Raw genomic sequence first — 72,089 nt, forward strand, 5'->3', positions numbered from 1 at the left:
GCTACATAGAGGGACAAACGCTATTGGAATAACTAATTGCCCCTGGTGTGATCTACCTGTTGCCCCCCCAAAAAAAAACTTATTGAGGGGTGTGATATACCTATAATATACCTTCTAACATCGAAAGTATATTATAGTGCATTTGTATTGTGCAGTAGTGTTGAGCGCGAATATATTTGAAAAGCAAATTTTTATCGCGAATATCTGCACTTCGAGAATTTGCGAATATTTAGAATATAATGCTATATATTCGTAATGACGAATATTCATTTTTTTTGTTTTGTTTTTTAACACAGTACATATCAGGTGATCATCCCTTGCTTCTTCTAGCTCGTGGGCCAATGAGAAGTTAACTTATATATATATAATTCAGATAGGGGGAGATAGTCAGTGTAGGTTAGATTGATCTATAGTGTAGCTGATAGGTTCTGCTGCCCATACATACAAACTACATACATAGTGCTGTGATGTCACAAGTTGCACGTATTGCGAAAAATATGCACATCCTTAATTACCAAAAATTCGCAAGCGCGAATATATTGGAGCACTCTATCTGCATATAAAGCTATTCTATTGTTCTGCCGTGCCAACCATTTTCTCCAGTCTCAGGAAACTTATACCAGCTTGAAAAATGTAGCCTAAGTAACCCACGCCGGTATTTTGTGCACATTACGCAAATAATACATTGCCGATTTCCGCAATCAAGAATATAATCTCGAATTCTCAAATTCTCAAATATAGGACGAATATTCTACAATATATTTGCGAAATTTCGCGAATTCGAATATTGCCCCTGCTGCTCATCACTATTATGCAGCAGTTGTGTACGGTTCTGCTGAGATACCGCAGCTAGATAGAGGGACAAACACTATTGGAATAACTAATTGCAACTGGTGTGATATACCTGTTGCCCCCAAAAACCTGATTAAGGGGTGCAATATACCTGCTTCCACAAAATACTGATTGAGGGGTCTGATACACCAGCTTCCATCAAATACTCATTAAGGGGTTCTATATACCTGTTTCCATAAAATACTGATAGAGGTGATTGATACACCAGCTTCCACCAAATATTAATGAAGGGGTTTGATTTACCGGCTTCCAGCAAATACTCATTATTGGGTTCTATATACCTGTTTCCACAAAATAATGATAGAGGGGATTGATATACCGGTGTAGAGGAAAGGGTGAGAATTTAATATATATATATATTATATACAGTGGATATAAAAAGTCTACACACCCCTGTTAAAATGTCAGGTTTCTGTGCTGTAAAAAAATGAGACAAAGATAAATAATTTCAGAACTTTTTCCACCTTTAATGTGACCTATAAACTTTACAACTCAATTGAAAAACAAACTGAAATCTTTTAGGTGGAGGGAAGAAAAAATATAAAAATAAAATAATATGGTTTCATATGTGTGCACACCCCTAAACTAATACGTTGTTGAAGCACCTTTTGATTTTATTACAGAACTCTTTTTCGGTCTGAGTCTATCAGCATGGCACATTTTGACTTGGCAAGATTTGCCCACTCTTTTTTGCAAAAACACTCCACATCTGTCAGATTGCGAGGGCATCTCCTGGGCACAGCCCTCTTCAGATCACCCCACAGATTTTCAATCGGATTCAGGTCTGGGCTCTGGCTGGGCCATTCGAAAACTTTCATCTTCTTCTGGTGAAGCCATTCCTTTGTTGATTTGGATGTATGCTTTGGGTCATTGTCATGCTGAAAGATGACGTTCCTCTTTATGTTCAGCTTTCTAGCAGAAGCCTGAAGGTTTTGTGCCAATATTGACTGATATTTGGAACTGTTCATAATTCCCTCTAGCTTAACTAAGGCCCCAGTTCCAGCTGAAGAAGAACAGCCCCTTGGCATGATGCTGCCACCACCATGCTTCACTGTGGGGATGGTGTTCTTTTGGTGATGTGCAGTGTTGTTTTTGCACCAAACATATCTTTTGGAATTATAGCCAAAAAGTTCCACCTTGGTTTCATCAGACCATAACACCTTTTCCCACATGCTTTTGGGAGACTTCAGATGTGTTTTTGCAAATTGTAGCCTGGCTTAGATGTTTTTTTTCGTAAAAAAAGGCTTTTGTCTTGCCACTCTACCCCATAGCCCAGACAGATGAAGAATACGGGAGATTGTTGTCACATGTACCACACAGCCAGTACTTGCCAGATATTCCTGCAGCTCCTTTAATGTTGCTGTAGGCCTCTTGGGAGCCTCCCAGACCAGTTTTCTTCTCATCTTTTCATCAATTTTGGAGGGACGTCCAGTTCTTGGTAATGTCACTGTTGTGCCATATTTTCTCCACTTGATGATGACGGTCTTCACTGTGTTCCATGGTAGATCTTATGCCTTGGAAATTCTTTTGTACCCTTCTCCTGACTGATACCTTTTAACAATGAGATCCCTCTGATGCTTTGAAAGCTCTCTGTGGACCATGGCTTTTGCTGTGGGATATGAATAATAAAATTTCAGGAAAGACCAACTAGAGCAGCTGAACTTTATTTGAGGTTAATCAGAGGCACTTTAAATGTAGGTGTGTGCCAGGTGATTTTGAATGTGATTGCTTAATTCTGAACACAGCTACATCCCCAGTTATAAGAGGGTGTGCACACTTATGCAAACATTATTTTATTTTTATTTTTTTCTTCCCTCCACCTAAAAGATTTCAGTTTGTTTTTTTAATTGAGTGGTACAGTTTATAGGTCACATTAAAGGTGGAAAAAGTTCTGAAATGATTTATCTTTGTCTTATTTTTTTACAGCACAGAAACCTGACATTTTAACAGGGGTATGTAGACTTTTCATATCCACTGTATCTCATCCATAGTAGAATCTATGACGTGAAGCGGTCCATTGACTCTCAGAAGACATCTTCCTTCTCCCACCAGCCCAGGTAGAGATTGGCATGAGTGGGGCCACAGGGACTGCCTATCGCCACTCCCCTGAGCTTGTGAAAGATCTGACAATTAAACAAAAACATGTTGTTCGTTAAGCTGAACTAGATAAGTTCAATCAGGAATGAATTATGTTGTCTTTGATGTTCACTCCTTTGCTAAAGGAATGTTTGTATTGCTAGACAGCCTGTGTGATGAGGTATAGAACTATAGAGGACTTCGACATCTAGGCTGGTCAGGTGCCCTCCTCACACTGTATGCTCTCTTGCATATGGTGGTATACTTATCATGAATGGTCTTAGAATTGTGTCTATGTACATGTTGATATTTGTGGTAAGACTGCCAATGCCTGAGACAATTGGTCTACCTTTAAGTGGTGTGCTTCCTTTGTACAGCTTGGGCAGGCTGCAGAATGTCACAAGCATGGGTACTAAGGTAGAAGAAATGACAACTAGACACTTCTTCTGACAATAAACACATATGTGCAGGATTCCGACCCTTTCAAGGCATAGGGGGTCATTTTCCATCCAGTAATTCTAGATTCCAGTGCAAAGGTTATTTGTGCTTTTTTATATCCCATAACACCATGCATGTTTAAACTTCATCTGCGCCCAATAAGGAACAATTTTTGGGAGCTTTAGAATATGAAAAAGCAGAACATATCTACTGGTGTGTTTTTAAACACACTGTATGTTAACGCCATAAAACATGCGTTTCCCAATTGCTATGGATTTCCATCATTTACTATTGTTGTCATTGCATTTTAGAGCTTGGGGCCGGGGGATGGGAAGGGGGAAAATAAATCTTAAAAAATAAACAAAAAGAGATAACAATATTTTACGAAGCATTCAGGTCCGAACCAAACTTTTTCAAAAATTCTGCGAATTTGAACCAAATTGAATCTTGACTTGTTCGCTTATCTCTACACTAGGAGGCTAGAGGGGGTTATATGACAATTTTCAGTGCACTTGGAGCAACTTTGGTTTGGCCCGAATCAATTTGGGGCCAAACCAACTTATTTATTTTTATTCGGTGAGCCTGAACCAAACCGAATCTCGAGTGATTTGCTCTCTTCTCTACACTTGTAGTAGTAATACACATGTCAGCTGCTGTGAAACCATCTAATACACCTTAACTGCTCCAGAACCTCATAATACACACCTCAGCTACTGCAGAACCTCATTATATACCCTATCTTCTGCAGAACCTCATGATAAACACCTAAGCTGCTGCAGGACATTGTAATACACACCTCAACTGCTGTAGAACATAATGCAGTGTACTGAAATTCACTGCAAAGCACTGAACATGTTAATATCACTGTGTTTCATGTATTATGTGCATGCACTACCAATCCCAGAATGTTGTATAGGGAGTGGGAGGTCCCATGAGGCTATACAGGGCTAGTTCCACCATTCCTCTCTAGGAGGAAGTTTCTGAAGTCTATAGCTGCCTGCTGAGGAGTGAACACCTCAGAGCAGCAAGGAGCAGATCCTGCAGAGAGATCCAGTCCCCTACAAAATGCAAAAGGTTTAGCCGACACAAAGGGATTGTGGACTACTTTTGGCAAAGAAGGTTACCGCCACCAATCTGCTATAACCTCCTCTGCATGCGGTGGGGACACAGCAACAAGCTGCCCACCATAACCAAAGGACAGGAAGGCCCCCTTCCTTTGAGAATACTGTGGATGTCATATACTTATATATCTGAAGGTAGAGAAAATGCATCCCTTTTGGTCCAGATTAGCAGTATCATGATTTCCGCTGTTGTGTTCCCATGATAGAGCAGAAAGGCGAATGTATACAGCATAGATGTAAACATAGCCTAATACACACCTCATATGCTGCAGAACATCATAATTTCTAATGACAAGAGAACTACAAGTCTCATCATGACCAGGTTATTGCTGAAAAATAGAGAGCAATACATATAGGGGTAAAAGAGGAGAGAACTGCAATTCCCAGCATGCTCAGGCTATTATTATGGGTCACAACTCCCGGCATGTTCAGAGTGATATTGTAGGGCATCAGAAAACATTACATGGAGAAGGATACAGTAGGCCAGAAATACAACTACCACTACGTGTATGTCAGGATGTTATGGGTTATTACAGGGCTCCACTAACGTCTCCTCCGGGCACACACATGAAATCCTCTAACTAATTTCATGGTACCCCACGGGTCCTTCAGAATTCTGCACTCCACTGCTGAGCTCCTTTTTCCTGCACTGGTCACATGATGATGACATCATAGGTCCTTCTCCACATTGTTTCTTCTCCTCTTCACAGCTACCTATCTAAGTTTAATTAGGCGGTCAACCTTTCCTGCAGGCCACATGTTGATGTCATTGCGACTGCCTGTGCCAGGATGTGGGAGGCATGATGACACCATTGTCACTGATGATGCCATCGAGTATTTAGATTTATTTTCTGTGTCACTCCACATTTTAACTACTGGGGGAAAAATAGGGGGGATTATACATACTTGGGCATTACAGTGCGGATAATAACTACTTGGTGAACAAAAGGGGGCATCATAATTACTGGGGCTACCACAAGGGGACACAATAGCTACTGGGGCCCAAAAGTGGGGCAATATAACTACTGGGGAACTACAAAGGGGACACAACTACTAGGGGCACTATAGAGGGCATTATAACTGTTGGGGGCACAATATGTGGGCATTATAAATACTAAGGACACCATCGGGGCATTATCACTATTGTAACCACTATGGAGAGATCTTATTACTATGGAGTTCTCGAAAGGAGTAAGGTATCGATAAGGTAAGGTAAGTATACATCAGACATATTTGTTCTATGGGCACTATAGGATGGAGTTATCAATCATGAGGGAACTATAGGGTATTAATACTGGGAATACTGAGAGGGTAATGTTATTATCAGGCACAATATTACTTCTAGCACTACTACTTTCAGGGGCACTATCAGGGAGTAGTATCATAATTGAGGGCATTTTAGAGAGCACTATTAGAATTGGTGGGGCTTTAGAAGCAGTTTTAATATGGGGGGACCAATCTGTTCAGCACTATTATTTCTGCAGTATACTGTAGTATTTCCTGGCACAGCACAGAGTTTCTGTGGCAGAGGAGGTTTAGACTCGGAAGGTATTAAAGGGGTTGTCCAAGTTATTTTTATTGATGACCTATCCTTAGGATAGGTCATCAATATCAGATCGGCGGGAGTCTGACGCTGATGCTTGTGCAGCGTAATCTTTGTTTGCGTACCTGCTTGCGGACGCAACAGCAGCGGTGAGCAGGTATAATTATACCTAAGCCATCCCTTTCACTTTATTGGGATGGCTCGTTACTATACATTTGATATTGTATAAGACGATGGGTCATCAATAAAAATAATTTGGACAACCCCTTAAACGGCTATGGGTATTTTGGGGTCTTTTTTTATTATTGCATTCTACTAATTTTGGGCAAAAATCATATTTTTTCAATAGGTCTTTATTAATAATTCAAGAGTTTTTGTTCTGCAGCTTTCAGTGCATTTGTAGACCAGCAGGCTCCTTGTTTCACATTGAATCTGTCAGAGAACTGATCTGTTGGCTTGATCTGTAGTGCTTATGTCTGAACTCCTGGCAGCTCATAAACACTCATTAAATCTAAATTCTCATGAAACTTTTGAGAAATTTGCTACAATGAGTGTTTACAGATAAGGGCTGTGAATCGAGCCAACAGAGCGGCTCCCTGAAGGATTTAGCATGAAGAAGACAGTCTGCTAATGCACTAAAACTAAAAAAGAAAAGCTGTTGAAAATTTTTAAATAAATGACCTACTGAAAAAAAATTTTTTAGTATAAAGTGAGTAAAATTAAATTACTTAAAAAATTGCCCCCCTAAGGATCCATAGCCTTTTAGTCAGCAGAATTTTGGTAACTTTTGTGCACTATGCTCCTTAGTTCTCTGAGACCCAGCTCAGTAACTTTCCTTGGTCTCCACTTCATGGCTGAGGTTCTGTGATTTCTTCCACTTTACAATTATACCACTCACAGGTAGTGTTGAAATATTTAGGAGGGAAGACATTTCTGGGAGGTACTTGAGGCAGCAGTGACATCCTATTAAAGGACCACACTAGAGTTTAGCAAACACTCTAAAGCCATTATTTCACAAATGTGTGTAAGGGTCCATTCACACGTCCGTTGTTTCTTTCCTGATCTGTTCCGTTTTTTGCGGAACAGATCTGGACCAGTTCTGTACCCATTCATTTTCAATGGGTCCTGAAAAAAATCGGACAGCTCAATGTCAGATTTTTTTTCAGGACCCATTGAAAATGAATGGGTACAGAACTGGTCCAGATCTGTTCCGCAAAAAACTGAACAGATCAGGAAAGAAACAACGGACGTGTGAATGGACCCTAAAAGCAACTGATTGGACAGCGTCTGGATTTTACACGCTTGTGGTAATGGCAGGCTGCATGGCTAGAGGCTGGATGTTATACACCTGTGGTAATGGTAGACTGCATGGCTAGAGGCTGGAAGTTATACATCTGTGGTAATGGTAGACTGCATGGCTAGGGACTGGTCAACTCCTATAGAAACCCTAATCAAAGTTTTCACTGACTGCAAATATGAACTGACCCCAGAAGTAGGAGAGCTCATACACAGGAACCTAAAGTCCTAATTCACCCTGTAGGACCCTGGTATTAATGTCAGGACAAGAGAAAACTTGTTCCTCCAAACAGTAGGACGAACAGGAGTCTCCCTCAGGCCTAAACACAAAGGAAAGGTAAAAAGAGCAACACAAGATAAACCAAACAATAAACGAAAGGGAAAGAATACACTTAACTTAAAATGGCACAGGAAGCACAGGAACTCCACCAAGATCCAAACACCTGCAATCCAAAACAAGACTGAAGCTATAAACCGCACAGCATGGTGGGAGAAGCCACAATAAATAGGGAAGGATAAATGACTACCTAAGCAACACCTGAGGCAAGGGGTGTGGCCATCACCAGAAACAACACAGAGAATAATTGATCAACAAGGAACCTGTCAGATCAAACCACGTGTTGCCAGTCTCACTGATCTCCTGTCACCTGTCACAGGAACGTCCGTGACAGGCATGGCTAGACAATAGGTGTTATACACCTGTGGTAACGGCAGACTACATGGCTAAAGGCTGGATGATATACACCTGTAGTAATGGCAGACTTCATGGCTAGAGGCTGGATGTTATACACCTGTGGTAATGGCAGACTACATGGCTGAGGGCTGAATGTTATACACTGTGGTAATGGCAGACTGCAGGTCTAGAGGCTGGATGTTATACACTGTGGTAAAGGCAGATTAAATGGCCGAGGGCTGAATGTTATACACTGTGGTAATGGTAGACGGCAGGTCTAGAGGCTGGATGTTATACACTGTGGTAAAGGCAGATTAAATGGCCGAGGGCTGAATGTTATACACTGTGGTAATGGTAGACGGCAGGTCTAGAGGCTGGATGTTATACACTGTGGTAAAGGCAGATTAAATGGCCGGGGGCTGAATGTTATACATTTGGGGTAATGGAACTGAATGAAGCACTGAATAAAGTCACTGAGTAAGATGTGTGGCCCCATTCTTTTCTCCGTACGGTATACTCTATTCATTGTGCATCGCACTTCAGTCTAACAGCAGATCCTGTAACCACAGTTGCAGAACGTTGAAGTCCCATTCTAGCAATGTGGTTCCTACCGTAGACCAGACTCTCATTTTGCCATCTATAAAGAAGGGTTCACTTACTTATGAGAGTAAATTACTGACACAGCATGGATAGGACTTGTGTAATGTGCTTGCACGGCAGCAGGTTCCCTCTAAGTAAAAAGAGGATTTCCTATTTACTGTGTTTTTTGAGTAATCTGATGTAAAAGCTGACGTTGCGGGTCAGTTTCTATATAATGGGGAGTGAGGTAAAATCAAGTAAAAGGGAAGACAAGAAGCGACACCTAAAGATCATCAGGTAAGTGACTGATCAGCCTGGGAATGAGGAGGGTCTGGGGGGTCAGTAAGAGGACCCCAAGCTCCTATCTGCAGCACATTACTATATAATGTACAGGTATTACAGCTGCTGACTGTCTTCTAAAGGTTCGGTCACACAGTCAGGTTTCCTGATGTTTTATTTTTGAAGACAAAATCAAGAGTGGATCATAAAAAGAGAGAAGCATAAAGGACAGATAACATGTCTCCTCTATTTTGGATTCACTCCTGGTTTTGGCTTCCAGACGCCTTAATGCTCGGCCGGACCCAAAGGGTTTTCTGGTTTTAGATAATTAACACTTAATGACTGTGTAGCAAAAACTTCTACAGCTTTCCAAGTGTTTCTATTTCATATTATTTTCAAAAACTCTGTTTGCTGCCAGTGAATGAGAACATTCGGAGGCAGTAGACTTGTTCTCAGCTGAGACGTAGAGACAGTTGTTCCCTGTCTAGCAGGCTGAGCTATTCTCACTGAAATGTCTGCTGGGACCTCCTTGTGCCGATGGTATCACTCCGTCCATAAGTGGTAGGCCTCTTGCACACGAACGTGTGCTACCCGTTGCCGCATTGGGGACCGTATATGCGGATTCGCAATAAACGGGCACCGTTCCGAAGGCATTCCGCATCACGAATGCTGACCCATTGACTTGAATGGGTCCGCAAATCCGGAGATGCGGAACGGTGCACTACGGAGTGCTTCTGTGGTGTTCCGTTCCGCAAAAAGATAGAACTTGTCCTATCTTTTTGCGGAACGACGGATTGCGAACCCCATTCAAGTGAATGCGGTCGCGATTTGCATGCGGCTTGCCCAGGGTCTGTGCCCGGGCATTGCAGACCACAATTTGCAGCCCGCAGCACGGGCACGGAGCCCTTACATTCGTCTGCAAGAGGCCTTAGTGTTGTCTTCCTGCTCCTATCACATGGCAAATAAACAGGAATGTTTAACAGAAGTGAACAGAGACTGAGTCAGACACATCATCAGGATCGGCACAAATCTCACCTGTGAGCCTCCGGCAGTGGATCAGTCTGGAGTCCAGGATTTGGAGCTGATTTTTTTTTTGGTGAATAACCTTTACTGATGTAAAACTGGCTGACCTGTTCCATGTCCGCTCGGCAGCTGAAGGCATCTGTGTTGGTCCCATGTTCATATGTGCCCGCATTGCTGAGGAAAGTCAAGAGTTAATATATGCAAATGAGCCTCTGGGAGCGACAGGTTACTGTACGACTGCTGCGTCTTCTGCACCTTGATTGACAGGACAGGTCTGATGATGATGTGTTCACTGTCTGGTCCTGGCAATCAAAGTGCAGAAGACGCAGCAGATGCCTTCAACTGCCAAGTGCACATGAAACAGGTCAGACAGTATCAGAGGTACAGATCTGCAGATGACCTTTAATGTGTCAGTCTATTTATCTCTTATCTACAGTATCTATCTATTATCTATCTATTATCTATCTATTATCTATTATCTATCTATCTATCTATCTATCTATCTATCTATCTATTATCTATTATCTATCTATCTATCTATTATCTATCTATTATCTATTATCTATCTATTATCTATCTATCTATTATCTATCTATTATCTATCTATTATCTATCTATTATTATCTATTATCTATCTATTATCTATCTATCTATTATCTATTATCTATCTATTATCTATTATCTATCTATCTATTATCTATCTATTATCTATTATCTATCTATTATCTATTATCTATTATCTATCTATTATATATCTATCTATTATCTATCTATTATCTATCTATTATCTATTATCTATTATCTATCTATCTATCTATCTATCTATCTATCTATCTATCTATCTATCCCTATCTATCTATCTATCTATCTATCTATCTATCTATCTATCTATCTATCTCATATATTTCTAATGGTTCTCTCTCTCTCTCTCTCTCTCTCTCTCTATCTCTCTCTCTTTCTCTTTCTCTCTCTTTCTCTCTCTTCTCCAAAGCTAAAGATCAGCAGCAGTGTTAAGGTGTAAATGGGTTCAAATCCCTCCAAGATCAATGGTTCTAGGTCTCAAATATCAAATTTGCAAAAAATCAGGCAGCACACCAAGTAAAGTGAGGGGTGGTGGACCTGCTTTTTTCCCCACTCCAATGGCAGATGTAGTGAATAAAAGTGGATAGACTACCCTTTACTTTATGTAGAATGCTGCCAGTTTTTTGTTTTTTTTTTGCAAAAACTATCTTTATTTGGGATAAGCGGACCCGTGGATGTTCGGGTTCGCCGGGTTCGGCTGAACTTCGGGTCAAAGTTCTGGTTCGGGACCCGAACTTGTCCCAAACTCGAACACGAACCCCATTGAAGTCAATGGGATGAGGAAGCGGTAGAGGAGGAAGCGGAGTAGGAGGAGGAGGCAGCAGGAGGCAACGAAAAACGTCCTGCAATCCTTGGTGGCGGAAGGACATGTGCCAAACTATGCGCCAAACTGCTATCCACATCAGGCCCAGCCACCACTGCATTTACCCAGTGTGCAGTTAGGGAGATATAACATCCCTGCCCGTGCTTACTGGTCCAGGTATTGGTGGTTATGTGGACCTTGCCACAGATGGTGTTGCGCAATGCACACCTGATTTTGTCCTCCACTTGGTTGTGCAGGTGTAACTCCCCAGAGGTGCATCACCACTTCTGCACCTTGCTACTGTCTCCTATGGTTAACCACGTGTCATCCTGTGTATTAATTTCTAGGTCCAGCAAAATGTGTATTCATATATCTTATTATGTAACTGTTATGTTCACGTGTAGTATGCCTGGTTTACCAGCAGGAGGCAGCATAAATGGCAGTGATACACGGACATAGAGTGGAACCTTTCCTTCCATACTAACCCCCCTCTGTGGTGTGGTCGGCATTTTCCCCACTTGCTGCAGGAAGGGTGGAGACCGGTTCTAGTTAGTTGCAGTTACCCCCTCATAGGAGAAGGCAGCAGGTGCACGTCCCTGTTGGACGAGCCCTGTATAGGCCAGCTGGAGCACCTTCAGCTCAGCTGGACATGGAGGCAGAAGCTGGAATCCTCTAAAGCCAGGATTAAAGATCCCTGGATCAGTTTAGAAACGGACTACAAGAAGGAATTTGCAGCCTTCAGCTAAAGCTGTTATACAGCTATCCTGTCAGCACAGCAGAGCCAGAGAGTAACAGATGTAGCAAAGTAGAGTTTGCCTGCCACAGTTTATGTCAAAGCCTGCTGGAACCAAGACAAAGCCTGAGTCTGTTTGGATAGGCGTTTGTGGCGAAACCAACCTCGCCACTGGGTTTTGGAGAGGCCTGTTTACCAGCCTCTTGCCTCAGGATTATGGCCCATACTAACTTTAAAGGAGAAGACAGACCGGCCGCACAGCTTAACTCTGTCTTTGCAATTGTATTTTGTTATGTGAGGGTACCCAGATAGCTAATTGTAGTGTATTTGTGTATTCTGAGTGCCATTCACCTAATGATATGCACTCAGACTTGAGCTATCTGGGAATATGTTAAATGTCTGCTTGCTGTAAGGGGTGTGACATTGTGTGTTTGGGTGGTGATTTCTGTCCGGTTGTCCTTACATGTGTATTGGCGATTTCCCTTTGTCTTGAGAGATAATTGGATTACTCCTCGGGTGTCTCCAGGGCAGAGAGGAGGAAACCATGATGCATTGTGGGGATGTGTTGTGTCTGTGTATCCTGAGTTGCTGCATATCTGTCCTGTGTCGCAGTCTTTCTTCTGGTCCACTAGAGGCGTGTCCACCAGATGGGGACCTGCATAATACGGGCGGGTAGCCCTCAATAAAGAGTTCCTGTCTTAGTCTTCCTCCGAACTGCACAGGTCACTCGCATGACCTTGATTCTAGAGATGAGCGAATCGAAGCTGATGAAGTGGGATTCGATCCGAATTTCAGAAAAAATTGATTCGCACAGAAGCCGAATTTCCTCGCGCTTTGTGGTAATGAATATTTTTTTTCCCCTAAAATGGCTGCTGCACGTCTGAGGACATGGAGAAAGGAACTCTGGTAAGGCGAGATCACCCAGACTGACATGCATGCATGCAGCCAATCAGCAGCCAGCCCTGTAATGTAAAAGCCCTATAAATAGCGGCAGCCATCTTAGATTCTGCCATTTACCAGTGTACTTAGTGCAGGGAGAGACATCTGCAGGCGCTAGGGACAGTGAGAGACGTCAACAGGCGCTAGGGACAGTGAGAGACATCTGCAGGCGCTAGGGACAGTGTTAGAAAAACAATTTAATTGTGCAGAAAAAACTTCTCTTCCGGGTGTAGTGTGATGTAATCGGCGCAGGCGCACTGAGGAATGAGCTGGCAAGTGCGCGTCCTTCACTCAGTACGCCTGCGCCGATCGAGGAACGTTACAGCGCAGGCGCGAGAATCCAGCAGCAGACGGGGCCAACAGGAGGAGGAGAGCGTTCGCTGGCCCTGTCTATCAAGAGGAGATGGGGCGTGTCTAGAAGCGGCAGATGCGGCGGCCACCAGCCAGTACACGCCCAACTTGCTGGTAGTGAAGAAATTTGCATATGATAAAAGTATGATTTTTACAATAAATAAGCCACAGACAAAGGTAGGACATGTATGATTGCACTCAGCTGACATTAGCAAATAGCTAATGTCGGCTAATGAAAATTGCACAATGGGGGGTGACAGAAGCCCTTTAAAGCTTATATAATCAAAGCTCAATCAAATCAAAAGTCCTACAACTTTCAAACTGTTTCGTTTTCTTGCTACTGTATTTTAGAATCTCTCTTCATTGTCAGTGGATGAGAACATTTTGGTTTACATTCAGAGATGAACTGATTTTTTCAACATACAGTTGCAAGAAAAAGTATGTGAACCCTTTGGAATGATATGGATTTCTGCACAAATTGGTCATAAAATGTGATCTGATCTTCATCTAAGTCACAACAATAGACAATCAGAGTCTGCTGATTGTGACTTAGATAAAGATCAGATCACATTTTATGACCAATTTGTGCAGAAATCCATATCATTCCAAAGGGTTCACATACTTTTTCTTGCAACTGTAGATCAAACATGCTCCAGTTGGCCTGTAAATTGGCATATGGCTATATCTTTTCATTATCTTTTTTTTTCTTTCTACAATTTTTTGCTCTTTCTATCCCCCCTCCCTACGTTTAAGCTCTTGAATGCACTGACAGCAATAGCAAATAATGTCAGCGTGTGCATTTTCCCAGACCTGGGGGTATCTGCAGTCCATGTTATGTATTATATGTATTGTTGTGTATTTCCACATATTTTGCTTGTTCATTCCAGCTAGAGAAGGTATGGTTGGCAGGAACATGGCTAACCACCCGGTTCCTCCCCTCATCGTAGGATTAGGCTGGTCTTACGTCCTGCCAGGAGGGGGAGTTCCTGAGTAGACAGCAAGCCGTAAGGTAGCACATGTCAGAGCTCCTACTCAGAGAGACTGTATCCAATTCTGCTGTGAGACCAACCCTCCATCAAAATCAAGAACACTGCTTCCAAGCAAATTAATTGTGACAAGACAGCAGAGTGATCAGTGAACAGCTTTACAGACCCTGCTGCAGGTGAGGGACTATGGCTCAGGCACCCATCAACTAGATTAACCACCAGGGCATACTAAGATCAATAATAGAAAAAAAACAAAACTTGAGTCTTTAAAGTTCCCCATTAAAAGCATAATTTTATTAAATCAGTTTAGAAATTAACAGTCCAATATATTTGGGATCCAATATATTATGCCGACCATAAACCCAGCAGGAAGGCTATATAAAAATACAATTAATTGCACAGTGCCCTGTAACATATAGGATATGTGAAATATCTATTTAAATGTGACATCAGTATACGTTAAATAATACCCCATGCAAATATGGACAATGTAGGAAAATACCATAAATAAGTAACATGTACAAGTAACTGCCAATGGTGTTCTACTGGAACTACAAATACCAAAACTTGATGATACTTCCTATCTATGTACACCTATATGCAGTACTGATAATCATTAGTCATTGAAATGGGCTCACCCTGTCAAGCTGGAATGGCGGCCCCCTCGACACGGTCAATACGCATGGCAGATAGCCAATCAAGAATTGCCACTTCATGCTGCTTCCGTTCTTCACCCAATGTCGATGTAGCTGAGGGCAGAAACACAGACCAAGTGATTCACCATGGTAAAAGATCATGTGACGTACCATGTGATGACCAGAGTGACGTCATCCCAGGTCCTTAAACTATAGTTAATGCTCTCCACAGGTCCTATACAGTAAAAGAGTCAGACGGAGATGCCGGCTACGCGAGCAAGTGGATTAAGGTGAGTTAAATGATTTTTTTTTTTTTTTAACCCCTCCAGCCCTGTTTTACTTATAACAATGTTATAAGGGAAAATAATACTATTTACAGATCACCGATCCCAAGCCCGAACTTCTGTGAAGAAGTTCGGGTTTGGGTACCAAACACGCGCTATTTTTCTCACGCGAGTGCAAAACGCATTACAATGTTTTGCACTCGCGCGGAAAAATCGCGGGTGTTCCCGCAATGCACCCGCACATTTTTCCGCAACGCCCGTGTGAAAGAGGCCTTAGTCTGGCTGCGATCAAGCCTGTCAGTGTGGGCGAAGGGCGGGAGCGCCGTGACAGCCCAAATCGCTATGCGCACCTGACCTTCCTGTACCTATCAAATTCCAGAGCAATGTAAAATGAAACTTATTTAATGCAATACCATATCATATGGAAAATACAATTATTTAGAACACCCAAAGAATATGTCTGACTGCTTTAAGTGCTATCGTTCATATGTGAAATTATGATATAGTTTATATCTATGGGAATCTATAATACATGATTCTGAATAAAAAAAAAACATCCTAATGCGGCCATTTAGTGCATACCAAGGAAATACACATAGTAAAATTAATTATACAGATATAGGAAAAAATATACAGTTTGTGCTAAAAACTAATAATATTCTATACCTGAAAGAGCAAAGTGTATTATCACTCCTCGTATATTAATAAGAATGGACTTGTTAGTAGTCATTTTCTATTTTTTTTTTATACTTTTTAATATATTCTTTCCTATTCCATTTTTCCCATTCTTCTTTTTCTCCCATTGTTACTTCTTCCTCATCCCTATGTAATCGGATAGATATCCATGGCAAGATTTTATTCTGGATCAAACACAAATAAAAATATAAACGGAAAATGCAAATGTGATCGCACACTACATCCAGCACTCTGCCCTCCATGCTGGATGAGACATTGGTTTATATTTTGGCCAAAGCATAGTAAGCCACTCACCGCGTCAAGGTCGTCTCATGAGTGGTCCCTAACTCTTGTTCCTACCTGTTCATGGGCCATGACAGCCACATAAAATCCAGGGAATGCAGGTCAGCATGCAAGCCAAGTACACTTTGCTTGTAACCCCGTCTGGTGCCATTACAGCTTTCATCGGATCCAGGGATGCAAGTACCAACATGCATGCTGAACCCACCATATACTTCTCCTGGAGCCAGATGGCTAATGGTAGGTTCTATACAAGCAGACTCAGTTTTATACTGACTTTAAAACCAGCCTCAAGGACAGATTAACTGGTCAGGTGTGCAATGACTCCAAGGAGATCGCCACGCCTCCAATATATACTACAAAGAAAAAAAAAAAAGAAAAACGCGGTGAGTGGCTTACTATGCTTTGGCCAAAATATAAACCAATGTCTCATCCAGCATGGAGGGCAGAGTGCTGGATGTAGTGTGCGATCACATTTGCATTTTCCGTTTGTATATGTATTTCGCCATAGTGATGTGCACCTACAGGCAGGTTGTGCTGACCCAACCCCTTATTTTTTTCTTTGTAGTATATATTGGAGGCGTGGCGATCTCCTTGGAGTCATTGCACACCTGACCAGTTAATCTGTCCTTGAGGCTGGTTTTAAAGTCAGTATAAAACTGAGTCTGCTTGTATAGAACCTACCATTAGCCATCTGGCTCCAGGAGAAGTATATGGTGGGTTCAGCATGCATGTTGGTACTTGCATCCCTGGATCCGATGAAAGCTGTAATGGCACCGGACGGGGTTACAAGCAAAGTGTACTTGGCTTGCATGCTGACCTGCATTCCCTGGATTTTATGTGGCTGTCATGGCCCATGAACAGGTAGGAACAAGAGTTAGGGACCACTCATGAGACGACCTTGACGCGGTGAGTGGCTTACTATGCTTTGGCCAAAATATAAACCAATGTCTCATCCAGCATGGAGGGCAGAGTGCTGGATGTAGTGTGCGATCACATTTGCATTTTCCGTTTGTATATGTATTTCGCCATAGTGATGTGCACCTACAGGCAGGTTGTGCTGACCCAACCCCTTATTTTTTTCTTTGTAGTATATATTGGAGGCGTGGCGATCTCCTTGGAGTCATTGCACACCTGACCAGTTAATCTGTCCTTGAGGCTGGTTTTAAAGTCAGTATAAAACTGAGTCTGCTTGTATAGAACCTACCATTAGCCATCTGGCTCCAGGAGAAGTATATGGTGGGTTCAGCATGCATGTTGGTACTTGCATCCCTGGATCCGATGAAAGCTGTAATGGCACCGGACGGGGTTACAAGCAAAGTGTACTTGGCTTGCATGCTGACCTGCACTCCCTGGATTTTATGTGGCTGTCATGGCCCATGAACAGGTAGGAACAAGAGTTAGGGACCACTCATGAGACGACCTTGACGCGGTGAGTGGCTTACTATGCTTTGGCCAAAATATAAACCAATGTCTCATCCAGCATGGAGGGCAGAGTGCTGGATGTAGTGTGCGATCACATTTGCATTTTCCGTTTGTATATGTATTTCGCCATAGTGATCTGCACCTACAGGCAGGTTGTGCTGACCCAACCCCTTATTTTTTTCTTTGTAGTATATATTGGAGGCGTGGCGATCTCCTTGGAGTCATTGCACACCTGACCAGTTAATCTGTCCTTGAGGCTGGTTTTAAAGTCAGTATAAAACTGAGTCTGCTTGTATAGAACCTACCATTAGCCATCTGGCTCCAGGAGAAGTATATGGTGGGTTCAGCATGCATGTTGGTACTTGCATCCCTGGATCCGATGAAAGCTGTAATGGCACCGGACGGGGTTACAAGCAAAGTGTACTTGGCTTGCATGCTGACCTGCATTCCCTGGATTTTATGTGGCTGTCATGGCCCATGAACAGGTAGGAACAAGAGTTAGGGACCACTCATGAGATGACCTTGACGCGGTGAGTGGCTTACTATGCTTTGGCCAAAATATAAACCAATGTCTCATCCAGCATGGAGGGCAGAGTGCTGGATGTAGTGTGCGATCACATTTGCATTTTCCGTTTGTATATGTATTTCGCCATAGTGATGTGCACCTACAGGCAGGTTGTGCTGACCCAACCCCTTATTTTTTTCTTTGTAGTATATATTGGAGGCGTGGCGATCTCCTTGGAGTCATTGCACACCTGACCAGTTAATCTGTCCTTGAGGCTGGTTTTAAAGTCAGTATAAAACTGAGTCTGCTTGTATAGAACCTACCATTAGCCATCTGGCTCCAGGAGAAGTATATGGTGGGTTCAGCATGCATGTTGGTACTTGCATCCCTGGATCCGATGAAAGCTGTAATGGCACCGGACGGGGTTACAAGCAAAGTGTACTTGGCTTGCATGCTGACCTGCATTCCCTGGATTTTATGTGGCTGTCATGGCCCATGAACAGGTAGGAACAAGAGTTAGGGACCACTCATGAGACGACCTTGACGCGGTGAGTGGCTTACTATGCTTTGGCCAAAATATAAACCAATGTCTCATCCAGCATGGAGGGCAGAGTGCTGGATGTAGTGTGCGATCACATTTGCATTTTCCGTTTATATATGTATTTCGCCATAGTGATGTGCACCTACATACAGGTTGTGCTGACCCAACCCCTTATTTTTTTCTTTGTAACAAATAAAAATATAATTATTTAAAATACAATAAAAAAATAAATAAAAACAATCAACCAACCCCATAAACTCATCTTTAAATATATATGGTCCAGCAGAATAAGCATTTACTTTATTTGATCTATTTTAAAACGGGATATAGTTCCGATAATTGATCATTCAGATTGGCCAATAATGTTCTAAATCTAAAGACCAGACATACAAATATCAAGGGATCTACCAGGAACAGGCAGGGGGAAGGGGGAATAGTAGAACCTACCCAGCCCTTCACTGACCCTGTCTAACCCTCAGCCCAGGGACGTCCCTGTCCTCGTACCTAGGCTGAGTATACCCTGGTTATCCCTATATTACACAAATAACAATACCTTTACCCAATAATAACCTTACTGTGTTTCTAGTGTCCCCACTAGATGATAACTGTGACGGAGGCTATCTAGTACATATAGGTGACACCTCAACGCGTTTCTCCCTATAATACAGGTTACTCAGGAGGTCACTGTTGTATAAATGTCAATTCAGATAGAAAAATTGATATAAAAAAATTATATTAAATGCAGCGGTGGCAATCATGAATCTTATACACGTCTTCCAGAAGTTACACTGAACATACACACTTCCATGCAATGTCAGATGAGAGACACTGTGATAACCCGTCAAATAACGGTTCCACAGGATTACAATCACTACCCACAATATGGTTTCCTGTGGAATTGTGGTAATGCCAGTGAGGGATCCGCGGTCAGTGGAGGACGTCATGCCATGAATATCCACTCTGACACTTGTCAATGATATTAAATGCAGCAGTGGTAATCGTGCGTCTTAAACACGTCTTCCAGAAGATACACCAAAGACACGCACTTCCATGCAATATCGGATGAGAAACACTGCGATAGCCTGTGAACAAAACCCAGACAATGACCTAGAAGTTCACATACAGCAGGATAGTAATAGCACCTGCCTATAGGCCACACAACATCACGTTCCCGTCAGGTAACGGTCCCCCAGTATTGCAATCACTATCCACAATATGATTTCCTGTAGAATTGTGATGTTCACAGACTATCGCAGTGTTTCTCATCCGATATTGCATGGACGTGCGTGTCTCTGGTGTATCTTCTGATTTTCTTCTGAATTTTTAACAGCTTCATTTGGGAAATTTTTCTCTTAGCCTTTGTATTGTCTTATTAAAGCCTTTTTTTCTGTCTGTTACTATAACTCCTTTCCATAAACCACCTTCTCAAACCGTCAGCTTGATATTTAAATGCTGCTTCAGTAGAGCATATACGCTTCAGTCTGTTGAAATCCCATTGGTGATGGACCTCAGACGGAATCCATTGATGATGGACCTCAGACGGAATCCATTGATGATGGACCTCAGACGGAATCCATTGATGATAGACCTCAGATGAGTCTGCATGCAATGATGATTTTACTGCTGTTTCCTTTCTCTCCACATCCATTTCTAATTGCCCTTCGTTTCCTATTCTTATTTTTAGGTCCAAGAAATCCACTTCCCGTGACACCTGAAAGGTAAGTTTAATGTTTAAATTTTAAAGGTTTTCTTTTCATTTAATTTTTTCATAAAATTTGTTAAGTCCACTTTCTACTCAAACCAAAGTTGTTTCAATTGCCCTGAAAATTGGTATATCACACTATCTAGTGTCCAAGGACTTAGATTTATATATATTTATATATTTTTTATGAGAATATGTTATCTCTGTTATTTTGTTAATTAATTTTTGCTTTTTCCCTCCCCTTCTCTAAGTTTCAAATGCAATGACAACACTAAATATTGTTATAGTGACACTGACATACATCGCTATTGGTAAACACACGTATGATGGAAATAACACACAGTGGGAAAGATTTATCAAACTGGTGGGAAGTGGGACTGGCTTAGTTGCCCATAGCATCCAATCAGATTCCACCTTTTATTTTCCAAAGGAGCTGTGAAAAATCAAAGTGGAACCTTATTGGTTGCTATAGGCAACTAAGCTAGTTCTACTTTACACCAGTTTGATAAATGACCCCCAGTGTGTTTAAAAACACCTTGATGGTACATGTATCATGCTTTTTCATAATCCAAAGCTTCCAAAAATTGTCCCTTATTGGAGGCAGATGGTGTTTAAACACACACATTGTTATGGGGAAAGAAAAAACTGTGACATGTCCGGATCAAGTGTCCAAAAATTATGCCATAGCAGGGGTAAAATGCCTGCTCAAATGAGTGCCACCATACCACCCGGGCCAGAGCCCAGAAAAATTGAATTAAGGCCGAGGTGCAGAAATGCGATACATTTACGATAACTAAGGGCTCTTTCACACTTGCGTTGTCCGGATCCGGCGTGTACTCCATTTGCCGGAGGTGCCCGCCGGATCCGGAAAAACGCAAGTGAACTGAAAGCATTTGAAGACGGATCCGTCTTCAAAATGCGTTCAGTGTTACTATGGCAGCCAGGACGCTATTAAAGTCCTGGTTGCCATAGTAGTAGTGGGGAGCGGGGGAGCAGTATACTTACAGTCCGTGCGGCTCCCGGGGCGCTCCAGAATGACGTCAGGGCGCCCCATGCACATGGATGACGTGTCCATGTGATCACGTGATCCATGCGCGTGGGGCGCCCTGACGTCACTCTGGAGCGCCCGGGGAGCCGCACAGACGGTAAGTATGCTGCTCCCCCGCTCCCCGCTACACTTTACCATGGCTGCCAGGACTTTAGCGTTTTGGCAGCCATGGTAACCATTCAGAAAAAGCTAAACGTCGGATCCGGCAATGCGCCGAAACGACGTTTAGCTTAAGGCCGGATCCGGATTAATGCCTTTCAATGGGCATTAATTCCGGATCCGGCCTTGCGGCAAGTGTTCAGGATTTTCGGCCGGAGCAAAAAGCGCAGCATGCTGCAGTATTTTCTCCGGCCAAAAAACGTTCCGGTCCGGAACTGAAGACATCCTGATGCATCCTGAATGGATTTCTCTCCATTCAGAATGCATTAGGATAAAACTAATCAGGATTCTTCCGGCATAGAGCCCCGACGACGGAACTCTATGCCGGAAGAAAAGAACGCAGGTGTGAAAGAGCCCTAAGTAGTACGCCAGCAACTGAACTAATAACAATTATGCCAGGTGGGAGTACAGCTTGCACACAAGCTAATTGCTGGTCAAGGATGTCTCCCGATGGAGCGAAGCACAAGGAGCAGGACTCTGAGCAGGAGAAGAAGCAGCTGATGACAATGATGACAAGGACACTGTATTGCTTGAGGATGTGGGCGGACTGTCACAAAGGAGGACAGACTTCTTCTGATTGTGAATGCTGGCCAGTTCTATTTTCCCACAGGATCTGGTGATGTTTCTTCATGTGCTGCAATAGAGCCCTGGTACCAATGCTTGTGTTTGAATGGTCATGGCTTATTTTAATCCTGCAGATCTTTCATACGGCTATGGTTTTGTGTGTTGGCCTTCTGGAAAAAAAATGCCATACAGGAGTTGCTCATACAGAACTAGATTTCGGCCTAGGTCTGGCACTTTTTATGCCTCTGCCCACAGTATCACCAGCATCACTAGTTTTCTAGCTGACCACAATAGAATCAAATCTGGCCCTTCCAGTCCTTTTGGACATTTTGCCGTACATTGTCTCTGCTTTATAATGCCACCACAACCACCACCCTCCTCCTCTGATGTTTCCTCCTCCTCCTGAGCACCCCAATCTAGCTCCCAGTTCTTGTCTAACACATAGTCGTCATCATAGTGTTGACCAAATCGAAGCATCCGAAATGGAAAATGATCCGAAGTTTAGGAGAAATTTGATTCACCACAAATTTGAATTTCCTTGTGCTTTGTAGTAACAAATTGTTCTTTTTCTAAAATGGCGGCTGAATGTATTACAAAGTGAAAGTAAGAAGCCCTGGAATGTGAGATCACCATAATGCCGTGCAGCCAGCCAATCCACATATATAGCGATCCCCTGTGATGTCAAACCCTGTAAAAGCCTCATCCCGCACAGTCTCCACCATTTTTACATTACTTACACCGTTTTTGTACAAAAAAAAACTGTATTTGCTGCAAAGCCGAATTTCCTTGCTCTTCGTGGTAACGAAACAATTTTTACCTAATATGGCGGTAAAAAAAAACATGCTCACCTCATCCTTTTGCACGCAAAGAGGCTGCTGGAGGCCACCTTGATTGCAGAAACTGAGCAAAATCTTCAATTGGTGTCTTCAATCAAGATGGCCGGGATGCGAGCGAATGGATAAGCTATTTTAATTTTTTTATCCTGATTAATTCCTGAAAGGCATAAATTGTAGCCTCATTGCCCCAGCTACATACAAAGAAATGAGCTTTGTGACAAAGTAATTATTCACAAATCAAATTTCTTTGTGAAATTTGGAGAAGCAGGCAAATCGAATTTTTCAAAACTTCGCTCATCTCTAACGATGAGCAGAAGGTGGGCCAGCCCTTGGGCCTCCCAGTGTCTGGTAGAGTTAATGCCAGAGCTGACATATGGAGTTGTAACTATGGTCAATGACAATATATGTTGTTCACAGCCCTCTGGGTAAATGTCATTCCGGGCCAGACACACCAGCAACTTGGCCAGGTGATGGCAATGCCGCCTCTTCCTCCTCATCCTCCTCTTAGTCCTCAGCCTCCCCTCTAGTCACAGTTCACAGTGGTCCTCCATTATTTCACCTAGGCAATGCTAGGCATTGTCACATGGTTCTGCACCTGTTCAGACTTGCTCGGCATCATCAATAAACAAAATTAATACTGGCTGTCTCCTTGCCAACTGGAAGTGGGAACCATGGTTACTGATAATGGCAAAAATATTTTGTCTGCGCTGTGTCAGGGATGGCTGACCCATGCACCCTGCATGGCACACGTCTTCAATCTGGTTGTCACCTATTTCCTCAAGTCTTCCACTGAACTGCAAGACATCTTATAAATGTCCAGGAAACTGTGCATGCACTTCGCCCCTCTTTCTGTGCAAAACGCAACCTCCTTGAGCTTTAAAGGCAAAATACTCTTCCCCAACATCGCCTGATATGCGATGTTTCCACCCGTTGGAACTCCACACTCCATATGTTAGACTGCCTATATGAGCAGAGGAAGGCGGTCAATGATTTCTGAATGCTGCAGATGGACAGGTCTACTCCCAGGTGTAACTTCCATGTTAGCCAGTGGCAGCTCATACGTGATATGTGCTGTTTGATCAGGCCCTTTGAAGAGGCCACTTTGTCGATCAGGAGAACTCTGGCATGAATGATGTAATTCCACTCATTCACGTCCTGCAGGGAATGCTGACAAATCTGATTGGTTAGGGGACAGGAGGCGTGGCACTTACATCTCATGGCCACCAGAGCCCTGAGGAGGATAAACTGGTGGAGGAGAAGGACATAAATGCCCAAGAACTAGGTAATTTATCTACCCAAGTGACAGGAGAGGAGCAGGAGGGCAATGACGAATATGACACAGATGACCCCGACAGGACGTGGCAGTATGCAGTGGAGATGGAGGCAGGGAGGCCCTCAGAGTCCCTTGCGCAAATGCAAAATGCATTCGGTCATCTTTGTGTAGTGACAGACGCATTGTCATGATTCGGCAGAGGGATGACTACTGGCTATCCATATTCTTCTCGCTACCTGTCAAAAATGTGGACATTTTGTAGACCTTCTGGGAGGGATGAAAAATTGACTACTATAGAGACATACTGTGTAGTCAGTTGGTCGCTGTCTACAAGCACCAGCGCCTGTCATCAGGAATGTCTGATTGGGGGATCCTCTTTGCTTACGCCCTACTTCCATGACTGGAGCATCCCAGCTTTGTATGCAGCAAAAATCTCTGATGAATGGTTTTTTTCAGGCACCTACTGAAGAAACCACCCAGCAGCAGCAATGGAACATGCAGCAGAACCTGAACCAGCAGGTGGTGGCATCCTTGGACTGCATCCTGTCACCCATGATTCAAGATACCCTGGACTACTGGGCATGCAAACTTGAACTGTGGCCGCAACTGGCCAACTTTACCATGGGCATGCTTTCTTGCCCGGCCAGTAGTGTGAAGGGTTGAGCGAACCCGAACTGTAAAGTTCAGGTTCGTACTGAACTTTTGGATTTTTGGACCCTGGACCTAAACCCAAACTTTTCAGTAAAAGTTTGGGTTCGGGTTCAATGTTCGACGATTTAATGGCGCTCTTTGAAAGGCTGCAGAGCAGCCAATCAACAAGCGTTTAACTTTTTTGCCCTTAGAAGCCATCACATTGGCCAGTGCAGCATGTGACCCAGCCTCTATATAAACTGGAGTCATGTAGCGGTGCACGTCACTCTGCTCTGATTAGTGTAGGGATAGGATGCTGCTGCTGTGAGGGAGAAGTGCTTGTTAACTCAGCAATCTACCTAGATTTTGTTTTGTGGGTGCAGTGCACAATCTTTTTACCCTACCCTGAGCCCAGTAACACAGAAAAATAACTTTTATCCGTCTGTTAGTTAGGGGGGCGGCGGCGGCCATTTTATGCTAGTTCAGTGCACCAGCACAGAATATGTGCATTTGATAGACAAATGATTGATTTTGATTGACAAATAGAAGCTTGAAATACTGCAATTATATTCTGGGTTTAAAAACATCACCCATTTTTGGCAAGACCCTACATCAGTGGCCTTTGCAGCATTTGTCAGTGTGAAATACAAGCGTTAGATACTACTGTCATATTCTGTTATAAAAAAAAACACCCATTTTTGGCAAAATACAAAATTTGCTGCGTTTGCTGCATCTGTCATTGTAAAATACAAGCTTGAAATACTGCAATAATTTTCTGGGTTTAAAAAAGCACCCAAGTTAGTGGTGGAACGAGGTGGAAATTTTTATTTCTACCCAAATATTTCAAAAGAGATTTTAGCGCATATCAGTGCAGCACTTAATGCAGAATACAAGATTTTTTCTGAAGTGAACTGGACGTAGTGGAGGAAGTAGGTCCGCGCTGGAAGAGCGAGACGCAGACCTCGTGCAGTTTCTGTGCTGCAGAAAAGTCCCCGTAGTGTACAGTAAGCAATACCGTAGATAGATGTGGGCTGGTGTGAATTATTTTGCATTTTTGTGCAGGGTTAGTGCATAGTGTATTCACCTGTATTGGTGCGCCGTCACGTAAGCGCGCAGTGTGTGAAATGTAAATACAAAATTTCAACACAACGCTATTCAGTCCATACCGCAAAAATGACTTTCCCACATATAACTGCAGCGCTGAACGCTGAATATATCTTGATTTTTGTACAGAAATACGGCACTAACCCGCAGTTCACACCTGAGCGTTTTACAGCGCGTTCCTACGCGCTGTAAAACGCTCAACATGGAGAAACCAATGCTTCCCTATGGGAATGGTTCTCACCTGGGCGTTTTACAGCGCGTACGATCGCGCTGTAAAACGCCCGACGCTCAAACAAGTACATGAGCGCTTTTTCGGGCGTTTGTCGCGCTTTCCTGTACATAGACTTTCGGGAACGCGCGACAATGTGTGTTTGCTTGTCTCTGTATGCGCTCTTGTAAACGCCCGTACAATCGCGCATACAGAGCGCTCCTTTCAGAACGCTCTGGTGTGAACCCAGCGTTAAGGCTTTACCTCATATAACTGCAACAGTGAACGCTGAATCTATTTTTATTTTTCTACTGATATTCGTCAAAAAATGATTTTTAAGATATAAGTGCAGCAGCGAATGGCGAATGTATATTTCTTTTAATACTGCAATACGCCAGTAAAGCTTTACCAGATATAACTGCAACAGTGAACTGAGAATATATTTTTCTTGTAGTACTGAAATACGCTCCTATACGCTTTCACCAGAAATAACTGCAGAAGTGACCTGAGAATATATATTTCTTCTTGGACTGAAATAGGCCACAATACACTTTCAACAGCAGTGCGTATGTATTATTATTATTATTTTTTTATGAAATAAGCCCCTATACTCTTTCACCAGAAATGAATGCAACTGTACAGCACGTTTACATGTTTCATGTATTACCGAAATACCGCCCTATGCTCTTTCACAAGAAAAGACTGCAAATGATTTTAGCGTAAATAACAACAAAAGTGACCTGCGTATATATTTCTCGTATTGTATTGAAGTAGGCCACTTTATGATATCAGCGCAGTTAACAGCAAAAGTGACCTGCGTATATATTTATCTTTTTCCACAGATATAAGCCACTAAAGGCTTTTCTACACAGCACTCGCACCCCAATAACGAATTGCTGGAATAACAGAGAGGTATCTGGATCCCCGGGTAATGTTTCCCTGCACTTGTAAATCACTGGTTTTCACAATGAGGAATTTCCTATAACTCTCCCGAGCATCTGCACACGTCTCTCCCTGACTGTGAAATGATTCCGCTCACTTCTCCTTTCCCTGCACTAGTAAATCGCATCTTTCCTTTTTTTTTTAAACAGTTTTTCTTTCACTCTCCCTAGCGCCTGCATACACCTCTGTCCCTGAACAATGTACGATGGTGAATGGCAGCGATGGCCGCCGTATTTATAGGACTGTGACATCACCAGGCTGGCTGGCTGCTGATTGGCTGCATGCGTGGCATTATGGGTCATCTTTGCCCCATGTCCTCACTCGTGAAGCCGCCATTTTAGACGTCAATTTAGAAAATAATGTGATTCGTTACCACGAAGCATGAGGAAATTTGCATTGGTTTAGAATCGAATTTTTCCAGAAATTCGGAATGAATTCGTCTTCGTCAGCTTCGATTCGCTCTTCTCTAATCACACCAGTTGCAATTAGTTGTTCCAATAGCGTTTGTGCCTCTGTATAGCTGCGGTATCTCAGCAGAACCGCACACAACTGCTGCACATGCACTATATATAAATTATATTATAGGTATATCACACCTTTGCCTCAATCAGTTTTTTGGGGGGGCAACTGGTATATCACACCAGTAGAAATTATTTGTTCCAATGTCGTTTGTCACTAACTGTAGCTCAGGTAACGCAGCAAAAGCGCAAAAAAATGCTGCACTATATAGAAAGTATATTATTGGTATATAACACCCCTGCTTCAATCAGATTTTTTTAAGGGGGCAACTGGTATATCACACCAGTAGAACTTATTTGTTCCAATAGCGTTTGTCCCTCTATGTAGCTGCGGTATCGCAGCAGAACCGCACACAACTGCCGCACAATACAAATGCACTATAATATACTGTCTATGTTAGAATGTATATTATAAGTATATTACACCCCTCAGTAATTCACACCTATCAATAGCACACCTATACCAGTCCTTAAAAGGACTTTTGTGGCCCTATTATATAGTGTTTGGTGTCCCTAACCTCCTGTCCCTGCTCCACACGGCAACCTCTCCCTACACTAGCAAAACACTGAATGTAAAATGGCGGCCAGATCGGGTTTATTTATAAGGTAGGGGGTGTGTCCATGTGCTGAAACGTCTCAATTGGCTGTCCTGTACCACCTGATGGATGTGTCATGGGTCAAAGTTCTTCACAATGTAAATGAATATGGCGTGGACGGACATCTCCATATGTTCGCCCGTTCGGCGAACCGCGAACGAGCAAAGTTTGCCGCGAAACGACCGCCGGGTGAACCGCAAGACCATCTCTAACTGTCACCGCTGTTCTCCCCCATCCTCACTCTGTCATGGGGCCATTATTGTCCTTGTTTATCTTTGTTGACATCACCATCTATTAATCCATTTTTCTGATCCTTCAGAACAGAAAAATAAAAAAAATAAAAAAGATCCTTTATTGTCAGCATCCTTAAGGTCTCTTTCACAAGGTCAGTATTCGTTCAGTATTTAATCAGTATTTGTAAACCAAAAGCAGGAGTTGGATCACAACACAGATGAGAAGCAAGTATTTCCATTACATTTTATCTCTGTTTTGGACTCACTCCTGCTTTTAGCTTACACGACCAAATACTGACTGTGTTATAGCAGCACGCAGGACTTTTTTTTTTAAGAAAAACAGATTTCAGGCTAAATAGCCGAAATAGACATAAATTGAGCAAAAGGCTTCTTTCACACAGTCAGTATTTGGTCAGTGTTTTGCATCAGTATTTGATCAGAATTTGTAAGCCAAAATCAGGGTCCAAAACACAGATTAGATGCAAATGTTTTTATTACATTTTACCTCTGTTTTGGACCCACTCCTGGTTTTGGCTTACAATTACTGATCCAAGAGAGTTCAGAGAAGAGCTACTAAACTGGTACATGGATTGCAGGATAAAACTTACCAGGAAAGATTAAAGGACCTTAATATGTATAGCTTGGAAGAAAGACGAGACAGAGGGGATATGATAGAAACTGCTAAATACATAAAGGGAATCAACAAGGTAAAAGAGGAGAGAATATTTAAAAGAGGAAAAACTGCTACAAGAGGACACAGTTTTAAATTAGAGGGGCAAAGGTTTTAAAGTAATATCAAGAAGTATTGATTTACCGAGAGAGTAGTGGATGCATGGAATAGCCTTCCTGCAGAAGTGGTAGCTGCAAATACAGTGAAGGGGTTTAAGCATGCATGGGATAGGCATAAGGCCATCCTTCATATAAGATAGGGCCGGGGGCTATCTATAGTATTTAGTATATTGGGCAGACTAGATGGGCCAAATGGTTCCTATCTGCCGACACATTCTATGTTTCTATGTTTCTAAATACTGATGCAAAATACTGACCAAATACTGACCGTATGAAAGAGGCCTTTAAAGTCCTGAATGCAGGACTTTTTTCCTTGTTAAGACAACTGATTTGAGACGTAAATGGCCAAAACAGATGCAAATTGAACATAATTCCTCTTTCACATGGTCATTATTTGGACCCACTCCTGTTTTGGCTTAGAATTACTGATCAAATACTGACAGTCTGAAAGAGGCTTTATGGAGGCTCAAAGTACAGGCTTTTTTTAGTTCTCCGTTCTGCTGGATTAGAAGAATGGAAAAATAAACAGTGGTGTGAACTTAGGTTTACTGTAACTGCTGCTGCCACCCTCCCCAATGCCATGGGGCCACTACTGTCACTGGTACTGCCACTGCTGCCACACCCCCCCACATTGTCATGGGGCCACTAGTGGAATTTTGGGGCACTGCACAGTTAGGTCCATGGAAATAGATTAGACCTGATGGTAACAGTAACCTGTAATACTGACAATCAGTGAATCTACAAATAACAGAAGGGATTAAAAAGCAAGTGTTCACATTGCACAACATGCATTAAAAGTACCATTTTTATCTCCACTGCTTTATTGGTGGTGCCTCTTTATTTTATTCCACTAAGGACCTGTCACAGTGCGGTGTGGGTAGTAAATTCCACACTAAACACAGGAGGGAAGATGTACCAGGCCTGGAAACTAGGGAAAGGGAAAAGGTCACCACCCAGCGAATTCCTACATTGACTCCTGACTACTATCAGTATGAACAGACCTCAAGGGTAGGAAAGATCATACACAGGAACCTAGAGCCTAATCTGACCCTTTATGGCCCTGGAAATAGTGTTGGGACAAAAGACAACCTGTTCCTTCCCAGTTGAAGGAACATGAGGCTCCCTCAGGCCCAATACCAAAAGACAGGGGAATACAACAAACAAGAAATAGGTAAAAGGACACTTAACTCCAAAGAAAGCGGACAAGCAGGAACTCAGAGGAGAACCAAACACCAGCACTTTCACAACCAGAAAGAGCTATCAACCGAATAGCATAATGACCATACTAAATAGAGGAGTGGGAATAACTGTCACGGATGGTGTTGCAGAAAACTGGAAGTTATAAATAAACATCCGACTAATTTTTAGGCTCATATATGAGCTTCATAATCATGACAAAAATAAAAAAAACTGTTAAAAATATATAAAAAATAAAAAAAATATAAAAGTTTAAATCATCCCCCTTTCTGTATAATAAAAAAAAAATACTAAAGTTCCAAAAAATATATCATGGGTATCACCGCAACCAAAAATACCCATACTATTAAAATATAAAAAAGAGTCAAAATGGCCAATTTGCCATTTTTTCATTCTTACCAAATAAATGTAATAAAATGTGATCAAAAAGTCACACACTCTCCAAAATGGTATCAATAAACACTACAAATTGTCCTGCAAAAAAATTATCCCCCACACAGCTCAGTAAATCTAACTATAAAAAAGTAATGGCTGATGTAAAAACAATATTTTTTTTCAAAGTTTAAATTTATTTAGACATAAAAAACCCATATATATCGGGTATCGTTGTAATTATACTGACCCAGATAATGAAGAGCATGGGTCAGTTTTGCCGCAAACAAAACGCCTTGGTAACATAACCCGTAAAACAGTGGAGGAATTGCGTTATGTTTCCCAATTCCACCCCATTTGGAATTTTTTTATCCACAAAAAATAAGCCCTCATATAGCTATGTGAATGGAAATATTAAAAAGTTATGGCTTAAGGAAGAAAAATGAAAACACAAAAACGAAAAAAACCTCTGGTAGTAAAGGGATTAAAAGTACACTGTCTGACTAGGAAGAATATATTTGATATGATAAATATGATATTTACGGACTCTATACTGACAGGAAATGTTCCATAGGATTGGCATTTAGCAAATGTGGTGCCAATATTCAAAAAGAAGTAAAAATAGACCCCGAAAACTATAGGCCGGCAAGTTTAACATGTGTTGTGTGTAAACTGTTTGAGGGTTTTTTAACAGATGCTATCTTGGAGCACCTCAATGAAAATAAGCGAATAATGCCATATCAGCATGGCTTCATGAGGGATCGGTCATGTCAAACTAACTTAATCAGTTTTTATGAGGAGGTTTTCAGAACTGACCGGGGTGAGTCAATGGATGTGGTATATCTTGACTAGGATTGAGCGAACCCGAACTGTAAAGTTCGGATTCGTACCGAACTTTAGGATTTTTGGAACCCGGACCTGAACCCAAACTTTTCAGTAAAAGTTTGGGTTCGAGTTCGGTGTTCGGCGAGTTAATGACTGCCTTTGTGACAGTCCAATACTAGTGTTAGATACTGCTGTTATATTCTGGGTTTAAAAAAACACCCATTTTTGGCAAGACACTACATTTGGGGCCTATGCTGCATTTCTGACAGTGAAATGCAAGCTTTAAATACTGCAATTGTATACTGGGTTTAAAAAAAAACACCCATTTTGGGCAAGACACTACATTTGCGGCCTTTGCTGAATTTCTGACAGTCCAATACAAGCGGTACACACTGCTTTAATATTCTGGTATAAAAAAACACCCATTCTGGGCAAGATAATACATTTGCGGCCTTTGTTGCATTTGTGACAGTTGAATATAAACTTTAAATACTGCTGTTATATTTTGATTTAAAAAAAACACAAATTTTTTGCAAGACCCTACATCTGGGGCCTTTGCTGCATTTGTCACAGTCAAATACTAGCATTAACCACCTCCCGACCGCCTAACGCACGGATGCGTCCGGAAGGTGGTTGATTCATTCTTCCTGGACGCATCCGTGCGTCATCTCGCGAGACGCGAGATTTCCTGTGAACGCGCGCACACAGGCGCGCGCGTTCACAGGAACGGAAGGTAAGCGAGTGGATCTCCAGCCTGACAGCGGCCATCGTTCGCTAGCAGGCTGGAGATGCGATTTTTTTAACCCCTAACAGGTATATTAGACGCTGTTTTGATAACAGCGTCTAATATACCTGCTACCTGGTCCTCTGGTGGTCCCTTTTGTTTGGATCGACCACCAGAGGACACAGGCAGCTCAGTAATATGTAGCACCAATCACCACTACACTACACCCCCCCCCTGTCACTTATTAACCCCTTATTCACCCTTGATCACCCCATATAGACTCCCTGATCACCCCCCTGTCATTGATCACCCCCCTGTCATTGATCACCCCCCTGTAAGGCTGCATTCAGATGTCCGTATGATTTTTACTGATCCACTGATACATGGATCGGATCCGCAAAACACATACGGACGTCTGAATGGAGCCTTACAGGGGGGTGATCAATGACGGGGGTGATCACCCCATATAGACTCCCTGATCACCCCCCTGTCATTGATCACCCCCCTGTCATTGATCACTCCCCTGTAAGGCTGCATTCAGATGTCCGTATGTTTTTTACGGATCCACGGATACATGGATCGGATTCGCAAAACACATACGGACATCTGAATGGAGCCTTATAGGGGGGTGATCAATGACAGGGGGTGATCACCCCATTAGACTCCCTGATCACCCCCCTGTCATTCATCACCCCCCTGTCATTGATCACCCCCCTGTAAGGCTCCATTCAGACATTTTTTTGGCCCAAGTTAGCAGAAATTATTATTTTTTTTCTTACAAAGTCTCATATTCCACTAACTTGTGTCAAAAAATTAAATCTCACATGAACTCACCATACCCCTCATGGAATCCAAATGCGTAAAAAAATTTTGACATTTATATTCCAGACTTCTTCTCACGCTTTAGGGCCCCTAGAATGCCAGGGCAGTATAAATACCCCACATGTGACCCCATTTCGGAAAGTAGACACCCCAAGGTATTCGCTGGGGGGCATATTGAGTCCATGAAAGATTGAAATTTTTGTCCCCAGTTAGCGGAAAGGGAGACTTTGTGAGAAAAAAAAATAAAAAATCAATTTCCGCTAACTTGTGTCAAAAAAAAAAAATTCTATGAACTCGCCATGCCCCTCATTGACTACCTTGGGGTGTCTTCTTTCCAAAATGGGGTCACATGTGGGGTATTTATACTGCCCTGGCATTTTAGGGGCCCTAAAGCGTGAGAAGAAGTCTGGGATCCAAATGTCTAAAAATGCCCTCATAAAAGGAATGTGGGCCCCTTTGCGCATCTAGGCTGCAAAAAAGTGTCACACATCTGGTATCGCCGTACTCAGGAGAAGTTGGGCAATGTGTTTTGCGGTGTCATTTTACATATACCCATGCTGGGTGAGATAAATATCTTGGTCAAATGCCAACTTTGTATAAAAAATGAGAAAAGTTGTCTTTTGCCGAGATATTTCTCTCACCTAGCATGAGTAAATGTAAAAAGACACCCTAAAACACATTGCCCAACTTCTCCTGAATACGGCGATACCACATGTGTGACACTTTTTTGCAGCCTAGGTGGGCAAAGGGGCCCACATTCCAAAGAGCACCTTTAGGATTTCACAGGTCATTTACCTACTTACCACACATTAGGGCTCCTAGAATGCCAGGGTAGTATAACTACCCCACAAGTGACCCCATTTTGGAAAGAAGACACCCAAGGTATTCCATGAGGGGCATGGCGAGTTCCTAGAATTTTTTTTTTTCTGTCACAAGTTAGCAGAAAATGATGATTTTTTATTTTTTTTTCTTACAAAGTCTCATATTCCACTAACTTGTGACAAAAAATAAAAACTTCCATGAACTCACTATGCCCATCACGAAATACCTGGGGGTGTCTTCTTTCCAAAATGCGGTCACTTGTGGGGTAGTTATACTGCCCTGGCATTTTAGGGGCCCGAATGCGTGAGAAGTGGTTTGAAATCAAAATCTGTAAAAAATGGCCGGTGAAATCCGAAAGGTGCTCTTTGGAATGTGGGCCCCTTTGCCCACCTAGGCTGCAAAAAAGTGTCACACATCTGGTATCACCGTACTCAGGAGAAGTTGGGCAATGTGTTTTGGGGTGTCTTTTTACATATACCCATGCTGGGTGAGAGAAATATCTTGGCAAAAGACAACTTTTCCCATTTTTTTATACAAAGTTGGCATTTGACCGAGATATTTATCTCACCCAGCATGGGTATATGTAAAATGACACCCCAAAACACATTGCCCAACTTCTCCTGAGTACGGCAATACCAGATGTGTGACACTTTTTTGCAGCCTAGGTGTGCAAAGGGGCCCACATTCCAAAGAGCACCTTTCGGATTTCACCGGCCATTTTTTACAGATTTTGATTTCAAACTACTTCTCACGCATTCGGGCCCCTAAAATGCCAGGGCAGTATAACTACCCCACAAGTGACCCCATTTTGGAAAGAAGACACCCCCAGGTATTTCGTGATGGGCATAGTGAGTTCATGGAAGTTTTTATTTTTTGTCACAAGTTAGTGGAATATGAGACTTTGTAAAAAAAAAAAAAAAAATCATAATTTTCCGCTAACTTGTGACAAAAAATAAAAAATTCTAGGAACTCGCCATGCCCCTCACGGAATACCTTGGGGTGTCTTCTTTCCAAAATGGGGTCACTTGTGGGGTAGTTATACTGCCCTGGCATTCTAGGGGCCCTAATGTGTGGTAAGTAGTTTGAAATCAGAATCTGTAAAAAATGGCCGGTGAAATCCTAAAGGTGCTCTTTGGAATGTGGGCCCCTTTGCCCACCTAGGCTGCAAAAAAGTGTCACACATGTGGTATCGCCCTACTCAGGAGAAGTTGGGCAATGTGTTTTGGGGTGTCATTTTACATATACCCATGTTGGGTGAGATAAATATCTTGGTCAAATGCCAACTTTGTATAAAAAAATTGGAAAAGTTGTCTTTTGCCAAGATATTTCTCTTACCCAGCATGGGTATATGTAAAATGACACCCCAAAACACATTGCCCAACTTCTCCTGAGTACGGCAATACCACATGTGTGACACTTTTTTGCAGCCTAGGTGGGCAAAGGGGCCCACATTCCAAAGAGCACCTTTCGGATTTCACCGGCCATTTTTTACAGATTTTGATTTCAAACTACTTTGCATGCATTTGGGCCCCTAAAATGCCAGGGCAGTATAACTACCTCACAAGTGACCCCATTTTGGAAAGAAGACACCCCAAGGTATTTCGTGATGGGCATAGTGAGTTCATGGAAGTTTTTATTTTTTGTCACAAGTTAGTGGAATATGAGACTTTGTAAGAAAAAAATAAATAAAATAAATCATAATTTTCCGCTAACTTGTGACAAAAAATAAAAAGTTCTATGAACTCACTATGCCCATCAGCGAATACCTTAGGGTGTCTACTTTCCGAAATGGGGTCATTTGTGGGGTGTTTGTACTGTCTGGCCATTGTAGAACCTCAGGAAACATGACAGGTGCTCAGAAAGTCAGAGCTGCTTCAAAAAGCGGAAATTCAAATTTTTGTACCATAGTTTGTAAACGCTATAACTTTTACCCAAACCATTTTTTTTTTACCCAAACATTTTTTTTTATCAAAGACATGTAGAACAATAAATTTAGAGAAAAATGTATATATGGATGTCGTTTTTTTTGCAAAATTTTACAACTGAAAGTGAAAAATGTCATTTTTTTGCAAAAAAATCGTTAAATTTCGATTAATAACAAAAAAAGTAAAAATGTCAGCCGCAATGAAATACCACCAAATGAAAGCTCTATTAGTGAGAAGAAAAGGAGGTAAAATTCATTTGGGTGGTAAGTTGCATGACCGAGCAATAAACGGTCAAAGTAGTGTAGGTCAGAAGTGTAAAAAGTCGCCTGGTCATTAAGGGTGTTTAAGCTAAGGGGGCTGAGGTGGTTAAATACTGCTGTTATATTCTGGGTTTAAAAAAACACCCATTTTTGGCAAGACCCTACATTTGGGACCTTTGCTGCATTTGTCACAGTGAAATACAAGCTTTAAATACTGCAATTATATACTGGGTTTAAAAAAAAACACCCATTTTGGGCAAGACACTACATTTGCGGCCTTTGCTGAATTTCTGACAGTCCAATACAAGCGGTACACACTGCTTTTATATTCTGGTATAAAAAAACACCCATTCTGGGCAAGATAATACATTTGCGGCCTTTGTTGCATTTGTGACAGTTAAATATAAACTTTAAATACTGCTGTTATATTTTGATTTAAAAAAAACACAAATTTTTTGCAAGACCCTACATCTGGGGCCTCTGCTGCATTTGTCACAGTCAAATACTAGCATTAAATACTGCTGTTATATTCTGGGTTTAAAAAAACACCCATTTTTGGCAAGACCCTACATTTGGGACCTTTGCTGCATTTGTCACAGTGAAATACAAGCTTTAAATACTGCAATTATATACTGCGTTTAAATAAATTACCAGGACACCTGCTGATTGTTTTTGTTATAAATTTTAATTAAAAAAAATATAATATATATATATATATATATATCACAGGTATGTAGTAGCCTTACCCAATTATGTATAGAATAACTGTATAATAAATATTGGAATTTACTAGGTACAAAAATATCCTACTCAGAAAAGAAGGGGGGGTAGAGACAGAAGAGATAAAAGGAGACTTAAAAAGAAGCAAATAGGAGGGAGATAGGGGAGGGAGGGGGGAGAACGGGAGAGGGGAGAGATTGAGGAGGGACAGGAGAGGGAAAAGAGAGATGAGACAGAAAAGAGAGGAGAGAGGGGAAGGGAAAGGAGAGGAGAAGGGAAAGAGATTGAGGAGTGAGAGGAGATAGAAAAGAGAGAAGAGAGAGAGATAAGACGGAAAAGAGAGATGAGAGAGAGAGGAGATTGAGGATAGATACATTCTGTGGATAGATACATTCATAGTATACAGTGGAGCCAAGAGTCCAAATGATACACTGCCCTCTTCTGTCATGTTGATTAAATTATAAAATAATCAAAATTTTTTTAGGTTTGTTTAGTTTTAATTCTTATTATTTGTATTTCTTTTTGTTTTAGGTCAGCATGTATACTGCGCCTGATGTAAACCTGACCTTTGCTGATATATATCAGTTTTACAAAAATTGGTATGTTAATTTTCTTTCTCCTTTCTTCAAGAGAAAATTAGGCTAGGCTCTGTTCACACTGCATCAGATTCTCCATCTCAGATGTTGACATTTTTGTGAAAAAAAAACAAAAAACACTACATGCAGTATTATTCTCTGTCAAAATGATGGAATGTTAATGTAACCCTTCTTACCCCAATGGAAGTCAATGGGATCCTTCAGACGACAGTGGTGTTTGGTGCACAATGGATCAGTCACTACATTGTGGTTTCAGAGATACTGAAATGCCAATGAAGAGGATACTCCATGCTAATAATAGATGTTCCACAGACCACATGGATATTAAAACATAACATTTTAATACGTTATGATAATAAAAAGACCACTAAAATGGTCAGAAAACAAACAAAGGAGTGGCCCCCAGACATATATATAAAAAATAAATATATAAATAAAAAAACAAAAAACAAACATGGGCTGTTCAGGCAGGGTATAATAGAATACAGAGGTATCTAAGGGAAGGGAAAGTTTTCCCTAAAAATACCCTGACTACCCATGACAACAGGGAATCACCCTGATGGTGGATGATTTCTGCACAGGAACCTACCCCTGGATCAACCTAAATCACCCTACACTGTCCCAACACGTTTCCCCCTGTTGTGTTCATCAGAGGCCCTGTAGAGAGTACCACAAAGTCCTCCCAGATTAGCATAAGTGGGGACACATGGGATCCCCATTTTGTTCCCCCTGAGCTGGTAGTAGTAAAGTAAATCAAACGAAAAAATAAATAATAATTATGCCTGAGCACAAAATATGGTATACAGTTTGGACCTTAACCTTATCCTAGGTTTTTTGGTACCGTGGAAAGTACTTCTGCAGCGTTTTTTCCCCCCCATATATATATTTACATTTTCTGTTTTGGTTTACTATTTGTAGTACCCTCTTTAGGTCCCTTGCTGACATGTTGGGACAGTCAGGGCCGGATTAACGTAGGGGCGGATGGAGCTGCAGCTCCAGGCCCCTGCATGAAAATAGGCCCAGCAGCCCGCATAGGCCAAGCGGTGCTAGGCCCGCATAGACCGCCCCGCAGCCCTTTAGTAGGACCGAACCGTGCCGACTGTCAGATGATGACAGGGCCGGCGCGCAAGGAGAAATCTCCCAGGCCGGCCCTTTACAGAACTCACCAGGACAGTGACAGCTGACAGATCAGCGTCGTCACGTCAGACTCCTCCCCTGGGGCCTAGGCCATGCCGTAAAGTGAAAGACCGCGACGGCTGCTGCGCGCGGGCAGTTCAAAATTCTTCCTGCGTGGAGTCGGGGGTGCTGCCAGCGGTGAGTCGCGTTCAGCAGCCTTCAGTGTACTGCCCAGAAAACAACCCATAGGCGGTAAGTAAATCAGCATTGGCTCACATCACCTATTATACTGTATACTGTATAATTTATACATGTCATTCAGGAGCATGGAAAAGCTGGGTGATGATTTCTTTCACCTAGCTTTTCCATGCTCCTGAATTGCATATCTGCATATCTGCTTTGGGTTCATACTGAATTTTGGGGTGTTCGTGACACAAACCCGAACATTTTCGTAAAATTCCGGGTTCGGTGTTCGGCGCTTTCTTGGCACTTTTTGAAAGGCTGCAAAGCAGCCAATCAACAAGCGTCATACTACTTGCCCCAAGAGGCCACCACAGCCATGCCTACTATTGGCATGGCTGTGATTGGCCAGTGCAGCATGTGACCCAGCCTCTATTTAAGCTGGAGTCACGTAGCGCTGCACTTCACTCTGCTCTGATCAGTGTAGGGATAGGATGCAGCTGCTGCTGTTAGGGCGAGATTAGGCAGTGATTTACTTACTGAAGTGATCGATATACAGCTGTGTATCATACAACCTCTGCTGTTCAATTGCTCACAGTTTTTAGGCTGCCTAGAGCGTTTTTCAGTCACTTTTTTCTGGGGTGATCGGCGGCCATTTTATGTCTTGTGGTGCGCCAGCACAAGCTGCCACCAAGTCCATTTAACCATCAATAGTGTGTTGTTTTTTTTGATATATCCTACATCAGGGGCTTGGCTGAGCTTGCTATTTTATTTAAGGGTAAAATACAATTGCCAAAATAGCAGTACCCTAAATCTGGTGTTTCAGCTGTGGCTAGCCAATTGTAATACTGTCTGCTGTCTGCCGAAGCACAGATTATGTTCTGGGTTGAATACAATTCCCAACTTAGCAATTCCCTAAATTTGTGGTTTCTGCTGTATCAGGCCAAGTTTAAATCTATCCATAAAAGGGTATATTAGATTGAAGGTGCGGATAGTGTCATCCTCAATAACTTCACACGCTATCGTGCATTTCCAAGTCTAATTCTGTCCGTAAACGTATACCTGTCACCCAGCGCCTAAATAATAGGCCTACAATTTATATTAAGCTAAATCTGTGGTTACTGCTGTGCCTGTATTAGTGTAATACGGTACCTAAATAGATAGCCAGATAGTGTTAGGTGCCTGTAAAAAAAGGCCTGAATTTGAATTCAATACATTGGGCCAAATAATTATTTTTTTATTGTGGTGAACGGTAACAATGAGGAAAACATCTAGTAAGGGACGCGGACATAGTCGTGGTGGTGTTAGTGGCCCCTTTGGTGCTGGGAGAGGACGTGGCCGTTCTGCCACAGCCACACGCCCTAGTGAACCAACTACCTCAGGTCCCAGTAGACGCCAGAATTGACAGCAATATTTGGTGGGGCCCAATGCCGTTCTAAGGACGGTAAGGCCTGAGCAGGTACAGGCATTAGTCAATTGGGTGGCCGACAGTGGATCCAACACGTTCACATTATCTCCCACCCAGTCTTCAGCAGAAAGTGCACAGATGGCGCCTGAAAACCAAGCCCATCAGACTGTCACATCACCCCCATGCATATCAGGGAAACTGTCTGAGCCTCAAGTTATGCAGCAGTCTCTTATGCTGTTTGAAGACTCTGCTGGCAGGGTTTCCCAAGGGCATCCACCTAGCCCTTCCCCAGTGGTGGAAGACATAGAATGCACTGACGCACAACCACTTATGTTTCCTGATGATGAGGACATGGGAATACCACCTCATCACGTCTCTGATGATGAAACACAGGTGCCAACTGCTGCGTCTTTCTGCAGTGTGCAGACTGAACAGGAGGTCAGGGAGGAAGACTGGGTGGAAGACGATGCAGGGGACGATGAGGTCCTAGACCCACATGGAATGAAGGTCGTGCCACTGACTTTCAGAGTTCGGAGGAAGAGGCAGTGGAAAGAGCGAGCCAACAGCGTAGCAAAAGAGGGAGCAGTGGGCAAAAGCAGAACACCCGCCGTCATTCAGGCTGTCATTCAGGCTGGTGGACACAGACAGCTTCAAACAGCTCTTGTCGCTTGCTGTCCCACAGTATGTTGTTCCCAGCCGCCACTACTTCTCCAAGAGAGCAGTGCCTTCCCTGCACAACCAAGTATCCGATAAAATCAAGTGTGAACCGCGGAACGCCATCTGTGGCAAGGTCCACCTAACCACAGATACGTGGACCAGTAAGCACGGCCAGGGACGCTATATCTCCTTAACTGCACACTGGGTAAATGTAGCGGCGGCTGGGCCCCAGGCGGAGAGCTCTTTGGCACACGTCCTTCCGCCGCCAAGGATCGCAGGGCAACATTCTTTGCCTCCTGTAGCCTCCTCCTCCTACTCGGCTTCCTCCTCCTCTACTTCCACCTGCTCATCCAGTCAGCCACACACCTTCACCACCAACTTCAGCACAGCCCGGGGTAAACGTCAGCAGGCCATTCTGAAACTCAAATGTTTGGGGGACAGGCCCCACACCGCGCAGGAGTTGTGGCGGAGTATTGAACAACAGACTGACGAGTGGTTGCTGCCGGTGAGCCTCAAGCCCGGCCTGGGCGAAATCTTATCGCAGCTCTGGGACTAGCCGGTTTGACGCACATCCCTTGCCTGGCGCATGTGCTGAATTTGGTGGTGCAGAAGTTCATTCACAACTACCCCGACATGTCAGAGCTGCTGCATAAAGTTCGGTCCTTCTGTGCGCGCTTCCGGCATTCACATCCTGCCGCTGCTCGCCTGTCTGCACTACAGCGTAACTTTGGCCTTCCCGCTCACCGCCTCATATGCGACGTGCCCACCAGGTGGAACTCCACCTTGCACATGCTGGACAGACTGTGCGAGCAGCAGCAGGCCATAGTGGAGTTTCAGCTGCAGCACGCACGGGTCAGTCGCACTACGGAACAGCACCACTTCACCACCAATGACTGGGCCTCCATGTGAGACCTGTGTGCCCTGTTGCGCTGTTTCGAGTACTCCACTAACATGGCCAGTGGCGATGACGTCGTTATCAGCGTTACAATACCACTTCTATGTCTCCTTGAGAAAACACTTAGGGTGATGATGGAAGAGGAGGTGGCCCAGGAGGAGGAGGAGGAGGAAGAGGGGTCATTTTTAGCACTTTCAGGCCAGGCTCTTAGAAATGATTTTTGCAACAGCAGAGGCCAGGTACAAATGTGGCCAGACAGGGCCCACTACTGGAGGACGAGGAGGACGAGGATGAGGAGGAGGTGGAGGAGGATGAGGATGAAGCATGTTCACAGCAGGGTGGCACCCAACGCAGCTCGGGCCCATCACTGGTGCGTGGCTGGGGGGAAACGCAGGACGATGATAATACGCCTCCCACAGAGGACAGCTTGTCCTTACCTCTGGGCAGCCTGGCACACATGAGCGACTACATGCTGCAGTGCCTGCGCAACGACAGCAGAGTTGCCCACATTTTAACGTGTGCGGACTACTGGGTTGCCACCCTGCTGGATCCCCGGTACAAAGACAATGTGCCCACCTTACTTCCTCCACTGGAGCGTGATAGGAAGATGCGCGAGTACAAGCACACGTTGGTAGACGCGCTACTGAGAGTATTCCCAAATGTCACAGGGGAACAAGTGGAAGCCCAATGCGAAGGCAGAGGAGGAGCAAGAGGTCGCCAACGCAGCTATGTCACGGCCAGCTCCTCTGAGGGCAGGGTTAGCTTGGTAGAGATGTGGAAAAGTTTTGTCAACACGCCACAGCTAACTGCACCACCACCTGATACGGAATGTGTTAGCAGGAGGCAGCATTTCACTAACATGGTGGAACAATACGTGTGCACACCCCTCCACGTACTGTCTGATGGTTCGGCCCCATTCAACTTCTGGGTCTCCAAATTGTCCACGTGGCCAGAGCTAGCCTTTTATGCCTTGGAGGTGCTGGCCTGCCCGGCGGCCCGCGTTTTGTCTGAACGTGTATTCAGCACAGCAGGGGGCGTCATTACAGACAAACGCAGCCGCCTGTCTGCAGCCAATGTGGACAAGCTGACATTCATAAAAATGAACCAGGCATGGATCCCACAAGACCTGTCCATCCCTTGTGCAGATTAGACATTTATAACTACCTCCCCTTAACCATATATTCTTGTACTCCAGGGCACTTCCTCATTCAATCCTCTATTTTTAATTTTACCATTATATTGCGGGGCAACCCAAAGTTGAATGAGCCTCTCCTCTGTCTGGGTGCCGGGGCCTAAAAAAATATCTAACAGTGGCCTGTTCCAGTGTTGGGTGACATGAAGCATGATTCTCTGCTATGACATGAAGCCTGATTCTCTGCTATGGGACCTCTATCCTCTGTCTGGGTGCCGGGGCCTAAAAATATCTGACAGTGGCCTGTTCCAGTGGTGGGTGACATGAAGCCTGTTTCTCTGCTATGACATGAAGCCTGATTCTCTGCTATGGGACCTCTCTCCTCTGTCTGAATGCCGGGGCATAAAAATATCAGAAAAGTGGCCTGTTCCAGTGATGGGTGACATGAAGCATGATTCTCTGCTATGACATGAAGCCTGAATCTCTGTTATGGGACCTCTCTCCTCTGACTGGGTGCCAGGGCCTAAAAATATCTGACAATGGCCTGTTCCAGTGGTGGGTGACATGAAGCCTGATTCTCTGCTATGACATGAAGCCTTAATCTCTGCTATGGGACCTCTCTACTCTGTCTGGGTGCCGGGGCCTAAAAATATCTGACAATGGCCTGTTCCAGTGGTGGGTGACGTGAAGCCTGAATCTCTGCTATGGGACCTCTCTCCTCTGTCTGGGTGACGGGGCCTAAACATATCTGACAGTGGCCTGTTCCAGTGTTGGGTGACATGAAGCCTGACTCTCTGCTATGACATGAAGCCTGATTCTCTGCTATGGGGCCTCTCTCCTCTGTCTGGGTGCCGGGGCCTAAACATATCTGAACAGTGGCCTGTTCCAGTGGTGGGTGACATGAAGCCTGATTCTCTGCTATGACATGAAGCCTGAATCTCTGCTATGGGACCTCTCTCCTCTGTATGGGTGCCGGGGCCTAAAAATATCTGACAATGGCCTGTTCCAGTGGTGGGTGACATGAAGCCTGATTCTCTGCTATGGGACCTCTCTCCTCTGTCTGGGTGCCGGGGCCTAAAAATATCTGAACAGTGGCCTGTTCCAGTGGTGGGTGACATGAAGCCTGATTCTCTGCTATGACTTGAAGCCTGATTCTCTGCTATGACATGAAGCCTGAATCTCTGCTATCGGACCTCTCTCCTCTGTCTGGGTGCCAGGGCCTAAAAATATCTGACAATGGCCTGTTCCAGTGGTGGGTGACATGAAGCCTGATTCTCTGCTATGACATGAAGCCTGAATCTCTGCTATGGGACCTCTCTCCTCTGTCTGGGTGCCGGGGCCTAAAAATATCTGAACAGTGGCCTGTTCTAGTGGTGGGTGACATGAAGCATGATTCTCTGCTATGACATTAAGCCTGAATCTCTGCTATGGGACCTCTCTCCTCTGTCTGGGTGCCGGGGCCTAAAAATATCTGATATTGGCCTGTTCCAGTGTTGGGTGACATGAAGCCTGATTCTCTGCTATGACATGAAGCCTGAATCTCTGCTATGGGACCTCTCTCCTCTGTCTGGGTGCCGGGGCCTAAAAATATCTGACAATGGCCTGTTCCAGTGGTGGGTGACATGAAGCATGATTCTCTGCTATGACATGAAGCCTGAATCTCTGCTATGGGACCTCTCTCCTCTGTCTGGGTGCCGGGGCCTAAAAATATCTGACAATGGCCTGTTCCAGTGGTGGGTGACATGAAGCATAATTCTCTGCTATGACATGAAGCCTGATTCTCTGCTATGGGACCTCTCTCCAATTGATATTGGTTAATTTTTATTTATTTTATTTTTATTTTTATTCATTTCCCTATCCACATTTGTTTGCGGGGGATTTACCTACATTTTGCTGCCTTTAGCAGCCCTCTAGCCCTTTCCTGGGCTGTTTTACAGCCTTTTTAGTGCCGGAAAGTTCGGGTCCCCATTGACTTCAATGGGGTTCGGGTTCGGGACGAAGTTCGGGTCGAGTTCGGATCCCGAACCCAAACTTTTTTGGGAAGTTCGGCCGAACTTCTTGAACCCGAACATGCAGGTGTTTGCTCAACTCTAGAGATGAGCTAAGTTTTGAAAAATTTTATTCGGCCGATTTGCCAAACCAACAAGAAATTCAATTTGTAACTAATAGGGTTGAGCGAACCCGAACTGCAGACTTTTTCACTGAAGTTCGGGTTCGGTGTTCGGGTGATTTTATTATTTTCCATTATAACATGGTTATAATGGAAAATAATAGCATTCTTAAGACAGAATGCTAAATAAAATGGCCATTGAGGGGTTAAAAATAATTTTTAAAAACTCACCTCATCCACTTGATCGCGCAGTCATTATTCTTTTCTTTCTGCAGGACCCGCAAAAGGACCTGCGGTGGTGTCATCGCAGGTCCTTTTGCGGGTCCTGCAGAAAGAAGAAATAAGAGGATACCGGCTGCACGATCAAGTGGATGATGTGAGTTTTTTTTATTATTTTTAACCCCTCAATGACCATTTTATTTAGCATTCTGTCTTAAGAATGCTATTAATTTTCCGTTATAACCATAGGCACAATATCAAAGGACCTGGAATTAAATACACAGATGACATTACTTGTTAGCAATCAGAGACCATAGCAGGGTGTAGGAATGGTAGTGCCCGCTCTGGGGTACTACACTTGCAGTGATTGTCTGTGTGCTCGTATGGAGAGAAGCAACTTGGTCTTCCCAGCTACATTGTATTTCTGGTTTGAGATATCGGCAGCGTGGATCTAAATATGTGAACTTGTTTGTGGTGAAGCTGCCCTACTTCTATAGATCCTGCAGCGCCAAAAACAGTGGACTTTGGACAATAAGGTTTTTTTATTTTACTTTGATCAAAATGCTTAGGTCCATTCCCTTTGTCAAGGTGTCCTTTTTTGAGTGGTTCCTAACGCTACTTTTGCAAAGCACCACAGAGTCAGCTCACCAGCAGGCCCTCCCATATAATGTTTTAGAGGGTCAGCTCACTAGCAGGCCCTCACCTACAATCTTTTAGAGGGTCAGCTCACCTGGAGGCCCTCACATATAATGTTTTAGAGGGTCAGCTCGCCAGCAGATCCTCACCTACAATCTTTGAGGGTCAGCTCACCTTCAGGCCCTCACATATAATGTTTTTGAGGGTCAGCTCACCAGCAGGCCCTCAACCATAATGTTTTACAGGGTCAGCTCAGCAGCAGGCACTCACCCCTATTGTTTTAGAGAGTCAGCTCTGCATCAGTCCCTCACCCCTAATGTTTTAGATGGTTCAGCTCAGCAGCAGGCCCTCGCCCATAATGTTTTAGAGCAAGGGTGCACAACCTGTGGCCTGGGGGCCACATGCGGCCCTCGATATCATTCTGTGCGGCCCTCTATATCATTCTGTGCGGCCCCCAACCATCTGTTGACAGACATGTATGACTATGTTTTGTGGCTGCTCACATGCATTTTTCATGTATTCTCCCATTAGATGTGAATCCTGGATGTGTAACCAGACATTTATAGTATATACTGTATGTACAATATGCAATAAATACAGTATATCAGTTGGTAATACCCCTTTAACTTTTATTTTTCGGCCCTTGGGATTCCTTCAGTCTTACAATGTGGTCCCCGACCAGAAAAGGTTGTGCATCCCTGTTTTAGAGGGTCACCAGCAGGCCCTTGTTACTAATGTTTTTGAGGGTCACCAGCAGGCCACCAATCATAATTTTTCAAGGGTGTGTATGATGCCCTCCTTTATGTGTAATAAAGGGTGTATTGTAGTGCTGGTTCCTTGTAATTTTTGGAAGCCCTTTCACTTAGTGCATAGGCTTTATGAATGTAGGAGTCCCACTACCCGAACAATTGTACCACAATGTGAATAAGGCCCTCCATTATGTGATATACAGGTTGTATCGGAGGGCCTCTTCCTTGTAATTTCTGGCAGCACTTGCACTTTATATACAAGTAAATATATAGGAAATGTTCCCAAACAATCTTTACTCTAACATCGATTTTATCTTTGGTCTTGTGCCAGTCTGTAAAAGTGGCGTACTACTCAGACAACACTGTTCCCAGCAGTGACCTGGGAGTCCAAGATGCATCCAGACATCCTCTCTATGCTGTTCCCGGACCATTTTGGTTGTGTTTCCATCAATTTCTGACCTTTTCGTATGAACCAGACACCCTTCCCTCTTCAGAGCAGGGGGTGCCTGGTTTAATGCTCAGGTTCTCATATTGACTTCCATTGTGCTCTGCCGCTCTGTAGAGCACCCAAGCATCCTGAGGTGTTCGACCCGAGCACCCGAACACCTGAACACGTTGGTGCTCGATCAACAATAATTGTAACCTTAGTTTGGTTTCTGCCCCTGTTCTCCATGTATAACTGAGTGTACTAAGTGGATATTTGTTGAGCTATAACATCTTCAAGGGTCTAACCTCTGTCTTTTCTTTTAAGGTCATATTACAAACACAATGCGACAAATGAAACAAGTATTAACAGCGAAGTTGATGATTCAGACTTCAGATTAATGACGATAACATTTACCTTATACAGCATCATTTTTGTTCTTGGGACTATCGGTAATGGATTAGTCATCTGGATTGCTGGATTCAGGATGAAGAAGACAATCAGCGCTGTGTGGTTCCTCAACCTGGCCATTGCGGACTTCCTCTGCTGTGCTTCTCTTCCTCTGCGCATTACAGACTGGTCTTACTATTTCTTACAATATTTTGAACACACAGGGGATTTTTGCACAGCAAATATTATTCTGTTCAATCTTAATGTGAGCGCCAGTGTTCTTCTCTTGACGGCCATGAGTATTGACCGCTGTGTATCTGTCATGTGGCCATTTTGGGCTAAAGTTCATAGAACACATAAACTAGTGAGAATCAGTGCAGCAATTATTTGGGTGCTGAGTTTTCTCCTGACTGGTATAGTGTATTACTTATATGTAGTTTATCTTAAAGATTTTTATGAATGGTGTATATTCTCTTTCCGTATCAATGACAATCTCCTTAACAGAAAACGAACAATTCAACTGATCAGGTTACTTATAATGTTTGTGATCCCTTTTCTCATCATCTTGATCAGTTATGTTATCATTTTCATCAAACTTTGTAAAAGTAAGAGATCCCAGAGATCCCAGAGGCCCTACAGGATCATCACCGCTGTTATATTGGGTTTCTTTATCTGCTGGCTTCCATATTACATCTGGCCACTAACACCCATCTATGATAAACCTTCATATGATATTCAATTCTATGTAGTAAATACTATTGTTACTAACCTGGCTTGTCTTAACAGTTGCATCAATCCAATCATTTATGTTTTTATGGGCCAAAATGTTAAAATCGGCTTCTTCAGATCTATCCCTGCCAGGCTACAAAGAGCTTTTAGTGAACATCCTAATGACCTATGAGAGGATTATGAACATGATGTCATTACTGATGTTTAAAATATATTCCACTTAATTGCCTCATGAAAAAAAAAAATCTATATTTTTCAAACCAATACCTGGACCTAAACATTTTTGTAATTGAATCTAATTTAAAATTTCTGTAGCCACTAAAGCCTCATTCACACGTCAATGTTATGTTCAGTGTTTTCCATCAGTGATTGTGAGCCAAAACCAGGATTGGAGCCTCCACAGACATCAGGTATAAGGGGGAGATCTGCACCTCTTCTGGGTTTAGACTCACACCTGGTTTGGGCTCAAAATCACTGACAGAAATCACCGACCAAAACAACGAAGTGAGAATAAGGCATAAAGAAGCAATTACAGCAATAAAAGGGGAAATCTCTGGATCCAGGCAAGGTGTAGGCTGGTTCTCCCTTTGTACTATATGATCTTCAATTTTTACATTAATCATGGGGTAACGTATTTAAATGAGTTTTCCATGATTTAAAGCGATATGTAAAAGGAAATATAGAGCCCCACAGCAAAACCTAGTAATGGCTCCGCTCTTCATAAAATGTTTGCCACATTTATTTGTATTCTCTTTTTTAATTTTGGGTAAAGATTTGTTTTCTCATAAAAAAAAAAAAAGTTGTGCTCTTCCGTACCCACTTAAGCTGACTTCTGTATCTGAGAACATGTTACAAATGCTTTATATATGTGGCACTAATAAAAAAAATATATATTTCTCAATATATTTATGACACACATTTGGTGCAAATGCAGTACCGCTGACCTAGGGAATTGTTTAATGCTTTATAGGTAATGTTATGTATTTTACATTGTATTAGCCATACATTCCAGCAGGGAAGACATGGATGGCAAATGAATGGCAGGAACAGGGCTAACCACCTCCATTCTCATCTTCGCAGGAGCGGGCCGGTCCTGCTTCCTGCCAGGAAGAGGAATTAATGTGTAGATTCTGTGAGGAGAGGAAGCACACTACAGAGCTCCTGCTCCTTGTAAAGATTCTACATAAAGACCAACTTAATCCTATCTAAAGAAAACATTTGAGAGACAAGACAGCAGAGTGAGCAGCAAAGTTCTCGATGACAAACACTGCTGCAAGGTAAGGGATTACAGCTCAGACACCCATCACAAAAACTAATACTAGGTCAGATAAAGTTCAAGTCTGAATTGAACAATGGGCAGCTATAACCACAAGTGTTATGTTACAGCCATCCAACCTGCCTCCATACATCTTTAATTGGTGCCATAAACTGTGCTTTGAATTTGCTGCTAATGAATGTACCATAAGTTGCATATTACACTTAGTAAAAAGAGTTGTGTTCCAACTAAATTTCCACCGCACCAATCCCCAGACAGCCATACATTATCAGGGCCACTACCACTCTTATCTTCTACACCAGCAACTCAAAGGCTCACTGCACATACCAACCCATGAAAACCAATGGCCACATGCAACCAGGACATGCCAACTCATGGCAACCAATGACTACTAACTTGTGCTGACATTGATTTTCACTGGTGAGTGTGGTTTAGCTGCAGATGGTATGCCGCTACTTGGCGTCACACCATTAGGCACTGTGTCAAGGAGCATTATATAAGAGGGCTGCCAGCATATTGTTAGACCAATGCTCACAGCCCAGCGCTGTGCAGCTCAGTTGGAATTTTCCAGAGAACACCAGAATTGGCAGGACCATCATTGATGCCGCGTTCTTCTCGGAAATAAGAGAAAATGCACACTAAGCATGTCATACTTAGCCTAAACTGGTTCCTATAAAAAAACTGTGGGTGCCATTTATCAAACTAGTGTAAAGTAGAACAGGCTTAGTTGTCCATAGCAATCAATCAGACTGCACCTTTAATTTTCCAAGGGAGTTGTCCAACAAGGAGAAAGGAAGGGATCTGATTGGTTGCTATGGGCAAGTAATCCTGTTCTGCTTTACACCAGTTTGATAAATGATCCCCTATGACTTGTCCTTCAAGATTGAAGGACTCATACAGCTAAACTGAATACAATATAAAAAATATTACTATTCCTTAAGGCTAGAATAAGTGGTCACTAAGGGCTTAAAATGCATTGGCGTCACTGGAGCTATGTGGCAACTGTTTATTTGAGACATATGTTGTAAATCAGAGCAGTGTATATTTGATTTCAGGCCAGTTGATATTGTGCCTTTATAGTATTGCTATGTAACTAATGTATTGTTATTTCATGGAATGTGCCTGGTTGTCCAGCAGGTGGCAGTGTATATGGCAGATAGTATCGCTAGATAGAATGGAACTTACTATTTCATTCTCCCTCTTTTAGGCAGAAGTGGGTTAGTCCTGCTTCCTACCAAGCAAGGGGTTGCAGGAAGCAATAGTCAATTTAGAGTCGATAGAGGAGCTGGAAAAAGAAGAGCCATGTTGCAGTGAAGGGAATGACCCACTCCCGCGGCAGGAGTCTCCCAAGGGAAGTAGCTCATAGAGCACATGACTCCTTACAATACATAGACAGAGTATTACGAAGGTGTCAACAGCCATAGGCATCCCACTCAAAGGTACCAGAGCTGTCATAAAGTCCATCTACCAGACAGAAGCCAGAGTTTAGCACAGCAGAGAAAGATTAACCAAGGTATCCAAGTTTGCCTGCCAGTTTACCCTAAAACCTGCTGGAGCCAAAAGAAAGACCAAATATTGTCTGGATGCAAGTTTATTCAAGTAAAGCTGTTGAACTATTACCAAGTCTGGATTCTTACTCCACCAACTATCACTCTCTCCTTTATTGCTACGCAGCCTAACCCTGGGGAGAGACGGTATCCATGTAGGACCACCGTGATACACACAGAAACTAAGTAGGCCACATCACCACTCAGCATTCCTAAAAACTTGGGACATGATTGGCCCTGGGGGGGCGGCACATTGCACATACATCTACAATATACAATAAAAAGTGAGATTTCTGATGTTTTTTTTCCAGTTTTAATTTGACTGTGTCCCTGTCATCAGGACTTTTTTTTCCACCCTGCCATGGGCGTCCGCATGGGGGGGGGGCAAGGGGGAACTGAGTTCTGCCTCTGGGGGATCCAGGAGGGTGGGGGCAACGGGGCAATTGCCCCCCCGCCCCCCGATCTGCTCAGAAGTGGGAGGGCGGCGGCGGGGCACAGGGAGATGAACGCTTCCATTGTGGAAGCGCTCATCTCCATAGTCATCTGTATCGCCGTCCTCAGGACAGCGATACAGATGACTGTACTGAGGCAGGGGAGGGAGAGGCGTGTCCCTTTCCCTTCCTCTGATAGGCTGCAGGCACTAGGCCGGCGCAGGTGGCACGATGAAGTCATCGCGCCGCCTGAGCCGTACAGCGCGGGACACAGGCCGGAAGGGGCCTGCATCGCATCGCTGCCAAGGAGGTAAGTATAAGTGTTTTTTTTGTGTACAATACTGGTGGCTACTGGCACATAATGGAGGTCTTTGGCTACTGGCACATAATGGGGGTCTCTGGCTACTGGCTTATAATGGGGGTCATGGGCTACTGGCACATAATGGGGGGCTCTGGCTAGTGGCACATAATGGGGGTCTCTGGCTACTGGCACATAATGGGGGGCTCTGGCTACTGGCACATAATGGGGGGGTTGTCATTACTGGCACATAATGGGGGGGCTGTCATTACTGGCACATAATGGGGGGCTGTCATTACTGGCACATAATGGGGGCTGTCATTACTGGCACAAGGAGGGGGCTGTTATTACTGGCACATGATGGGGGGCTGTTATTACTGGCACATGATGGGGGGCTGTTATTACTGGCACATGATGGGGGGGCTGTTATTACTGGCACATTATTGGGGGCACTATAGGGGCATCTAATGAGGCCACAAAGAAGGGGTGTTTTATATGGTGGGCTCTGTACAGTAGAATTTTATACTGGGACACATTATGGTGGGTACTATGGGGAAGGGGGGAGAGGAGTACTATGGGGTCATCTACGGGGGGTACTAAGAAGGGGAATTTTATACTTGCAAATTATGGGGGACACTGAGGGCATCTACTGGGGCATTTTATACTGGTACATTATGGGGGCACTAGGAGGAAGGGGGGAGAGGAGCACTATGCAGCATTTACTGGGGCACTATATAGGGGTATTTTATACTGGCACATTATGGGGGCACTATGGGGACATTTTCTCAACTGGGGGCATTACAAGGGGGTATTTTTTGCACTGTCACATTATAAGGAGACTTATTTCTACTGGGGGGCATTATGGTGGGCTTTATTACTCCCACATGGTATGACCCTCTAGTAGCAGCACCAGCTTCTCCCTGCTCTGCTATCCCTCTGCCCCTTCTCCAAATCCTTATTATGAAATCTTTCTCATTAGGATAAAACACAACATCAGCTCCGCCGAGCCCCCGGCCAAGTGTTGAAGTGGCGTCCGAGATCCCCAAGGGCCAAGCCAAGTAATTGTAAGTTTTCATGTGAAATATGTTTATGTTATACACATATAGCCTACACTGTGCCACACAATATACAGTATACCGCTACACTGTGTAGTCTGTTCTATAAGCACCATTGTTTTGTGGCGCCGGACAGAAAATAATCTGGAAGTGCCCCTCCCGAGACCAGGCTCTGGTTCCGCCACTGCACAGCTCATGCTTTATTATACTTTGTGATAATGAATATGCCCCTCCCCTTCATTACATTCTCAGAAACAAGCAGAGCATGGATGTCAATAAAATTATGCCCCCCCCTGGAAAAATTTCTGCGGACACCCATGCATCCTGCATAAGCGAAACCAGACAATCTGTTATGCTTGCCATAGACCTCTATTATGAAGGATTAAAATGGAATGCTTCTAAAGGTTTCCGTTTTGAATTACGTATTACGAATTCCGTTATTTTCCGTCATAATGAAAAACAAAATTTGTTGTGAACCTGCCCTTACTTGAACCTGCCCTTACTGAAGACTAATCAATAGTGTTGGGCGAGCATGCTCGGCCGAACACCTTTTTCACTTGAGCATCGCGATGCTCGGAACATTGCGGTGTTCGGCCGAACACTGCGTTTGTTCGAGCACGATGCTCGAGTCTCCTCCCCGTATGTTTGTTGGCTGCTACGCAGCCAAATAAACGTGCATGTAAGTACTGCCACTCACTATTAGTGATGAGCGACAGGGGCAATATTCGAATTCACGATATTTTGCGAATACTTGGGCGAATATTCGCCATATATTCGAGAATTTGCAAATTTGTGATCTCCAGGCACTATTTTCTTGATTGCGAAAATGTGCATAAAAATGTGCATATATTTTCATGAAAAAATTTGCATAGAAATTTGCATAAAGTGTTATAAAAAAACCCTGAATATTCGCGATTACGAATATATTTTGCGATATTCAAAATATTTGCGAGTTCTCGAAGTGCCGATATTCGCGATTAAAATTCACAATTCGAATATTCGTGATCAACACTACTCACTATTATGCCGTAGCCATGTTGGTTACTGGTATTACAGTGATTGGCTGTCCGGAACGCGTCATCAGGTGTTATATAGCACCCGATGACACATGGTTCAGCTCAGACTTAGTCAGGGCGAGCTGCAGCAGAAGGGACAGATAGTATAGGGAGTGGAATTGTGTTTTTTTTAGGGAGTTTTGAGACCCAACAGTCTTTTTAAGGACCAAGGGAGGTCAATGGCTGCAATGGGATGAAGAGGAAATGTGGGAGAAGCAATTGTCATGGATGCTGTTAGCAGATTGCTGGAACATATAAATAAACGAGCGACTGGCTTGATCCCAAACTAAGAAGCTTATAGGTGAGCCCTATAAAACCCTAAGAGCTCTCCCAAACTGCTATGCACATGCAAGGGTCTGTATGGTAGACAATTGCATGCCTACGTACCTAAGATTGTGTGACACCTGAAAACCCTATAATAGTGAGGGGACTCGACCACCAGCTCCCTGCACTTAATACGGATGGAGTCAGGGTCATCTAGAATCAAGCCAGCAAGAAAACACAATAAAGTAAAAGACTTATCTGAACAAACAGCAGAAGCAGCCTCTAGCAGTGAACACTTCAGCCAGGAAGTAGTATAAACCGCAAAGTGAGGCAGTATGGGAGGGAATATAAAGGAAGACGATTAGTCGAAATAAGTGACACCTGGCAGAAGGAAAGGAGATGAGAAAGTGAAACCAAAACAAAGAACATCATACAAGAGGTAGAGAAGAACGTCTGCCAGACCTTCTCACAGAACTGGCGGTGACAGCTATTAATGCGAAAATGTGTGACAAAATACTGAAGTGCAAATGTGGTAAAAGTTATTGAGGCGCAAATGTGTGACAAATATCTGAAGCGCAAATGTGAGAAAAGTTAATGGGGCGCAAATGTGGGACAAATTACTGAAGCGCAAATGTGGGAAAAGTTATTGAAGCGCAAATGTGGTACAACTTGTTAAAGTTTAAGCATTGAATGAAAGGAGGTGGCGCGCATCAATTAAAGAAGAATTTCAGAAATTTTATTCCCTGTCACCTATGCAGAGCAGGGGTTTATTCACGTCTAAAATTGTAAAATGTCAACCCAAGAATGTAACAGAAAAATTGCAGAATTTTATTAACCTGTCTACTTTGTAGAGCAGGGGTCTATGACAGAAAAAATTTTTTTATTGTCACCCGAAAATGTAAAAGAAAAATTATTTAAATTTATTAAGCTGTCAACTAAGGCTACTTTCACACTTGCGGCAGGACGGATCCGACATGCTGTTCACCATGTCGGATCCGTCCTGCGGCAAGTGTGAAAGTAGCCGCCGGACCGCCGCTCTGTCCCCATTGACTATAATGGGGACGGGGGCGGAGCTCCGGCGCAGCACGGCGGTGCACGGCGAAAGGCCGCCGGACTAAAATTACTGCATTTCAGGCTTTTTAGTCCAGCGACTTTCGCCGTGCACCGCCGTGCTGCGCCGGAGCTCTACCCCCGTCTCTATTATAGTCAATGGGGACGGAGCGGCGGTCCGGCGGCACGGCGAAATAGCCGCAGGACGGATCCGACTTGGTGAACAGCATGTCGGATCCGTCCTGCCGCAAGTGTGAAAGTACCCTAAATGTAACTGACAATTATTATTATTTTTTTTTAACTGTCTACTAGGAATAGCAATGGAACATCACACCCAAAAATTGTTGAATTTCAACCGAAAATGTATCTGACAATTTTAATTTTTATTTTTACCTGTCTAGTAGGTATAGCAGTGGTACATCACACCCAAAAATTGTTGAATCTCACCAGATAATATAACAGACCAATTTTTTATATTTTTTTAACCTGTCTACTAGGTATAGCAGTGGTACATCACACCTAAAAATTGGTGAATTTTACCAGAAAATGCAACTGACAAAGTAGTGAAATGACATAAAATAAAATACGTACAAAAAATAAATTAATAATTGGATTTATCCATATGGAGTAGGAGTTTGAGGAGGCGGTGGACGTAGCGGTGTAGGTGGAAGCAGCGGTGGAGGAGGACGAGGTAGGCAACACAGGTTTTGGGTTTTAATATATATTTTTTTAATTAGAATACACTCCAAAAGAGTGTGAGATATCCAAAATACAAGAATGAGCAATTGCGCTGCAGTATAACAATGGCTGGTTAAGGCCAGTATACATGTATATTCTGCACAAGGTACGGACAAGTCCTGTGGGATCCATGCCTGGTTCATTTTAATGAACCTGAGCTTGTCCACATTGCTGCGGCTGCGCTTGTCTGTGATGACGCCCCCTGTCGTGCTAAACACACGTTCAGATAATACACTGGCTGCAGGGCAGGCCAGCACCTCCAAGGCGTAAAGGGCAAGCTCAGGCCATGTGCCCAATTTAGAGACCCAGAAGTTGAAGGGGGCAGACCCGTCATTCAGTACGTGTAGGCGTGTGCACACATACTGCTCCACCATGTTGCTGAAATGCTGCCTCCTGCTAAGACGTTCCGTATCAGCTGGTGGTGCTGGTTGTTGTGGCGTGCTGACAAAGCTTTTCCACATTTCGGCCATGCTAACCCTGCCTTCTGAGGTGCTGGCGGTGCCCCAGCTGCGTTGGCGACCTCTTCCTCTGCCTTCGCCTTGTGCTTCCACTGTGCCCCCACTGTCAGGTGGGAATGCCACCAGCAGCACGTCTACCAGCGTGCGCTTGTACTCGCACATCTTACAATCATGCTCCAGTGAGGGAATTAAGGACGGTACGTTGTCCTTGTAACGGGGATCCAGCAGCGTGGCCACCCAGTAATCAGCACAAGTTAGAATGTGGGCAACTCGGCGGTCGTTGCGGAGACACTGCAACATGTAATCGCTCATGTGTGCCCGGCTGCCCAGAGGCAATGAAAAGCTGTCCTCTGTGGGAGGTGTATCGTCAGTGTCCTCTGTATTCCCCCATCCACGCACCAGTAATGGCCATGAGCTAGTCTGGGTGCCACCCTGCTGTGAACATGGTTCCTCCTCCTCCATCTCCTCCTCCTCATCCTCCAGAACTGTGCCCTGGCTGGACAATTGTGTACCTGGCGTTTGTGGCTGCAGGAACCTACCCTCGGAGCAACTTGTGAATGACTGTCCGGAAACCCTACAAAATGATCCCTCTTCCTCCTCCTCCTTCTGTGCAACATCCTCTTCCTTCATCGCCAGCAGCGTTTTTCTATTTAAGGAGGCATAGAAGTGGGATAGTTACGCTGAGAACGGCGTTATCGGCACTGGCCATGTTGGTGGAGTACTCGAAACAGCACAACAGGGCACACAGGTCTCGCATGGAGGCCCAGTCATTGGTGGTGAAGTGGTGCTGTTCCGCCGAGCGACTCACCCATGTGTGCTGCAGCTGAAACTCCACTATCGCCTGCTGCTGCTCGCACAGTCTGTCCAGCATGTGCAAGGTGGAGTTCCACCTTGTGGGCACGTCGCATATGAGACGGTGAGCGGGAAGGGCGAAGTTACGCTGCAGCGCAGACAGGCGAGCAGCAGCAGGGTGAGAACGCCAAAAGCGCGCACAGACGGCCCACACTTTATGCAGCAGCTCTGCTACGAGATTTCGACATTATCGCACACCACCAGTCCGGGCTTGAGGTTCACTGGCACCAACCATTCATCGGTCTTTTGTTCAAGACCCGTCCACAGCTCCTGCGCAGTGTTTGGTTTGTCCCCCCAAACAGATAAGTTTTAAAACTCCCTGGCTGTGCTGAAGTTGGTGGTGAAGGTGTTACGCTGACCGGATGAGGAGCCGGTAGAGGATGAGGAAGCGGAGAAGGAGGAGGAAGCAACAGGAGGAAAACTGAAGCGCCCTGCAATCCTCGGTGGTGGAAGAACATGCGCCAAACTGCTATCCCCCTCAGGCCCAGCCGCCACTGCATTTACCCAGTGTGCTGTTATGGAGATATAACGTCCCTGACCATGCTAAATGGTCAACGTATCCGTAGTGAGGTGCAACATGCCACAGATGGCGTTGCGCAGTGCACAACAAATTTTGTCCCCTACTTGGTTGCGCAGGGAAGGGGTGGCTCGCCTGAAAAAGTAGTGGCGGCTGGGCACGACGTACTGTGGGACAGCCACCACCATAAGGCCTTTAAAACTATCCATCTCCACCAGACAGAATGACAGCATTTCAAAGGCCAGTAATTTAGAAATGCTGGCATTCAGGGCTAAGGATCGCGGGTGGGTAGGGGGGTACTTCCTCTTCCTCTCCAGTGTTTGGGAGATGGAGAGCTCAACGATTCGGTGGGACATTGTGGAGATGCTTGGTGACCCAGGTGGTGGTGTTGCTGGAAGATCTTCTGTTTGCGGGTTGGCAGGTGGCACTGTCAGTCCAGAGGTGGATGAAAAGGCAGAGACTGCAGCATAAGAGGAAGCAGGAGGAGCTAGAGACCTTTCTTGGTTTTTGAGGTGTCTACTCCACTGCAGCTCGTGCTTAGCACTTAAATGCCTGGTCATGCAGGTTGTGTTCAGGTTGAGAACGTTTATGCCTCGCTTCAGGCTCTGATTGCACAGCGTGCAAACCACTCGTGTCTTGTCGTCAACACATTGTCTGAAGAACTGCCACGCCAGGGAACTCCTTGGAGCTGGCTTTGGTGTGCTCAATCCCTTGCTGCGGTGGTCAGTAGCAGGCGTACTGTATAGAGGACGGCCGCTCTGCTTTTGCACCCTGCTCCCTCTTCTGCTGTGCTGGTGGCTCTGTGCGACCACCGCCTCTTCCTCCAAACTACATAGATCACTCGCATGACCTTGATTCCATGTGGGGTCGAGGACCTCATCGTCCTCCACATCATCTTCCACCCAGTCTTCACCCCTGCCTTCCTTGTCGGTCTGCACACTTTCGAAAGCACCAGCAGTTGGCACCTGTGTTTTGTCACCACTTGAGACGTGCTGCGATGGTCCTCCCATGTACTCATTTTGAAAGATAATTGGTTGGGCATCGGTGCACTCAATCTCTTCCACTTGTGGGGCAGGGCTAGGTGGATGGCCCTGGGAAACCCTGCTAACAGAGTCATCAAAAAGCAGAAGAGACTGCTGCTTGACTTGGGGCTCTTAATGCTTGGCTGATTTGCAAGGGGGTGAGGTGAAAGACTGATGGACATCGGCTGCAAGTGCCAACTCTGATCATTCAGCAGGAGACTGGATGGGAGACAATGTGAAGGAACTGGAGGCACTGTCAACAACCCAATCTACTATCGCCTGTACTTGTTCAGGCCTCACCATTTATAGAGCAGCATTAGGCCCAAACAAATACCGCTGCAGGTTATATCGCCTACTCGCACCTGTAGAAGGTGTTTCACTTGTGCGTGTAGCTGGCACAGATCGACCACGTCCTCTCCCTACAACAGGAGCTCCACCAGCAGCACCACGACTGGGGCAACGTCCCTTATTTGACGCTCTCCTCATATTTCTCAAATTTAGGATCTTGCCCTAAATGGGTGTTTAATTAATAGCAGAATAGAATGACAGTATGTACAAAATGGCTGTATTTCAAATACCTGAATAGAACCACAGTATCTAAAGTGTGTATCTCACACGCCCTGGCCCACACTGGGCCGCAATTAAAGATTTGTGCACGTCACTCTGGCTGTATTTCAAATAACGAATATAGCCCCTGTATATAAAGGGTGTATCTCACAATGACATATGCAGCAAAGGCTGCAAAATAAACTTTTTTTTCCCGAAACGGGTGTTTGTTTAATAACTGAATATGACAGCAGTTTATAACCCTGGAATTTCAAACGTCTTGATGCTGCAAGGGCAAAATAATTGTGTATTTTGCCCAAAAAGGGTGTTTTACTAATAGAAGAATATAACCCCTGTATATAAAGGATCTTGCCCTAAATGGGTGTTTAATTAATAGCAGAATATAATGACAGTATGTACAAAATGGCTGTATTTCAAATACCTGAATAGAACCACAGTATCTAAAGTGTGTATCTCACACGCCCTGACCCACACTAGGCCACAATTAAAGATTTGTGCCCAAAATGGCTGTATTTCAAATATCTGAATATAATCCCTGTATATAAAGGGTGTATCTCACAATGACATATGCAGCAAAGGATGCAAAATAAGCTTTTTTTTCCCCACACAGGTGTTTGTTTAATAACTGAATATGGCAGCAGTATATAACCCTTGAATTTCACACGTGCTGATGCTGCAAGGGCTGTAAAATTGTGGATTTTGGCAAAAAAGTGTGTTTTTAAAAACCCAGAAAATTATGGCTGTATTTCTAGCTTAAATTGCACACTGACTAATCCAGATGTTGTATATTGCCAAAAAAGTGTGTTTTTTTACTAACAGAATATGAAAGCTGTATATAACGTTTGAATTTCACACGTCCAGATGCAGCTATGGATGTAAAATAGTATATTTTGCACAAAAAGGATGTTTTAAAAAAAACAGAAAATTATGGCTGTAATTCGAAATTGCACACTGACTAATCCTGCAAATGCACCAGATGTATATTGCCAAAAAAGGGTGATTTTTTACAACCGGATTATTAGTGCAGTTTTTCAAGATTGGATTTCATGCTGGTGCACTAAGCTTGCATAAAATGGCCGCCACCCACCTAACTAACAGACGGATAAAAGTAAAAAAATTTCGGTCACTGGGCTCAGGGCAGAGTAAAAAGATTGTGCCCTGCACCCACACAACTAAATGTATGTGGATCGCTGAGTTAGATTCACGTTCTGAACAAAGATTCTTTCCTATTCTCTTCCTGAAATCACCAGCCGCATCCTCTCCCTACACTAGTAACAGCAGAGTGACGTGCAGCGCTACGTGACTCCAGCTTATATAGAGGCTGGGTCACATGCTGCACTGGCCAATCACAGCCATGCCATTAGTAGGCATGGCTGTGATGGCTTCTAAGGTCAGACAGTTAAGAGCTTGTTGATTGGCTGCTCTGCAGCCTTTCAAAAAGCGCCAAGAAAGCGCCGAACACCGAACCCGAACCGAAACTTTTACTGAAATGTTCGGGTTCGGGTGTGGGGTCCAAAAATCCTAAAGTTCGGTATGAACCCGAACTTTAAAGTTCGGGTTCCCGCAACCCTACCCGTGACAACTCAAAATCAGAACCATGGTGACCGAGAACGGGAAGAACATGGTGTCAGCGCTGCATCAAGGAGGGCTGAGCCATGCGCCCTGCATGGCACACATGGTTTAATCTGGTTGTCAAGCTGTTCCTGAAGTCTTCCACCCATCTGCAAGATATCCTAAAAATGGCATCCCCCGGGGAAGTTTTCACCCGTTCGAATTTCACCCTCCATATGTTGGACCGACTATACGAACAGAAAAAGGCCATAAACGATTTCTTGATGATCCAAGCGGACAGGAGTACTCCCTTGTGTAACTTCGATGTCAGCCAGTGGCAGCTCATACGTGACACCTGCCATTTGCTCAGCCCTTTGAGGAGGCCACGTTATTTGGCAGTCGCCAACAGGCTCGGACTGGCCCACAGGGGTACAGGGGAATCCCCCGGTGGGTCTCTGAGCAAGATGGGCCCCTAGTCTCCCACTTCCTGCACAAGTGGCACATAACACATTAGATTTAGTACACTACATACATATATACAATGTACAGCACCTCAACCAGCTTATGTTCATATAAAAAAACTTGTTTGATTATTTATTATATTTGAATTTATCCATACGGTGGGCCCCCAAAATAAATTTTACTGGTGGTCCCTAGGTACCCCAGTCCGACACTGGTCGCCAGGACTACTGGATGAACAACGTTATTCCACTGCTTCATGCCCTGGAACAGATGCTGGTAATTCTGGCTGTTCAGAAGATTGTAGACCTGGCGCCTAGATCTCACGGCCACATGAGCCCTGTGGGGGCTGAACTGGAGGAGGACATTAGATCACAAGCAATGTGTAGCGAATTGGGTGTTTTTACTACACAGGTGATAGGAGAGCAGGAGCATGAGCAGCAAGAGGAGCTACAGGGCGATGAGAAAGATGAAGCAGAGGACCAAGACACACTGTGGCAGTATGCAGTGGAGATGGAGGCAGGGAGTCCCTCTGAATAACTTGCACAAATGGCCCAATGCATGCTCACTTGCTTTAGTAGTGACAGCCGAATTGTCACCATTCGGCAAAAGGGATTACTTCTGGCTCTCCATTTTGATGGACCCTCGCTATTGGTCCAAAATGGGGGCCTTGTTTACACCCGCTGAGAGAGAGGACAAACTGATCTACTATAGAAAACTTGTATGTAGTCAGTTGGCCGCTTCCTATCTGCGCCATTGTCCATCTTCTCGCAGGTTTGACCGGGGGGGGGCCCTCTGCGCTCACGTTCCTCTGCCATGGCTGCTGTGGCCGGGTTGAGGGGTGGGAGCAGTACCAGCTCTATCAGCAGCAGCTTGAGTCTAGAGTCTCTGTTGAGCAGCTTTCTTCACCCGCCTAGTGAAGAAACCACTCGCCAGCAGCAGCAGCAGCTAGACCTGGAGCCGGACCTGAACCAGCAGGTGGTGGCATATTTGAACAGTACCCTGCCAACCCACATTGAAGATCTTCTGCACTACTGGGCAGTAACAGCCTTGTATTTTTTAAATTACATCATGTTTGATGATAAAAGGAGGAGGTGCTTGGTTGATCTCTTGTCCCCGGAAGAAGCCTGTGTGGCGAAATGTCGTTGGGAGGAGGCGGCTGCAGAGTCGGCATGCTACAGATGGTATTTATATAGATTGACTTACTAATTTTGCCTTTATTTATGTACTACTAATGACCCATATGTGGCTATTCTGCCCTGGGTGCTACTAATGGTCCTATTGGGCATATTTGCTAATAACCTAGTGTTTGATTACATTCTGAAGCTGACGGACTCTGCAGTTTCCTCTTTGTCCTCTCTTGGGGGTTCCACCTGCTGCTATGTATGTTTACATGTTTTTATATGTTATATTAATTGAATAAAGTATACTTTTATTACGATTAATGGAGGTATCATAGTTTTTTTTTTGTGGGATTTTGCACTACTAGGCCGTCAAACTGTATTTGTGGCCGCAACTGGCAGAGTTTGCCCTGGAAAAGCTGTCTTGCCCGGCCAGTAGTCTGGCATCAGAGCTGGTGTTTAGTGCGGCGGGGGCCATAGTAACCCCAAGGAGAACTGGACTGTCCACCCTAAATGTGGAGAGACTGACCTTTGTCAAGATGAATCAGGTGTGGATCAGCCAGGATTTCCACCCACTAATGCCTCATGCATCAGACTAGATCATCCATGGTGCCACACCAACACTTTGACAAAAGAGACCGGTTTATTCTGGCTACCCACCTCAGCTACTACTCTGATGCTGCCACCCGCCTGATGCCAAACATCTGATGCAAAGTGCTCCTTCTTTCACCCACCATCTTCAACTGGTACTGGTATTGTCACCCACCTCCACACTATGTCACCTTGCCACTCTGTGGCCTCCACTATCATTGGGCCACTCTGTGGCCTCCTCATGCTGCTTCCACCTCACCACTATGTCATAGGTCCACTCTGTAGACTTCTCATGCTGTTCCCACCCTCCCCACTTCATGACCGAGCCACTATTTCGCCTGGCTGACATAATCATTTATTTGACCCTTCTTCTGATCTCTCAGAAGGAAGGAGAAATGAGACACACAACAGATCCTGTCTGCGTAGCAGATGTAAGGCGTGTATGGAAGAAGGAGTGGGTACAAAGCACAGAAGACATGCAAATATTCCATTCACGTGTCATCTCTGTTTCGGATCCACTCCTGTTTTTTTGGCATTAGCAATACTGATGGATTACTGACCAAATGCTGACCGAGTGAAGGCGGATACTCCACAGACAGGATCCGTTTTTGTGGGTTATTGTTCTGACAGATCAGAGGAAGGGAAAAATAATCAGTGACGTCAACACAAACTTACTGCTGACCCCCTCTCCACTCTGTCGGGGGCTCTACTTGTACAAGCGTTTAATAGAACAGGTTCTGTAGACATCTATGTGGAATCAGCTGACGATGGTGTAACAGGACTGCACTTCTGCTTGGCGCTAACATTGACCTGTAAGGTTGAGTTTACACTTGAGTTAGTTGTTCAGTTTTGGCCCCGCGACTGCCCAAATAAGTGAAGTGTGCAGTGATTCTAAGAGCGACACCTGTCATCTGCATGTCATACGGACTCACAGTATTGTTTTTACTACCACAGCAGACTCCCTATGCATGTTACTGCAAGGCACAGTGTTCTACGCCACTATAGAGGCTCTTTACAGGCAGGAAATAGCCGTTTTTTTTTATCCGATTCGCCACAAATAAATTCGGATCGAACCACATTTTTTCAAAAAATTCGCCAAACTGCCGAATCGAATTTTTGAGAAACTCGCTCATCTCTAATGTCTTTGGCAGAAGTGAGTAAAGAGAAAAGTTAATGGAATTGTAGGGAGGCAAGGTTTCTGTCACCTCAACCTAGACACGGTGCTCCAGCTGGGCCGCTGATCAAAGGTCACGAAAGGACGGCAGCTGGTCCATACATATGTTATAAACAATAAACTAGGTACAGTTTATAAATATTTTACAGTTTTTTCTCTATAATTCGGAGGAAGTTGTATTAATGATGAGATAAATAATAAAGAACAATTACTCCATCTTCTAATTATTCCTGTGCACTTAGCAGAAATGTTACATGGATCGGGTCCGAGAAAAACTTTTACATAAAGCAGCAGTTTTGATGGTTATAGTTAGAGATGAGCGAATTTCATAGAAATTCGTTCACGCTTCGTTTGGTGGTAAAAGCAGAATTGCGTTATGGATTCCGTTACCACGGGCCATATTGCAATTCTATGACGGAATGCATAATGGAATGCCTCTCCTACCTAACGGAAACGGAACAGATCCGTTATGCAGGCCATAGACTTCTATTATGACGGAATGAATAACAGAATTCCTCTAAAGGCATTCCGTTATACATTCCATCATAGAATTGAGTTATGGTCCGTGGTATTCTACTTTTACCACCAAACAAAGCGTGAACGAATTTCATAACATGAAATCCGCTCATCAATACCGTATATACTGGACCAATAGCACTAGTGTGAACAGCGTGTAAAATGGAAGAGTGAAAATATTCTTCTAATATTCATACTGTATATTAATGTGCTATAATAAACTATGTAATGATACAGGGGTGTAGCTAGGAGACAGTGGGGGGGAGTTGACCCCAGTGGTGGGCGCAGCTGCCAAAGACCTTTACTTTTTGGGGTCTGAGAATTTATATACAGAGAGAAGATACTTACTGTAAAGCCAATGAAAGCAGAGTCTGTCTAAATAGACAGATAGACAGACAACCAGAGTGGAAACCAGAGCTGAATCGGAATGGCGGCGTTGAGGAACCAGTGAGGTGAGTGATGTCTATTGCACATGACCGTATGGTTTTGTGGTCCATTTTAAAAACGGATCAGTTTTTTATTGTTTTGGTAGTGTTCCAGTTTCCCTTCCGTTTTGCCGTTACGTTTGGTTTCCAATTGCGATCCGTTTTTTTGCAGAACTATCTATTGCTGAATAAAGTGGCCTAAATAGGAGGAAATGCTCTACCCCAAACACTGTAGCGTGTTTATAACCGGGGGAGCAATTCTTCAGCAAGTGATCCGTTGCTAACGGCAATCCCCAGCAAAAAATGCATACAATGGAGGATGCTGGCAGCGGACCACATGCACCACAAAAACATCCTACACAAGATAAATGTATTGAATGTGCTAATGCTTGTCAATGGTAACATTCTGGTGCACCTGCTAGCCTGTGTCACGTGGCCTGTTATAGGTGGGGCTCGTAGCCTCCTCTTCCCTCCTATTCTATTAGAGATCTTACTATGGAGGTATGTAGGAGCTTAGCTGTGAGTCGGTCCTTAGCACCTATCAAACTGTGTTCACACACCATAGGTAGTTTAGCGGTAGGACCCATGCCACACTGAGATACCTTGACGGGGTGCGCAGTGACGTGACCTAGCCTGGACCTCAGTGACCGTGCCTGCTGTTGATTGCAATACCGTCTGCCACGCAAATGGGAAGGTGAATCACACAGCGTAAGACTAACCATATCAGCTGGAGTCTAGCTGCACGTGGCTAAACAAACCACCATCGCGGGAGAACAGAGACAAGAGACGGTCGTGTTGTGAGTATTGGCCTGACAAATACAGGACCACCAAGCCGAGCACCTTTGGGACATTTACTTACATGGTAAGACCGTCCTGATTCTTCCGGCAGGGATTCATAAGGAGCACGAGAAAGTTTCTTTCCCCAGTGGGACGCCGCTGGCGATAGTTTATAGCGGGACGCCGCTATCTCTCTGAGTGTATGTACACACTATTTGCAATTGACTTATAGGATCCAGTTTGTGATACCACACCAGGAACATTCATTGATCCCTCCTAGGAGATTTTGTCAATATCGATTATATTTGGGACTATATATCAAGTGCGATTATATATTAAGTGCAACACATCTACCTCATTGACAGTGCTGTTTTCTATTCTGCAGCGATATTTTGTGACTTGCGCCCACTTGTTTATTTATCTATTTATTTATACTTACATTCCTTGTTGGCATGTATATTTTTATCCTTAGGAGCGTTTATTAGGATGGGTATGGGTAGTGGAGTTTTATGAATTATTAATCTGTATTTTATTTATTTGTGTAGTAATAAATGTTCTATGGTCTGATATCTTGAGAGTGCCCAGATTTTCCTTTGTTACACGTAGAGGATAGAGTGAGTCCTCTTATTTGAGCGCACCTCATTTTGGTTCTAGTGAAGACTGTGTGCCACATACATTACCATTTATATATATTTTTTTCAGTTGATAAAGCCATATGGCGGATTATTTTTTGGGGGGATAAATTCCACTTTTTAAAGGCACCATTCAATTTACCTTATCTGTTATTGGAAAATGAAAAAATAAATAAATAGAAAAATAAAAAAATGTAATAACATAATTCCGACAAGGCGTGCGGTAAAAATGACATGACATCCTTATTCTGTGCCTCAATATGAATACGGTGATACCAAACATGTGTGTGCGTATATATATATATATATATATTATTTTTTTTACAACTTAAAAAAAAATCCTTGGCAATAAATCAACATTTTCCTTTCATCACCATTTGATTTTATTAAAAAAAAATTGTGGGACAAATTCTAGATTTTAATTGTACCATATTTGTGGTATGTGCAACATTTTGATTAAAAAAATTGCAAATTGTGTGCTTTTATTTTTTTTTCCGTTACAACGATCAGCAAACAGGATTTAAAAAAAAATATTTTAGTAGTTCAGACATTTTTGGACATGGCAATAATGAATATTTTTTGTATTGTTTATGTATTTTTATGTTAATTATTTTTATTTTTTTACTGTTACAGTGATAACTTTTAACCCCCTTAGGGACTAAAACCCGGGATCTTTTGATCCTTTGTCATATTCACCCCAATAAAAATCTATTCGGGTGAATCGCATTTTGGCACGCTCCTTGCTGAGCTGTGCCTCATGCACAGCACAGAGTTTACTATGGCAACCATTGGAAGCTTCTGAAGTACACAGGCTTCCATGGTAACGGATTGGAGCCCCACCGTGATATCTGTCATCTAATGGCACAAAAGAAAGGTCTAAGAGGTCCCTTGAAAAATAATATCAAATACATGTAGGTTGGGTAAGAAATAAGTTATTTGCAGTTAGATAGGCCCATTGCTAAAACCTAAATTGGCCTAGAAAGGAAGGGGGATAAACACTCTGGTAATGAAGTGGTTGAAAATCCTTGACGCTTTTTGTTGACTATAAATCTAGCAGATTTTCTGTAAGCATGCATTATTAAACGTTGTTTTTCTACATTTCCTGTCTATTATAGACAGAAGGATCACTATTAAAGTTGATATAAGCTATAAGCTTGTCTATATTCCTTTCCTGCAATAATTGTATTTCATCTTTTTAAGATAAGTATGTGTACATACTATAATATCCCCCCGAAGGACCACCTCCCAAAATAATAGTGAATCTTTCCTTGTTTCTTTGTTTTTTTCAATATACTGTCTCCACCATTGTTTTAATGACTCAATAAACTTGCAATTTTGTTCCAGTTGCACTGGAAATCTCCACATTTTGTAGTTTTTACTTGTCTCTATCTACTCACTCAGATGCATCCTATAGGAGCATGATGTGATACGATGGTATCAAAAATATCCACACCTGTCACGGCATTTAACACATTATTAGTTATAAACAGATTGAAATTTGGGATAATGAGCTACAGGTGAAACTCGAAAAATTTGAATATCGTGTAAAGTTCTTTTATTTCAGTAATGCAACTTAAAAGGTGAAACTAACAGATGAGATAGATCATTACAGGCAAAGCGAGATATTTCAAGCCTTTATTTGTTATAATTTGGATGATTATGGCTTACAGCTTATGAAAACCCCAAAGTCACAATCTCAGGTACCCTTTGCTCAGGGGGTATGGATTAATTAGCTGACTAGAGTGCGACACTTTGAGCCTAGAACATTGAACCTTTTCACAATATTCTAATTTTAAGTTGCATTACTGAAATAAATGGACTTTTGCACGATATTCAAATTTTTCGAGTTTCACCTGTATGTATAGGTGAAAAAGAAGAGGAAAAACTCCTTCCAAAAGTCCAAATATGGGTAGTAGTAGTAGTAGCAGCACCAGCCATCTGGTAGTAGTGATACTTGTAGCCACTGTGATGGTGGTAATTGTAGTGGTGGCAAAAGTGGCATTCAGGGCAAATACAGGGCAGAGAATTGAGAGAGGGATCAAGGAGCCCACAACGACATATCACAGTCTGGTAAAAGTGGCTGGGAAGGTGAGGACTATGACAATGGTTATGTGATGGACAGGACATGGGAACCAGATCAGGGTGCTGAGGAAGAGGTGACATCAAAAGAGGAGGGCCATGGCCACAATAAAGAGCAGAGGCAATATACGGTACGTCCAAAACCTAACAAAAACTGTCAGGGCAAGATCAGTTTCTATTGTAGTCAGCTGGGAAGTGGTGATGTCAATGATAATGTAAGCATAGGAGCAAAACGTTCCACACAGAGGAAAAGCTAGCTCTGTGTGATCAACTACCGTAAGACAGTTTATCTCCACAAGGCTGGCACACACAACCACAACTGTGTGCTGGATATCTGACTTGGCTATATTCCGTTGTCAAATCCCAAGGCTTGTTGGAAAGTTAGATTTAGACTCATAGGGAGACACTTCCAAGAGGTGGCATTAGAGAGATGGTTCTCTTTCCCTGGGAAATACCTCTTTGCATATTTGTTTCCCATGAACCTACTCCTGATGAGGGGCAAGAAACCCAAAACAGCTGTCTACAGATGGATATCTGACTTATCAGATCCCAAGGCTTGTTAGAAAGACAGATTTTGACTCATATAGAGCTACTTCCAAGAGGTGGCATTAGGGAGATGATTCTCTTTCCCTGGGAGTATTGCCAATATGTCTCCACACCATGGAGTACTTCCAGTAAGTCTCCAAATCAGACTGGCCTCTTGTCGAAATAAGAATAGTGTTGGGTGCTAATATTCAAATTGCGAATATTAATCACAAATATCGGCACTTTGAGAATTTGCGAATATTTCGAATATAGTGCTTTATATTCGTAATTTTAAATATTCTAGATTTTTTTTTTCATCAGTAACCTCACTTCTTGCGGGTGGGCCAATGAGGAGGCTGCAATCTCTTTGTCTGAGCTTAACAACATCCCTAGCAACCAATAGGAAAGTTGCCTACCCCTTACTATATAAGAACCTCCCCAGCAGCCATTTTATGCAGTTTTTTAAAGTTCTATTGCTATGCTCTGTGCTTTCCACATTACATTAGATAGATAGTTAGTTAGCTTATATATATATAATACAGATAGTTAGTGGGAGATAGTCAGTGTAGGTTATATCCTCTTATAGTGTAGCTGTTGCAGTGCAGTGTGATAGGTTCTGCTGTCCTTACATACAGTCCTGATCAAAAGTTTAAGACCACTTGAAAAATGGCAAAAAATCATAATTTACATTGTTGGATCTTAACAAGGTTCCAAGTAGAGCTTCAACATGCAACAAGAAGAAATGAGAGTGAGACAAAAAAAATATTGAGCATTCAATTAATTGAAAATAATGATTAAACTGAAACAGGCTGTTTTTCAGCTGATCCAAATTTTAGGACCACATGCCTTTAACCCCTTAAGGACACAGCCTTTTTACACCTTAGGACCAGGCCATTTTTTGCAAATCTGACCAGAGTCCCTTTAAGTGCTGATAACTTTAAAACGCTTTGACTTATCCAGGCCGTTCTGAGATTGTTTTTTCGTCACATATTGTACTTCATGACACTGGTAAAATGAAGTCAAAAAATTTTTTTTTTTTGCACCAAAAAATACCTAATTTAACAAAAATTTGGAAAAATTTAGCAAATTTCAAAGTTTCAGTTTCTCTACTTCTGTAATACATAGTAATACCCCCAAAAATTGTGATGACTTTACATTCCCCATATGTCTACTTCATGTGTGAATTGTTTTGGGAATGATATTTTATTTTTTGGGGATGTTATAAGGCTTAGAAGTTTAGAAGCAAATCTTGAAATTTTTCAGAAATTTACAAAAACTAAATTTTTAGGGACCAGTTCAGGTCTGAAGTCACTTTGCGAGGCTTACATAATAGAAACCACCCAAAAATGACCCCATCTAAGAAACTACACCCCTCAAGGTATTCAAAACTGATTTTACATACGTCGTTAACCCTTTAGGTGTTGCACAAGAGTTATTGGCAAATGGGGATGAAATTTGAGAATTTCATTTTTTTGTCTAATTTTCCATTTTAACCCATTTTTTCCACTAACAAAGCAAGGGTTAACAGCCAAACAAGACTGTATCTTTATTGCCCTGACTCTGCCGTTTACAGAAACACCCCATATGTGGCCGTAAACTACTGTACGGCCACACAGCGGGGCGTAGAGTGAAAGGTGCGCCGTTTAGTTTTTGGAGGACTGATTTTTATGGACCGGTTTATTTACACCGTGTCCTGTTTCAACCCCCCTGATGCCCCCCTGGAGTAGAAACTTCCTAAAAGTGACCCCATCTAAGAAAGTACACCCCTCAAGGTATTCAAAACTGATTTTACATACGTCGTTAACCCTTTAGGTGTTGCACAAGAGTTATTGGCAAATGGGGATGAAATTTGAGAATTTCATTTTTTTGTCTAATTTTCCATTTTAACCCATTTTTTCCACTAACAAAGCAAGGGTTAACAGCCAAACAAGACTGTATCTTTATTGCCCTGACTCTGCCGTTTACAGAAACACCCAATATGTGGCCGTAAACTACTGTACGGCCACACAGCGGGGCGTAGAGTGAAAGGTGCGCCGTTTGGTTTTTGGAGGGCTGATTTTTATGGACCGGTTTATTTACACCGTGTCCTGTTTCAACCCCCCTGATGCCCCCCTGGAGTAGAAACTCCCTAAAAGTGACCCCATTTTGGAAACTAGGGGATAAGGTGGCATTTTTTGGGGGACTATTTTTAGGGTACATATGATTTTTGGTTGCTCTATATTACATTTTTGTGAGGCAAGGTTACCAAAAATTGAAATTCTGAAATTTCATCTCCATTTGCCATTAACTGTTGAGAAACACCTAAAGGGTTAATAAAGTTTGTATAATCAGTTTTGAATACCTTGAGGGGTGTAGTTTTTTAGATGGGGTCACTTTTAGGGAGTTTTTACTCTAGGGGGGCATCAGGGGGTCTTCAAAAGGGACATGGTGTCAATAAAAAAGGCCATCAAAATCGGCCTTCCAGAAACCATGTCGGTCCTTTCCTTTTGCGGCCTCCCTTTTACTGATACAGCAGTTTACGACCACAAATGTGGCATTTCTGTAAACTGCAGTATCAGGGTAATAAATTTTAACTTTTGTTTGGTTGTTAACCCTCGTTTTGTTACCGGAAAAAACGGATTGAAATGGAAAAGTGCCAAAAATTGCGTTTTTGGCACCGTTTTTTTTTTTTTTTTTAACCGTGTTAATCTGGGGGGTTAGGTCATGGGATATTTTTATAGAGGAGATTCTTACGGACGCGGCGATACCTAATAAGTCTACTTTTTTTTTACAATTATTTAGGTTTTTGACTATATTATCCTTTTTGATACAAAAAGAAAATTTTTGGATCTCTAAAGTCTAGGTGTAATTTTTTTATTTATTTTTTATCCGATTATCTTATGTGGGGGCTCATTTTTTGCAGGACGAGCGGACGGTTTTATTGGCACTATTTTGGGGGCTATATGACTTTTTTATCGCTTG

At 43.4% G+C, this 72,089-nt stretch overlaps 2 long non-coding RNA genes across 2 annotated transcripts; one reads left to right on the forward strand and one right to left on the reverse strand.

Annotated features, from left to right (window-relative positions):
* Positions 1-8,751: 8,751 nt before the first annotated feature.
* On the forward strand, positions 8,752-37,500 carry LOC120991784. Its single transcript, XR_005776809.1, has 3 exons — positions 8,752-8,875; positions 27,005-27,090; positions 37,439-37,500. It is a non-coding gene; the product is annotated as an uncharacterized LOC120991784 (long non-coding RNA).
* An 8,791-nt stretch (positions 37,501-46,291) lies between these two features.
* Positions 46,292-61,978, reverse strand: LOC120991781. The gene is made up of 3 exons (XR_005776805.1): positions 61,967-61,978; positions 56,339-56,346; positions 46,292-46,587 (listed from the first exon to the last, which is right to left on the reverse strand). It is a non-coding gene; the product is annotated as an uncharacterized LOC120991781 (long non-coding RNA).
* Positions 61,979-72,089: the final 10,111 nt, after the last annotated feature.

Source organism: Bufo bufo, chromosome 1 (genome assembly GCF_905171765.1).
Source record: "Bufo bufo chromosome 1, aBufBuf1.1, whole genome shotgun sequence".
NCBI lineage: Eukaryota > Metazoa > Chordata > Amphibia > Anura > Bufonidae > Bufo > Bufo bufo.